The following is a 72,089-nucleotide window of genomic DNA, read 5'->3' on the forward strand; positions in this document are numbered from 1 at the left end:
AATGGGGATTAAGACTGAGGTTGTCTCATGTGAGACAACCTGATTACCTTGTATCTACCTCAGCACCTAGAACAGTGCTTGGAACATAGTAAATGCTCAACAAATGCCATAATTATTATAATTATTATTGTTCCTAGTTGGGGCAGTGGCTACCAAGTGGAAGGCAACCTGCTGTAAGTCAAAACTCACCCATGCTGGGCAGCGGTGGCACGGGAGAGAGGGTGGAGGCTCAAGTTTGCGGTGTGGAAGGAGGCAATGGTAAACTACTTCCATATTTTTACCAAGAAAACTCTATGGATACACAATTAGAATGACTGCAGATGGAGGAGGGGTGTTCTGGGAGATATCTGGCCTTGGAGTCGCTATGCGTCGGGGATGACTCAACAGCATAAGAAAAGACACTTGAGCATGGTTAGGAGGAAGAGCCTGAGTCCCATAAGTAGGCTTGTGAATTTGCTTTGTTAGGTAATTAGGAGGAATCCTGCCCAATGATGGCCAGTGGTTAACCACTGGCACCCCTATCTTCCTCTTGGTAGCCGTGAATTCTGGGGGAGGTGAGAGGCATGATTTTCTCCAACTGTTTTAAGGTTAATTCATGGGGATTTTCTCTATGGAGGCAACGCTCTGGGGGAGAAACCCACCCTTTTCGAAGACTTCCCCCAATTTTAAATTTTGTAAAAATAATGATAAAAAAAACCACAGCAGAAAGCCATACCCTTTCTTCTCTTCTCTTTTCCCCACTATCTTGAGTTTCCCACCATCCAGGGACAATATCTGAGGCACAAACTGAGAGTCTTTTTAGGCTTCTTAGTAATGTGATCAAATTGTTGCTTGAAGAAGATTATTCTTACTGCTATCTGTGAGCCCACTATTGGGTAGGGACTGTCTCTATATGTTGCCAACTTGTACTTCCCAAGTGCTTAGTACAGTGCTCTGCACACAGTAAGCGCTCAATAAATACGATTGATGATGGAGGTTGGATTGGGGTAATAATAATGATGGTAGTAGGAGTATTTCTCAAGTATTAATTTTGTTCATTTATTTATTTTTCAAGTATTTATTTGGAAGCAGCATGGCTTAGTGGATAGAGCATGGGCCTGGGAATCAGGAGGTCATGGGTTCTAATCCTGGCTCTGCCACTTGTCTGCTCTGTGGCCTTGGGCAAGTCACTTTGCTTCTCTGGGCTTCAGTTACCTCATCTGTAAAATGGGGATTGAGACTGTGTACCCTATGTGGGACTGTGTCCAACCCAATTTGCTTCTATCCATCCTGCACTTAGTACAGTGCCTGGCACATAGTAAGCACTTAACAAATTCCATAATTATTAATTATTATTAGTAGTATTATTATTTGTGTAAAGCACTGTACTAAGTTCTGCAAAAAATACACAGGTGAAAATTACACTGTCATGCTATGGCTAGACTATGTCTAGACTATTGCATCAGTGTCATTGATGCATGGCTCAGCGGAAAGAGTCCTGGCTTTGGAGTCAGAGGTCATGGGTTCAAATCCCAGCTCCATCAATTGTCAGCTGTGTGACTTTGGGCAAGTCACTTAACTTCTCTGTGCCCCAGTTGCCTCATCTGTAAAATGGTGATGAAGACTGTGAGCCCCACATGGGACAAACTGATCACCTTGTAACCTCCCCAGCACTTAGAACAGTGCTTTGCACATAGTAAGCGCTTAACAAATACCATTATTATTATTATTGTTATTATTGATGGTCTCCCTACCTCCAGCTTCATTTCTTCCCTCCAATCTATGCTATCCACTGCTGCATGAATCATCTTGAAACAATGCTTGACACACATTTCTTTTCTCATCAAAACTTTCTTCTGGGTTCCTATGTTCCTCTCTGCATTAAATAAATCCTCCCAATCAATTCAATATTCTCTACCTTACCTATTTACTCTCTGCTTCCATTATTTTCCAATTCACTTCATTACTTCTACCTATACCCTGGCGCTGGTACCAAGCACTCTACAAATTCCAGTGGGCGGCTTAAATATATTGAAAGCTACATAAGAAAACAATTACCTCTCCTCTCCTACTTCCACCTTCTTCCAATCAGGCTTTGGATATCTTTTCCCATACCAGAGAGTGCTGATATGCCAAGATAACAGACGCAGTTATACAGACATTTTCCAGTCAATGAGACTTAGTAAGGATTCTATCATTAATAAACAAGATGTCGAAGCCAATTCACAGATAAAGCTAGAGGGAGTGTAAAGGATTGGTTCAGCACTACCTATGAATAATGTTTTTTGTTCTTGAATCAAGTAACAACTGGAGTTTGGGTTTAGGGGAGGATAAATAGAATGTGAAGCCAGTTCTTCAAGTGTAAATAATGATGACTGTGTATTTTGTTTGCTTAAGCCCACAGGAAGATAAGATAAAACATTCAGAGACATGAGGCATAAGTAGTCAAAGATGTTTCATCCTCAAGATCCCTGTATTTTCCAGGTGATCCAAGGGAGCTCTGAATTCCAAAAACAGAAAAAGTTATAGGTCCTAAGGTGACTTTTTAGAATGGTGGTATATTATCTCGTCTTTCAAAGTGATTCCTGATTTTCCTGGAAATTTGGAAATGTGTTCTGTGAGTTAGCAGTTAAAATAGTAGGGAGGAAATAAAATCAATTTACATGAATAGTATAAAGAGAAACATAGTAAAGAGTTCTGTATGAACAGTGAGTTGAAGGAGGAACTGGAATTTAGTTCTAGGCTCATTTGAAGTCTGACTTTAGGGGAATGACTTAGACTCCTTTATCACTTTTCTGACCAGTAAAATGGGGACAAAAATATCAGCCCCTGACTCACAGCCTAATGGTAAGGATGAAAGAAGTTAGATATGTGAAAGGTTCAAATTTACCTATAAATCAAAGGCAATTCATTAAAGTTGAATTCTAGAGAAATGTGGGTTGGAGGCAGGGAGAACAGAGGAGAAATAATTGTCACTTTAGAACATAGAAGAACACAGGTCAATTTCTCCTGTTTCTCCCTTCTTCCTTTCCCTCCCAGCTTTCCACTTTTAAAATGTGAGAATGTCTTGAGGGACAGGGATCATAACTAATTCTCACCTGCGTATTCTCCCTCTGTGCTTAGTACAGTGCTATGCTCACATTAAACACCTAATAAATACTATTACTACTACTAGTGCTGCTTTTTCTCCTGCTCATCACTTGATAAGTCGGAGAATAAAATTAGAGTTTGGAAAAATCAATTCCAGGGAAAGGGACTGTGACTCAACTTTGTGGCTTATTCTTATGTGATGTTAGAGCTTGTGTTGAAGCAAAAAATGATCAGACAGACATGGTTTATTTTGACTGTCCAATAATTAGACAAATGAAAAGAAAATGTGGAGGGTGTTCTTAAATGATAACGAGCCACAGTCAAGCAGGAAGCTGATCTCACCAAAGTGGGGAGGCGGGGGAGGAAATTATGTCTAAGGAGCACATTGTGCCCAGTTCGAATTTGTGAGGAAAAAGACTTTATGTCAGAGAGAGAATATATTGTTACCTGAAAAATGTAAATGTGGTAAATATCCTCACTGGATGAGTTTTCATTTTTATCTGTATTAACTCTTGTGGTGGAGGTTAAATGCAATGAATCTGGCAGGAAGAACTGCTGCCTTTTCATATACTGCTGATAGACTGGAGCTGCCTTAAAAATAAAGTCCAAGTAACCAAGTGAATAATTTTCAAGAATTGTCAGGTTTACCATGATGCTATGTAGCTTGCATTTGCACTGTCTTGGGCTTGGGAGTCAGAAGGACCTGCATTCTAATCCTGCCTCCTTCACTTGTCTGCTGTGTGACCTTGGGCAAGTCACTTCACTTCTCCGTGCCTCAATTACCTCATCTGTAAAATGGGGATTGAGACTGTGAGTCCCACGTGGGGACAGGAACTGTGTCCAACCCGATTTACTTGTATCCACCCCAGTGTTTGGAACAGTGACTGGTTTTTAACAAATATGACTTTAGTGCCTGGCTGTACAGCTATATATATATTTTTTTAATTTCACACCTGGAAGAAAAGAAATGACACTACTGCAGATTCAGTCAACTCTATTTTCTGTGTTACCGTGGGCTGGGAGCATCGTGGATGATGAAAATCCAGAGATCCAATTAGAACTAGTGAAAAGAAGATGGGACCAGGAAGCCAGAGACCCAAGTTCTAGTTCTGGCTCCTCTGCATGTTGCCTGTGTGACCTTGGACAAGTCATTTGACTTAATCAATGGTACACATTGATTTCTCTGTCTCAGTTTCCTCACCTGTAAAGTGAGGCTAAAATCTCCATTCTCCCTCCCTCTACAACAGGGAGCACCAGTTTGAAAGGCATTGCATCTGACCTGATTCTCACATATCTTCTAGACTGTGAGCCTGTTGAGGGCAGGGATTGTCTCTCTTTGTTCCTGAATTGTACTTTCCAAGCACTTAGTACAGTGCTCTGCACAGAATAAGTTCTCAATAAATACAACTGAATGAATATCTACACAGTGCTTAGCCCAGAGGAAGTGCTTGATATAATTATTGATCTACCATAGTCAAATGTTTCTTTTAGCAAATAGTTTCCTCGCTAAAGTTATTTCATTTGAACTTAGCATTGCATCAACTCTCCTTTCTTCTGTTCATCCAAAGAGGGAGGGGAGGGGAAAATGATCAGGAAAATCTGTTCAAAGAGTGGAAGCAGGAGAAAGAATCGACAAGAAACGGGCCAAGGACTAAGGCCACAAACTGGATAATGAGTCTCAGGGTAACCCAGAATTGGCTTTCACATTTCTTCCCCTCCCCACTATCTTTCTTTACAATGTACCATCCTAGCTCCATTTAAGTCACCAACCCTAAAATGGTAACATCTGTGGCTGATATGTACTTCCCAAGCACTTAGTACAGTGCTCTGCACACAGTAAGCACTCAATAAATATGATTGAATGAATGAATATGTTTGGTACCTTGATCTATGTTCCTATGCCTGCCCAAGACTATTACCTAAATGCAAGCTTAGTATTCATAGTGTATATACTCGAGAAAGCAACTGGAGGCATACACCCTGTGAAATAAACCTAATGTCATTAACTTTTAAGGTTAAATGTCTGGGCACGGAGCTACCTGTAGAAATAAATTTAATCAAACACTTGAGAAGAACGGTTCAGGTTGCTTCATTTATGAAGGTTAAACAACCAAAATTCATGATGATTTTTAAGCCTTCCAATAAGAGATTTGGAAAGATTTACTCGCTACATATCCTTCTGACTTTCTTAAAGAATGATCCTCTGCATATTAATGGCTTATTTTCTCACCTTCTCCAATGTGGTAATGAAATGCCTGCATGTGGCAAGTAATGTAAATTAATTACTTGTTTGATCAGTTAAATATAAAGGAAGAAAAATATACATGAAACCAACACCCTTTGAAGATGTGGGAAACCTTAAATAGCAAGCTATGGCTATCTGAACATGAAAGAGCCTGAAAAAAACCTTCTGAATGAGAGAAGTTTCTTAAAACCTGGTTGATTGTGCTTTTATCAGAGGTGGACACCAGTCTTGTAAGATGAGGTATAAATATTGGAAAAAATATATAGCATTTTGGCATTACTTTAATACATTCACTGGGATTTCTCCTTTCTATCATTTTGATTTTATCTGACTAGCCACCCCAAAGCTTAGTACAGTGCCTGCACATAGCAAGTACATAACAAATACCACAAGTATTATTTTGAATAGTGCACAGCGTAAGCACTTCCCAACACCAGTTATTCCGATCATTCCAAGAGAACTCATTTAGTCCTCTCTGCTCGAAGAAGTGCCCTTGAATCAGATCATGAGAAGCAGCATGGCCTAGTGGACTGAGCACAGGCCTGGGAATCTGAAGGACCTGGGTTTTAATAATCTTTCCACCACTTGTTTTCTATGTGACCTTGGGCAAGTCACTTCACTTTTCTGTGCCTCAGTTACCTCTGCCATAAAATGGGGATTAAGACTCTGAGTCCAGTGCGGGACAGGGACTGTATCCAACCCAATTACCTTGTTAGCACATTAATGAATAAGCACTCAATATTAAATGCTTAATAAATACCGCAATTATTATTATTAGTATTCATTCAATCAATCGAATTTATTGAATACTTTCTCTGTGCAGGGCACTGTACTAATTGCTTGGAAAGTGCTATTCAGCAATCAAGAGAGATAATCCCTGCCCACACCGGGTTTATAGTCTAGAAGCAGGGGGACAGACATAAAAACAAGTAAACAGGCATCAATATAAATAAATAGAATTATAGATATATACATAAGTGCTGTGGGGCTGGGAGGGAAAGCAAAGGGAGTGAGTCAAGGTGATGTGGAAGGGAAGGGGAGCTGAGGAATAGGTGTGCTTAGTCTGGGAAGGCCTCTTGGAGGAGGGGAGCCTTCAGTAGGACTTTGAAGGGGGAAGAGTGATTGTTTGGCAGATTTGAGGAGGGAAGGTGTCCTAGGCCAGAGGCAGGATGTGGGTCAGGGGCTGATGGCGGCACAGGCAAGATATAATGGACTATTCATAGTATTGTCTACCTGATTGAACTGGGTGACTGGCCAGTGGAATAAGGTGCAGGATTTATATTGAGAAGTTGTATTTTAGATACTTAGAGTGAAGGCTTCTCTGTTGGTCATAGCACCTAATGTTCAAGGATAGCAATACTAACACTGACAATCATCTGTCTCGGCTTCCCCAGCTGTGCATGTGAGAACATTCAGGAGTAAAGGGCAGGCAATAAAAAGCCACTCAGTTGCTTCTCTTACCTGTAATTTATTTTAATCCCCATCTCTCCCATTACATGTAAGCTCCTTGAAGGCATTATCATGTCAACCAGCTGCACTGTGCTCTCTCAAGGCTAGTACAGTGCTCTGCACTCAGAGAGCACTCATAACATACCACTGATTGATTGGGTGAAGACTGGAGATGCACTGACTGAGCCTGGGTTAAGGCAAATGGCAGAAGTGTCAATCTCCCCCCTTTAGATTGTAAGCTCCTTGAGGACAGGGATTGAGTCTACCGATTCGATTGTATTGTATGCTCCCAAGCACTTTATAAAGTACTTTGAACAATGCACAGTGCCACTGATTGATTAGTTGGTTCTGCAGAGCTGGAGATCAGAGGCAAAGGTGTCATAGGCTAGAGGAAAGGGGTCAGCAGGAGTGGGACAGATCCCTGGATGAAAGAAAGGCTGTTCTGCAAGCTAAGGGTGCAGTGGAAACCTACACAGCAAAGATAAAGGAAAGGCAGGCTAGTGAAGTGGAGAAATGGAGGGAGTGATCAAAATGGGCTTTGGTCTCCCCAAGTTAGCCTAGGCCATAGGTTTTACTCACATATACTAGTTAGCAAATAATGAACTCTGTTCTCAGAACCTAATTGACTCCACTGAAGTTATAATGGACTTTATTGTCCTCAGTGTATAATTCACTCCCTGTAATAAACTTGGCTCTGAGAGGAGCATTAACTCCTTCTGGCCCACTGCAGAGGACATTACTCTCTAAAGTTGGGGAGTGGTCATTTCGATCCTCCAGATAGGAGTTCCAAGGGAAATGTTTCCAGGGAATAGCCACCTGCACAGGTCTGGGACTGGGAAAATGCTGGAACTGTTCCGGTCCTGTAAAATAGTAGCTAACTTCATGCTTTTGTAAAAGATTGCCCTGAACATATGTATACTAATATAGTAAATTTCCTCTATAGGAGACAAAATCAAGAGGAATCATCACAGAAATAAATGATTAAAGAGGCAGTACGGTTTAAAAAGAACACTAGGTTGGGAATCTGGCAACTGGAACTTTGGTTCTGTCTACACAGAGCTTATTCTTTGTTTTCAAAGATGACACTGATTTCAAAGATGACACTCCCAATGATAAGAGCCTGTTCTTGTGTGCTACTGTGGCTGGAAAGTACAATGTGTGACTGACACACCATGTGGCATTTTTTGCAACTAGGAATTGATCCTCGTTATGTTAATGAATTTATCCCATATGGTAACCGCTTGTGTTTTTGAGCCTGCCTCTTGGTACTGTCTTCATTCATTCATTCAATCTTATTTATTAAGTGCTTACTGTGTGCAAAGCAGTACTAAACAGTTGGGAAAGAACACTGAGTAGGCTGGAGATTCTTGAGGAGTGAGGAAACATGTCCTGAATGTTTCTGTAGAAAAATTTTCAGGGCAGCAGATTGAAGTCTGGACTGGAGTGGGGAGAGATAGGAGGCAGGGAGGTCAGAAGGAGGCTAATATAGTAATCAAGAAGGGATAAGATAAGTGCTTGGATTAATGTGGTAGCAATTTTGATGGAGAGGAAAGGGTGTGTTCTAGTGATGTTGTGAAGGTAGAACTGACAGGATCTAGTGATGGATTGAATATGTGTGTTGAATGAGAGAGAGGAGTGCAGGATAATGCCAAGGTTACAGGCTTGTGAGACAAGAAGGATGGTGGTGGTGTCTCTATAATAATGGCAAAGTCAGGGTTTGTGTGAGAAGATAAGGAGCTCTGTACTGGATGTGTTAAGTTTGATGTGATGGCAGGACATCCAGGTACAGATGTCTTGGAGGCAGGAGGAAATGGGAGACTGAAGTGAAGGAGAGAGATCAGAGCTGGAGATGCAGATTTGGGAATCATCCATACAGAGGTGGTAGTTGAAGCCATAGGAACGAATGAGTTCTCCAAGGGAGTGGGTGTAGATGGAGAATAGAAGGGGACTGAGAACTGAACCTTGAGGGGCATCCACAGTTAGGGTTTGAGAGGCAAAGAAGAATCCCGTGAAAGTGCCTGAGAATGAGCAGCCAGAGAGATAGGAGGAGAACCAGGAGAGATCGGTGTCAGTGAGGCCGAGGTTGCATAATGTCTCCAGTAGAAGGGTGAGGTTGTCAGTGTTTAAGGCAGGTGAGAGGTCGAGGAAGATTAGGATGGAGAAGAGGCCACTGGATTTTGCAAGAAGGAGATCATTTGTGACCTTTGAGAGGGCGGTTTCTATAGAGCTAAGGGGATGGAAGCCAGATTAGAGGGGGTCAAGGAGAGAGTTGGAGGAGAGGGACTTGAGACAGCAGGAGTAGACAACTCACTCAAGGAGTTTGGGAAGGAATGGTAGAAGGGAGACGGGGTGATAACCGGAGGGAACTGTGGGACCATGGGAGGGATTTTTTAGGATGGTGAGACATGAGCATGTTTGAAAGCAGTGGGGAAGAAGCCATTGGAGAACCAAGAGTTGAAGATGGCTGTCAGAGAGGGAAGAAGGGAGGGGGTAAGTGTTTTGATATGGTGTGAAGGGATGAGGTTGGATGTGCAGGTGGAGGGGGTGGATTTTGATAAAAGTTAGATCTCTTCTTGAGTTACTGCTGGGAAAAACATGGAGAGAACTTGTCCCTCCCCTTTTCGAAACTGTCTACCAATTCTCCCCATTTTACATATGCCCTCTTTACCTGCTACTCTTCCGCTCATATATACACTCAAATGTGTCTGTTACTGTTATATTGTAGTCTATCAAGCACTTAGTACAGTGCTCTGCACACAGTAAGCACTCAATAAATATTATTAGATGAATGAATGAATACACCCTTTATTCCTCCCAAGCTAATCTCTCACCTCCATTTCCTTGTTAATGCTTTTCCACTGGTCTGGAATTTCCTTCCCAAATGCACAGATCCCAGCTCTCCTAACCTTCAAAACCCTCATAGAATCTCGCTTCCCCCAACAAGCCTTTCCTGATTTCCTTCCAATGCTCCACGTCATACAACCCATCAGTCACCTCTAGCACTTACACATTCATTTAGAGTCTCCCTGACCACTTCTGTATATGTTCATTGATTGTACTGTTGACTCACTTATTTTGATTCTTCTATTTGTAAATATGTTTAGCTCTTTTTGGGGGGTGGAACATGTTTGGTGCCTCTATTAAACTTTTCCAGGTGCTTAATACAGTACACTCTGCATAGTGAATCCTCAGATATATTTACTACTACTACCTGTTTTGCAGGTATCAACCAACAATGGTACTTATTGACTGCTTGTGTGCAGAGCACTGTACTAAGCGCTCAGGAGAGGACACTACAACAGAGTTGTTAGACATGTTCTCTGTCCACAATGGGCTTATAGTCTAGAGGGGGAGATGCACAGTAATATAAATAAATGGATATTTTTTATGAGAGTGGATAATTACATAGACTAATGGTATTTCTTAAACAAGTTATTCCATGCCTAGCACTATACTAAGGACTGAGATCCAATATAAGTAGATCGGATACAGTTTCTTACAATCAGGAGAGGGAAAATAGGTATTTTATCTCAATTTTTATAGATATGGAAACTGAGGCACAAAGAAATAAATTCAGTGACATGCCCAAGGTCATATAGCAGGCAAATGGTGGAGCAGAGATTAGAATTCAGGTTTTCTGATTCAAAGCTCATTCTCTCCCCAATAATAATTGTAGTATTTGTCAAGTACTTACAATATGCTACTATACTGAGCTTTGGGATAGTTTCTGAAAAATCAGATCAGACAAATTTCCTGTCCCACAGTCTAAGGGGAACAGAGAACGGGGATTCAATCCCCTTTTCATAGACAAGGAAGCTAAGACACAGAGAGGTCAAGTGACTTTCCCATGGTCACACAGCAAGCAAGTGGTGGTTCCCAAGTCCTCCGATTCCCAGGCTCCAGCTCTTTCCAGTAGGCCAGGGGGTTGAACTGAAAACATTTGTAAAAGTATTTTGAGTACTTGCGAGGAAAAGTTTTATTGTTCTAAATGCCTTGAATGTGAACAAATAATGTTGAGGAATATCTCAAATTGTAAGATGCATATAGTGACTAGGGGAGTTTGCCTTTGGAAGGGGTATCTAACTACTCCCTTTTTGCTTTCAGTTAGGGAAGGTTTCTGAAGAAGGGGAAAGAGAACTCTTTAAGGACTTGTTAGGCATGGGAGTTCCAGGACTCTCGGCAGGTGAGAAACCCTGAAGTAGAGTGATTGATTAATTGAGTGTAAGTAACCTGAGCTAAGTGGATAATGAGGTTAGCTTGTGAGGAACCTGAAAGGGATTACAGAGACCTAAAGAGACCGAGAGCAAAAAAGAAACTTTCTGATGCAGTAGATATGACTACCTTAAGTTGTTTTGAGTTGAAAGCCTGTTCAAAATGACCCTAAAGCCATCCAAGTTTAACCCAAATGGCCCATTTTTAGGCTGTTTCAGACATTTAGAAAAATAAGCAAATGTTGTTGAATTGGGTCTAAATGGCTAAACCTGCCAATCTACTTCCACCTGGTCTTACTATTTTAAATTCTTGGAACACCTCACCAAGAGTGGAGCATGCTCAGTTTATAGATCCCTGAGCAGGTTGTGAGTTGTAGATGGCTGTCTTCCACATTATCTTTCTAACCAGATTGTTTGGTTGGTGGGAAGGAAAGCAAAAAAGCTGTGGTTTTATGTTAGTTTCTAACAAAAGTACAATTGATATTCTACTCAACTCCCAGGGAATGGCATGGATTTGAAGTGGAAAGGTAAATACTTTGCTTTATGTGGTATACCTGGAAACTAATAGTGGATTGAAAATGCTTATAAGATTTTGTTTGATATAATTGAACAGAAGGACCATGTGAGTAGTAAGGTCCAGGGATTTCAATATACGCTTTAGAGGGTTTTCAAGGTTTTTTTTTTTCCCATTGTATTGGGATCCAAATTATTATTTGTGTATAAGCACAAAAGCGTTCCCCAAAGTACTGGTAAAGTGTCCCCTCTCAGGATTGCACCCAGAGAGTTTCTAGTACTCTTTCAGCCTCAACTGTGGGAGAGAGAGTCAAACAGAGGCATACCCATTCCATTTCTAACTTTTGCAGTGGCTAGTGAGTGGAAGGCAATCTGCTACAAGTCAAAACTCACCTATTATGGGCAGCAGTGGCATGGAAGAGAGTCAAGGGTGGAGACTTAGTTTACTGTGTGGAACAAGGTAATGATGAACCACTTCTGTATTTTTTACCAAGAAAATTACGATACACTATGAGAATGATTGCAGATGTAGGTGGTGTTTTCTGGGAGAGATGTGTCCATGGAGTCATTATAGGTCCAAAATGACTTGACAGCATAAGACAAAATAAGACTGGTAAAGTGATCTGATTAACTTTTAATCTAAAAACACTTTAATTTGTCACATGAAAGATTAGTTTGAAAATAAGGTGTGAAACAGAGAGGTGGTTGGCACCCTGATGCTCAGCAGATTGGTTCTGGTCTCTTGCAATCCAAGTGTGAGGTTGTTGCTCTGCTATGGATGAAAGGGCTCATTATCTTGAAGGTAATTGCCCAGATGCCACATCAGTGAGGTCACACTAAACGGGGCTGTGGTTTCAGATCCAGCATTGGAGCTAATTAACAGTTAACATTGCAGGAGGCCATTTTTGAAACACCGTAAAGCTGATAAATACTTTCTGAGTGTAAGTTAATTGTTCATACAAACTTCATTCTGCTGCTTGGTAAAATCTATGTTGCAGCTGAATGAAGGTGCTTATTTGAATCTTGTCAAAGCTCAGTTTTCTAGTGCTGATGGACATTTTGCGTTATACTCATCTCCAATTGCGCCGTAATTATCCTGATGACTTCTAACAGAAGGTGCATGTGTCTCTGAGGGAAACTAATACATCATTTTTGTTTCCTCAAATCTTCATTCAGATTCTGTTTAATCCCTCAGAGTTTAAATCCCAAACTGAGCTGCAAAGGCTGTTGCATTTCCCTTCTGAGTGTACCTTGTTTTTACTCAGATAAATATTAAAAAAAAAACTTAGTAGGGGAGAAAACAGTCCAATGAAGACTCTGACCTTTCTATCTTCCCCACAAAAAGTAAGTTCTACACTTCCTCATTCACTCTCACAGCTTTCACTACCGTTTCTAAACAGAAGATTCCCAAATTTACCTCTCCAACCCTGACTTCTTTCTTTTTCTGCTGTCAGGACATTTCTACTTGTATGTCCCACTGACACCTCAAGACTAACATGACCGAAACAGAATTCATCTTCCCAGCCAAACCCGGCCCTCTTCCTGCCTCTCCTATTACTGTAGGCAACACCACTATCCTCTCTGCCTCACAAACCTGTAACTTTGGCATTATCCTCAACTCATCTCTCTCATTTGATCCACACATTCTAGCTCACCAAATCCTGTTCTAACTGCACTATTTTTTAAATGGTATTTAAGTGCTTTCTGTATGCCAGAGACTATACTAAGTGCTGGGATAGAGAAAAACATAATCAGGTTGAACACCATCCATGTCTAAAATTGGGCTCACAGTCTTAATCCCCATTTCACTGATGAGAAAACTGCGGCATAGAGAAGTTAAATGAGTTTTCCAAGGTCACGCAGGAGATAAGTAACTGTTCAGACTAGAACCAAGCTCCTCCGACTCCCAGGATCTTTCCAGTAGGCCAGGTTGTTTTTGTCCTTTTGTCACCATACTAGCAGTTTGGATGTTGCTCCAACTACTTATTTATATCATGCCTTGACTATCCTCTCTGACCTCCCTGTTTCTTCCCTCTCCAGTCCATACTTTACTCTGCTGCCTAGATTATTTTTCTAAAACAAATTTAGTTCACAGCTCTACACTTTAAAAAAAAAATCTCCTGTGGTCACCCATCCACCTTAGAGAAGCAGCGTGGCTCAGTGGAAAGAGCACGGGCTTGTGAGTCAGAGGTCGTGGGTTCTAATCCCAGCTCTGCCATGTGTCTGCTGTGTGACCTTGAGCAAGTCACTTAACTTCTCTGAGCCTCAGTTACCTCATCTGTAAAATGGGGATTAGAATTTTGAGCTCCACGTGGGACAACCTGATTACCTTGTGTCCCCCCCAGTGCTTAGAACAGTGCTTTGCACATAGTAAGCACTTAAAAAATGCCATCATTATTATTATCCACCTCTTCATCATGGAGATACTCTGCTTACCATCAGCTTTAAAACACTGTCTGCTTGCCCTCTACATCCTTACCTTGCTGATTTCCTATAATAACCCATTCTACATACTTTGGTTCTCTAATGCTGACCTACTCATACCTCGGACTCACTGCTGACTCCTTTCCCATGTCCTCTCTCTGGCCTGTTGAGCTCCCTACCACATCATATATGACACTAACTTGCTCCCCACCTCCAAAGACTTATTATAATTACATCTCTTCCAAGAGGCCTTCCCCAACTAAGTCCTCATTGTCCTTACTCACTACCTTCTGTAATGTAAAGGCTCTGTACCCTTTAAATATTTGATATTCACCCCCCTGCCAAAAGGGAACATTTAGTATAGTGCTCTGCAGACAGTGCTCAACAAAAAACTTTGATTTTCCTCATTTCAAATTAGCATCTAAATTGTATTCTGGATGGGATTTTCTCAGTTGGTAGTAAATTTTTTCATTTGATTTTAAGTGATATGTTTTTGGAGAAGTGGTTAATACTGTGAGCCTAAAAAGTTAGCTAGAAGTCTTTGTCCAAGAAGGCTGGCTTTGATTGGATTTAATCATTATTGGTAACCAACCAATTCCCTAACTGAAACTGATAATTTTAAAACCTCCTTTCCCAACAGTACTTCCCCCCGCTCTATATCTCTATAAAATGGTGACATGGTATAACAGGCTTTCTTTACTACATTGACAGATGGTTATGTGATTATAAATTCAAATTAGGTATAAGGACAATACACAGAAAATGGTGAAGAATAAGGCCCCTGACAGATTACAAAATGATTGACAAGATACACGATTACCCATGCTTTTGACTGCATAATTCCCAGTTCTCAAAATGTGCTATGTAGAAATGATAACATTACAGGAACAACACAGACATATCTTCAAGCGTCACTGTCAGACCTCTGTTTCTCTCTCTCTCTCTCTCTCTCTTTAAATCAGGATGAAGGTTTCAGGGGAGAGGTGAGTTAGGAAAGTGGTTTTAAGGTGGGGAAGCAGCTGGAGTTGAACTGTAAATTAGGATACATTTCAGTATGGCAGTACTTATTTTCATGAATAATGGTCATAAGTCAGATCATCTGCGGATGAACACTGATTCAAACCCATTGGCTGATGAGCCAAAATAATTTAGCCTGGCTATACCAATTCAGTAGCAGAAAGAACTCGTCCGAAAAATTCCGTATAATTCATAATGATCACCAATTACATATATAAACTATAAGGCCCTCTTGCGGTGGGAGGCTCAATTAGGAAACTCCTGTCAGATAATTACAAGACAGAGTTTATATCTTCCCTTGATTTTGTACCATTCAAGAGTCTAATTGCTGCTATTTTTCATCCAGATTTTGCCTGTATTGTCTTATGCCAGATACAGCATCAGGCTACAGAAGGGCCTCAAGAAAGGTAAGTCCCGGCTCTGTTTCCTCAGACTGTAAGCTTCCTGTAGGCAGGGATTGTGTGTACCAACTCTACCTGTATCAAATTCTCCCAAGTGCTTAATACAGTTCTCTGTTCACAGTGAGCACTTAATACCATTGATTGATTCTTTTTCTTTTGATCTCCCTTGACCTATGTTGACTTAGCTCAAGAGAGAGGTAGGAATTCAGAAGAATCATTCCTGCTAAGAAGAGCGTGAAGTAGCAACCATTTTCAGCTAACATGTTTGTAGACTCCCCTTCAAATATCTTAGATTCTTTATATTTTTTTTTCACTGCCTGCAAATGGTGCCTCTTACCCTTATGGGAACCAATTCTTTGTCCAGGATGTGAAGCTCCTAGAGTCTTAGGATGCAGATTAAGGGAGTGGCTTTATCTTCCCTGGATTTCTTTACCCTTCTGCCAATAGCCTGCTTGCAGGAGCATATAGCCAGAACATCCCAGAGGTAGAAAGAACAGAGAGGAGCCATCTAGTTTTGCTCTCCACTAACAGAAGGTGGTTGCTTCTGTTATTAAAGATGCCTCAAGGACAGAGATATTAGCTTTGGTAGGTTGTTTCCTCATTAATCAAATTCACAGACAGGAAATATTTTCTTATGTCTAACCTAGATCTCTCTTGTTGCATATTTAAGTTCATTTCCTCCAATTCTGTCCTCTAAGTGTATGGAGAACAACAAAGGTTACATTATCAATCTTTCAAATACTCAAAGATGGTTATTAAGTTTATTATCATCTTTATTGATCTTCTGGGGCTTCCCTCCAGGTTCCTTGCATCCTTTTAAAAATGTGGGGAACAAAACAAATTATAATGCTCCTGAAATCCCTTTGCCTTCCTATCTGTCCATATTCTATTTCCTTTTTATTTAATTTTCATGGGAAATTGTATGTGTGAACCGAGAATTAATTTGCTATAGGTCAATGTTTGTATCCTCTCAGCATCACACAAAGGGAAGAATCTGGGGATGTGGGATGGCTTGGAGTGACATTGGTAAATGTGATGGGTCAGTGCAAATTTTGCAAGTCAAACAGGATTTGGGGGAGTCTAATAATTTCCACAAACAATTTGCAAGGCTGAATGAACTCATCCTCTTACTCTGAAGCATTTCAACTACTGGCCTGGGAAACTAATAGAAGAAGGTGAACCAGCAGAAGAGAATTGGAATACGAAATCATACTGAAGCTGGGGAGGAGGGGAAGAAAAAAAGGCAAGATCCTTGAGTCAATTACCTTAATTTTTTAAGAAGTTCATGTATATGTCGTCCTATGGGATTCAAAGTTGCTGCTACTGTGGATATATTTACCAGTATGTAATAATATTTGTCATAACACTGTGTGGGATCAATGATCCATTTCCCAGTAGATGCGTGTAGTGATCATCCTTTACCGTGTTACAGTGTTTGCTGCTCTCAGGGTTGGGTGGTCTATTCTTTTCTCTCGCTCAAGTTACAAACTTCTCAAAGCCTCTCCTCTTAGAGAGTTTTCTTGTTTCTGATTTCTATAAGCCAGTCTTCTCTGTTTCCTGCTACTGCTTTCCTCAGGAGGAATTAGATCCTTCAAAAACAATCCAGTTCAATTTTGTTCCATAAGTGACTCATTGTTCCATTCTGCCTTCCTTACAATGAAGCTATCCCTGATTTTGTAGAACCAGTATGTCTGCTCAGGCACAGTCTCATGAAGAGCAGAAGCAATTACCATGATAATTCAGGGCCCAAAGCTTGGTAGAGGGAAAAAGACATTTTCTTCTGAATAGCTAAAATGGTTCACTGTAAATCACTTTATTCACTCATTCAATCATATTTATTGAGTACTTACTGTGTGCAGAGCACTGTACTAAGCACTTGGGAAGTACAAGTTGGCAACATATAGAGACGGTCCCTACCCAACAGCAGGATCATAGTCTAGTCTTTAAACACTTAACTATAGACTGTAAGCTCATCCTCTAGGCTGTAAGTTTGTTGTGGGCAAGGAACATGTCTACCAACTCTTGTATTTATTGAGCGCTTACTCTGTGCAGAGCACTGTACTAAGCACTTGGGCAGTACAAGTTGGCAACATGTAGAGACAGTCCCTACCCAACAACGGGCTCACAGTCTAGAAGTGCCTAGTTTAGAGCTTTGCACACAGTAAGCATTCAGTAAATGCTGTTGATTAACTTTGTTTATGTAGTAACATGCCAACAATTTAAGTTCTTGACCAGTGTATTTCTAGACAACGGTTTTACTGTAGAATATTCCATTTGGATGGGCCTACCTTTGCTCAAGACTGTTACAGGAGGAAGGCACCAGTGGTGACTTCAGATGGCACTTTTGGATACTGAACACTCCTTTGACCCAGAAGCAACTGACCTAGACTACCTTTCCTGCATTATGACAAAGTGATAAATCATCTAGAACCTTCTGTGGAAATTTTGAAGACCCTAGAGTGGGTCACCTAAGAACCTGAGCCTTGTTCAGGGTGGCTGCCAGAGGCTTGTGATGAAAGCCTAGCAGAGCGCTCTGTCAGAGAGGACCATGGTTGAATTTTAAAGTGGCCAGTCAGAGTGGGTGCCTGTGTTTTAACAGGGGTCTGTAGGGGAACAAATGTTACTGGAGCGAAGGTGATGGATTAGGTTGTACATGGATAACTCTAGGTGAGCAGAAGTGTCTTAATGTCTGTAGCTTCCTGCTTTCTCTCCCACTTTCTACCCTCCGCACGTGCTCCGACACAGGCCCTGCCTCCTGGAATCCCCAACAGTCTCCCACTGAGCATTTGAAAAATCTGGTCAGTTCACACTTGTCTCCTTCCTTCTCCCTTCAGCAGTGGACAAGCAGTAGAAAAATGGGGAGGCAGTGTAGGTCTACTCAGAACTGCCTACCCTCAGTTCCTTGTTGCCTGACTCTGCTCCACTATAGGATCTGGTCTTCCAGGACTCCTTAACCAATAGTTCATTACAGCTGCTGTGGGTGGCTTGGAGCTATCCCTAGAGCCTGGGCAGATTAGCCAAAAGGTGTGGGAGTGAGCATCCCACTACCTTTAGGGAAGTAGTTGTCCATCAAGGAGACTCCAGGACGAGAGACACAGACAAGAATCCAATATCACAGAAATAATGACCTTTCTCCATCATCTCAACCTAAACTTTTCAGCTCTTACATGCTTAATTGTGATATGAAACTACTCATCTTCAGCTCTCTGGATGTAAGCTGCCAAGTGGGTGAGATCACAAGTATTAAAACACAGGCAGAATCCTAAACTTTCTGTCATGCAGACTTAGCTTGACCCATGTAAACCAAGCAAAGAATTTCCCCAAATAAATACATTTTTGTTTTTCAGAGAGGCAGCAAGAGCATAAATCATGGAGATGTAAAAACATCTGCTCTAATAAGAGTGAGATATTTAGGGAGACAATATATGACTTTTTGCTGCTCAGCTAGTAAAGATAATTGGAGCTGAAAATTATTGTCTGGATTAGAAAATAAATGAAAACATTTGTAATAAGATTAAAGTTCATGAAAAGGAAACTTAATTGCTCACTCTAATTTATGAAATTGCAGATAGGTCTGGCAAATTGTTCTTTTGCTTGGGTATTTTTTTTTTAACCAGCCCTGGCACAAGGGCACAATGAAATGAACTATATCCATACATGAGCAATCTGATGGACCATTGCACTGAAATTGCTATTTGCAGAAATATGTACTTTCTTGGCTGGCTAAAAATGTTCTTGTCATGATCAAAAACAGGTGTGACACAGCTGGAAGGGGAAGGTTGCCATGGTTACAGCCAAAGTCTTCATCAGCCCACATGCATTAAGAGTCAGTGCAATAATCAATATTAAGCCCCATCCAACAGTGAGGTAGGATGGGCAAAATATTCAATGGTAGCTGACACCCTCCAGAGTGAAGTAATGAACAACCTCAGGGGAGAAGCTTAGCATGTTACTAATGACCAAGGGACATTAAATCACACCTCAAAGTCTGTGTATCCATAATCAAGTCTTAACTGAGGTAACTTGTATTACAGGGTACTTACATTTAAACAAACGAAGCCACTTTCAAAACAAGAGTGTTTATTTCCTAAGCATTTTTTCCTTCTGGAAGATTGCTAATGGGCACAGGTCAAACTTCAGCAAGCATGAGTTCAGGGTTTTTTTTTTCTGAAAGTGTGGGGATAGTGACCTTTCAGGGTCACTTCTTGGTTCAGAGTTGGGAATTGAGTTGGTCAAATGACCATGTCTGGGAAAATAAAGTATTAGTTACAAAGAAAAGGGCCACTTTATTGAGGTCTTCCTTAGCTTTCTATTTACCTGGTTTTCAGTTTGGGGAAAATAGTCAAAATTCCGAATTGTAGATGGATAAGGAAAGCTTTAGAATGCCTCCATTTTTGATTTGTGTTTTGAAGAGACTGAAGAAATAACTAGTTCACTTTTGTGGCCTCTCGTGAGAACTGAGGGAAATCTATAGGGGATTTGAGCTATATTTCAAACAGATTGGTTTTCAGGAAAACTTCAAGAAATGGGAACATAAGAGCAAACCTTTGCCTTTTTGCCTTTTGGAAGTGTAATAGCACTACCATAGAGATTCCTGCTAGTTCTACTGTTATGCGAAGAAAATGAATTATGTATCTAACATCTTTCCCCTACTCAAAGTTGTAGTGTGTAGAACCAAAGTATTTTGAAGAAACTCTCTAAACTTTGAAATGCTATTTGGAGTCTTCTTTGGGAATAGCATCCCTTGATACTTAGCTAAAGCTGACATACTCCCTGATGGGGTGCTGATAATTTAATTTGCGAAAACTTATTCTGGGAAATGGCATTTTAGGAGGGCTTTGCATGTCGAGAGAGGTGTTGGTGGGAGGGAGTCCTCTACCAAGGGAACAGAGTGAGTGAGGGGGTGGAGGTGGGAGAATTGAGAGTAAGTTTCAGCTAAAAGATTGGCTTGGAAGGTACAAAGATGGAGAGTTAAATGGCAGGTGAAGAGAGAAGATACGTAAGTTGGGGCCAGTTGGTGGAGAGCCTTGAGAAATATTGAAAACACCTAAGTAGTTGAAGAGGAAAGGTATTTCACCTAAAATGCTCTAACTAATCTGAAAATAAAACACTGTAGACACTCTGTTTTGCAGCAGCCTTGTAATAGACGAAATCTAGGAAAAGATCATCTTGGGAAATTACAGGGCAAGCTTGAACAAAGATGCAGTTCTTGTGACAGGCTAGTTTATCACAGTTGGGCTAAATAAGCAAATTATATGTGAGGATTCAAAGTGAACTCAATTTGCTCTTGTTTAATTGGCTAGTTAAAGCTCCAAGAGGAGATACAATTGTGGGGAGATTGATACTGTGTCTTTTTTGGGTTAGCAAACTGGAATTTGAACAAGTTGTTTTATATTCAAGACTTGTAAAGCATGCTGGTTTACCCAATTCTAAAAGAAATTACTGATCTAAATTTGTAGGAGAGAAAATATTGCCCTCCCCACAAAGCCTCTTCATTCTCTTGTTCCATTGAACACTTAAAATGGTCAATTGCTTTTTAGAAGAGCTTTGAAAGGTATGTTAAAATATTCTCTAGCTGCTCTTGAAGAAAACAGCTATCTACTCGGGTATTGATCTGGCACTGAAAAAGAATGTAATCATACTTAGAAATAGCTTTTAACAAAAAAACCAATTAACTATGGCAGGGCCTCTTCAAACCGTGAGACCTTAGGGTCACCATAACTAACAACCTCTTGTTTGGGAATGTGTATGGCAACACCCTCCTCTTACCCGCATTGGTTTATGTTCTATAGAAAAGGCCTGTATCGGTGGGGACATTTCTGACTTGATCACTTGTGATTTAGTCTCAAAAATTTTTTTCGTTTAATTGAAACTCTATGGCCTCGTGGAAAAAGCACAGGCCTGTGGGATCTAAGGACCTGGGTTCTAATTCTGGCTCTGCCAATTGCTTGTTGGGTAAATCACTTAACTTCTTAGTGCCTCAGATTCTTCAACTGAGAAATGAAAATCAAATCCCTGTTCTACCTCCTACTTAGACTGTGAGCCTAATGCGGATGGAGTGTCCAACTTAATTAACGTGTACGTTCCCCTGTGCTTAGAATTTTGTGGGACACATAGTAAGTGCTTAACAAATATCCTAAAACAAAAACCTCTCTCCACCTTCTCCGCTTTTCTCTTTTTCCTTCTGTGGGTGAATTCTAAACTACATCACGCACAAAGTGAAGATGGTAATACTTTGTCTTGGTCACCAAAGCTAAAAGAGGAGTCAGGGGAATTACCCAGCCAGGCAAAATCTGTTTTTTGCTTTTTGAAGACTTGGGTGACCCTTACCTTGAAGACCTTGAGGACAAGATGGTCTTTTTCTGGGGGATGCAAGATCAATCAAGGGTCCCTTTATAGGTTGGAATGGTGATAGAATCCTAAAGTCAATCCCATAGTCAGTAGGATTGGCATTTTCAAGGATAACAATGACCACTTTTGTATTTGCTGCTTTCGTCATCATCTCCACAACTAAACTGGCCCTTTTGGGCTGGGTGTAGTTCACAGCATGGCCAAAAACACACCATCCAACCTCAGAGGCAACCATTCATAGCTAAGAAGTCCAGTTTTGCAAGGGCCAAGCTGCCATTGCTGTCATCTGCCACCACTGTTGTCCAGTGCCATCCACTGCTGCCCCACCCAAATGGGACTTGGTATAGCAAGGGCAGCAGCTAAGGGTGGGTAGTAACGGTCAGCAGTGAGCGTTGGTGGAGAAGTTCACTTCCCCTTTTTTTGTCTCCTCCTCCTTTTTTTATCTGCTCTCTTTTTCCCATTTCCTATTTACCCCTTTCCCTTTTTCCCCCTTTTTTCCTTTTGGCCTCCTCCCCTGTTCCTCCACCTAAGATAACCAAATTCCTGATCACCATACCAAAGACAGTGCCTTATATTCATCATCATCATCATCATCAATCGTATTTATTGAGCACTTACTGTGTGCAGAGCACTGTACTAAGCGCTTGGGAAGTACAAGTTGGCAACATATAGAGACAGTCCCTACCCAACAGTGGGCTCACAGTCTAAAAAGGGGAGACCGAGAACAAAACCAAACATACTAACAAAATAAAATAAATAGAATAGATATGTACAAGTAAAAAAAATAAATAAATAGTGTAACAAATATGTACAAGCATATATACAGGTGCTGTGGGGAAGGGAAGGAGGTAAGATGGGGGGATGGAGAGGGGGACGAAGGGGAGAGGAAGGAAGGGGCTCAGTCTGGTAAGGCCTCCTGGAGGAGGTGAGCTCTCAGTAGGGCCTTGAAGGGAGGAAGAAAGCTAGCTTGGCGGATGGGCAGAGGGAGGGCATTCCAGGCCCGGGGGATGACGTGTGCCGGGGGTCGATGGCAGGACAGGCGAGAACGAGGTACGGTGAGGAGATTAGCGGCAGAGGAGCAGAGGGTGTGGGGTGGGCTGTAGAAGGAGAGAAGGGAGGTGAGGTAGGAGGGGGCGAGGTGATGGACAGCCTTGAAGCCCAGGGTGAGGAGTTTCTGCCTGATGCACAGATTGATTGGTAGCCACTGGAGATTTTTGAGGAGGGAATAACATGCCCAGAGTGTTTCTGGACAGAGACAATCCGGGCAGCAGCATGAAGTATGGATATTCAAGTTCACAAAAATTATATTTTTACTCTTGTATGTTCTACTTAACTACAACGGAATTTATGGAGGAATTTAAAAATTGTGAAACCACTAGAAACTGTTTACAGTAATGCCGTATTTTTAAGTTTTTTGTAGGCTATTGCCACACTTAAGGACTTTCATGGGCTGAGGACTCTGTTTTTAAAAAGAGAAATGAGGTGTACTGTTAATGGTAATTAATGAACCGTGACGTGGGTTATTACAGTGAAGCATATACACCAATTAAAGATGTCATTTAGCAGGCAGAAACTCCTCCCTGATGCTTCCAGTAGCAACAAAAACTGAATAGATATCCACTTGGGTGTTGATCCCGCACTGAGAAAGAATGTGATCAAACTTAGAAATATCTTCTAACAAAAAATCTTAATTTCCAGAAAAGTAACTGAGGATTTGGAGGGGGTGAGTGGGGGCACCTGGGTTAGAGAAGCAGCGTGGCTCAGTGGAAAGAGCCCGGGCTCTGGAGTCAGAGGTCATGGGTTCAAATCCCAGCTCTGCCACTTGTTAGCTATGTGACTTTGGGCAAGTCACATAACTTTGTGCTTCAGTTCCCTCATCTGAAGAAGGGAGATTAAGGCTGTGAGCCCTCTGTGGGACAGCCTGATCACCTTGTAACCTCCGCAGCACTTAGAACAGTGCTTTGCACATATTAAGCACTTAATAAATGTCATTATCATTATTATTATTATTGCTAGAGAATAAGTGCCTACCCCCGTGGGGATCCAGTTGTCTGAGGCAGAGCTGCCAGTTGCAAATGCGTTTATGCCTGTGGAGCAAGCTCACAGAGAGGAAGAACATTTAAAGGGAATGAGTCCCCAGTTACTAGAGGGACAACCAGGCATTTATAATAAAAGGGTATTGCGGCCACCCACGGATCAGAACGGGACAACTGCAATTGTTCTTGCGGTGATTATGAACGGCCCTTGTTGTGTGTGAGTGGTCCTGCAGGAATAGGGAAGGGCTTTCTCGTTTAGATTCTTTTCAGTTCCCTGCAGCATGCCCAAGTGGTTGTTCACTTTCCTGTTCTCTTTCTTCTGACTTTCCTAGCAGTCTGCAAAATTGGAGACATTAAGCTTCGCAGTTTCGTTAATGCTTCCTGTCAAGGCCCGGGAACAAACTAGGCGGCAGAAAACTGACTCCATAATCAGTGTTAAAGGAGAAGTCAGGGCCATGCCCTTAACAGATGGCAAATGTCACTTCTGGTGAAGTCAATCGTTTGCTTTCATTTCCAGCAGGTATTGCGAGAATTGGATTGAAAGGTTCATGAAACATCACCGGGAGGGGAAAAAAAAGATAACTCATCCAAGTACAAAATGAGTGAACTGAGAGCTTCTAAGCCAGATCGGATCAAAGTGCTTTTGAGGGCTGTTTAGCATTGGGATTATTTCAAAAGGCTCAGTTTATAGTTATGCCTTCCATCTTCGGCCGCCAACGCTAAGCTGTGACTCTCGGATGAAACTGCCACAGTTATGAGACGGCTCTCGAGAGGTGTCCGGTGGTTCCCTGGCTTTGAACTGGCACCCAAGAATGCTAAGGGATCCAAATGAAAAAGCCTAGCTGAACAAATCACATTTGCAATTTTAGAAAAGGGTCTCTACTTCAGTGAATCAGTGGCACTTATTGCTCTGCTTTATGTGTAGATCACTGTACTAAGCACTTAGGAGAGTACAATACAACAGAAGTGGCAGCATGTTCCCTGCCTTCAATAAGCTTACAGTCTAGAGAGGCAGGTCTATCTTACCAGATAAGAGTAAATAATATCAGATCTCCTATAGCCAAGCTGGGCTTGGCTGGAGATCGATTTAGCCATGGGGCATTTTTGGCCTGAGAGTTCTTCCAGCTCTGAGACTACTCCACTCTTCTTGGGATTCTGAGGAGTGGGAGTGATCTAAGCCTGCCCAACCTGCAAAGATGAGGTCAGTGCTCCTTGTCTCAAGATGGGAGATGGACATTTGATTCTGAGGTGCTTCTTAGTCAAACACCAGAGAATTCAATACTTGTCTTCACCTGTATCCTGCAAGCTCCTTAAGTGCCTGACTGAGTTTCTTATTGTTTAAGCTTCCAAAACTCGAGGGCAGTGTTAGACTCTTGGAGAGGACTCATTAAAGGATTATGTTGTCCTGAACCACCCCCTGCCGCCCCCAAATTAGACTCCAGCACTGTGTGGTTTTGCTCTATTTTCCAGGTTATTCCATCCCACCAGCCTTTTTAGGTGATGTAGAATTCTGCTTATTTTTTCACGTAAGCTCCTTGACGGCAGGGATCATATCTACCAAGCTCTTGGTGCAGTGTTCTGCACACAGGCACTCAAAAATACCACTGATCAGTTGTGTTTTTATCATTTGTATTTGCAGTATTTTTACCTATTGTATGTTCAGTCATTTGTTCTATTTCTAAATACTATTCTACTTTATTTTGTTAATGTGTTTTGTTGTCTGTCTCCCCCTTTTAGACTGTGAGCCTGTTGGGTTGGGACCGTCTCTATATGTTGCCAAGCGCTTAGGACAGTGCTTTGCACACAGTAAGCGCTCAATAAATACGATTTAATGAATGAATTTGTACCTACCTCTCAACCCAATAAAATGAAAAACTCCATATGTACAGTAATGATAAATATAACTTCTATTGAAAACAATTTAATGGACCCCACTCTCCCTCTCCCACCAGCTCTGAGTTCAATGCTCTGCATGTAGTAGTTGATGAATGAATGCTGAAGATGGTGACAATGTAATTTTTTTTGGAGTAAAAAGAAGGGGGAGTCAATTGGATGGAGTTACTGAGTTGTTAATCAGAAATAAACAGTTCAGTTTGAAGTAAAGCCCTCTCTCCTGTAACCCTGAGGATGAATTCTTGCAAAACCCCTTGTTAAGGACAACTTTTATTTTGTACTCACCCTGTGCCTTAGACTGTGCCCATGTTCACAACTGTTTTCTTCTGACACTCTTATTGTGTGCTGTTTTCAGGTACGCCATTGGTGGACGAATGTTCCCTGTGTTGTCATGTTCTGTTGAGAATAAATGGTGAAAAAATGCATCATGATAGAAATAACTGTACTTCAAAATAAGGTGTCAGTGGCCTGAAAAGAGGATGAGTTTGAAAAGAACAACTAGATACAATGAAAAGAAGTCTGAGTTCCTAAAAGTGATAAGAATCATTTTCAGGAGGAGGTAGACAGACATGCTCAATTTGTTTCTATTGGAATCTGAAGCTGCATGAGAGAAAGGGATGTCCCAGGCTCTGAATTACTTTTCCTCCAAGTATGATATTGAAGGCAAGTTGGAGGCACACCTTATTTTAACCTTTCAATCAATAGATATTATTTATTGAGCACCTATTATGCAGAGTAGGTACTGAATAGTAGTACTGAATGCTTGGAAGAGTATGGGTGCTCTTCATATAGTATATGCTTAATAAATACCATTGATTAAAGTGCACTTAGGTTTATTTTGTTTTGTTTTTATGGTATTTAAGCACTTACTATATGCCAGGCAATGGACCAGGTGGTGGGGTAGATACAAGCTTAGTCAGGTTGGGCTCAGTCCCTGTCCGACATGGGGCTCACAATCTTCATACCCATTGGACAGGTGAGGGAACTGGGGCCCAGGGAGGTGAAGTGGCTTCCCCAAGGTCACTCAACAGACAGGTAGTAGAGCTGGGATTAGAACTCGGGTCCCTCAGACTCCCGGGCCCATGCTGAGGCAAGTGATCATGTTGCTGCTATTCCAAGCACTTAATATAGTGCACTATATATAGTGTATCCTCAGTAAATACCATTGATTTGTTAAAGTACACTCAAACTCATAGGTTTTTTATGGTATTTAAGTGCTTACTGTGTGCCAGGCACTTTAAGCTCTGGGGTAGATGCAGGCTAATCGGGTTGGACACAGTCCCTGTCCCTCATGGGGTTCACACTCTTGGCACAAAGTGCTTAACAGTACCATAATAATAATAATTATTATTATCCCCATTGTTCAGATGAGGGAACTGAGGCCCAGAGATATGAAGCGACTTGCCCAAGGTCACTGAATAGACAAGTGGCAGGGTTGGGATTAGAACCCAGGTTCTCTGACTCCTGGGCTCTTTCTACTAGGCCACACTGCTTCTCTTAGTTCACTTGATTATGGCATGATGTGGTGGAAGAAGGAAGGAGGGAAGGAAGGGTGGTGTTGTGGGCTGCATCAGACCCCGGGGAAACACTGCAACAGGATTTTTCCCCATTCACATGTCTTGCAAGAAGGCAGCCCATCTGTTAAAGGAAAACCGCAGGTGTCCAACTTGGCAAATGTGTGCTGAGTGAAGGAATTATGAAATCCAGAACTTCATACAGTATCTGGCACATAGTAAGCACTTAACAAATGCCATTAAAAAAATCTATGGAATTCATTGAGCACTTACTGTATGCAGAGCATTGAACTCTTTAGGCTTCGGAGAGTTCACCAGAAGCAAAAGACATAGGGCTGACCCTCAAGGAAGCATACAGTTCAGTCATTCATTGTTATATTTGTTGAGCGTTTGCTGTGTGCAGAGCACTGTGCTGGGCCCTTGGAAGGTACAATTCGGCAACGCATAGAGACAGTCCCTGCCCAATGGCTCACAGTCTAGAAGAGGCAGAACAGTCTAGAAGGGGGAGAATATAAGAATAATAATAGTACAGTCTAATAGGGATGTGGGGGAGGGAGGGTGGTGAGACTCTGGCCATGCAGGAAGTATGTAGAGGGAAGAAAGGTGAGAGCTCACCTCCTCCAGGAGGCCTTCCCAGACTGATCTCCCCCTTTTTCCTCTCCTCCTCCTCCCCATTGCCCCCCTCCTTCCCTCTGCCCTACCCTTCCCCACAACAGTTGTGTATATTTGCACATACTTATTACTCTATATTATTAATGATGTGTGTATATAGCTATAATTCTGTTTTTCTATTTATCTATTCTGATGGTATTGATGCCTGTCTGCTTGTTCTATTTTGCTGTCTGTCTGCCCCTTCTAGACTGTGAGCCCATTGTTGGGTAGGGACCATTTTTATATGTTGCTGATTTGTACTTCCCAAGCGCTTAGTACAGTGCTCGGAACACAGTAAGAGCTCAATAAATACGATTGAATGAATGAGTAGTAGACATAATCCTGTCAATCAAGGAGTTTATGATGTAGTGTGTGGGGGGAGACAAAGAAAACACAGGTAGGAGAAAATAAAATCATTAAGTGCCATTGAGTCATTTCTGATTGATACTGACTCTGTAGGCATATTTTCTCAAGAACGTCCTGTGTTCTGCCATAATCCATAACCTTTCTAAAAGTTCTTCCATTATCATTGTTATGGTCTCTATCCATATAGCTGTTGGTCTGCCTCTTCCCCATTTTCCCTGGACTTTTCCTGATATTAGTGTCTTCTCCAGAGAATTAGTTGTCCTGATTATATGTCCAAAATATGCTAAACTAAATTGAGCCATTTGGCCTTCCAAAGACTATTTTGGCTTAATTTGCTCCAAAATCCATTTGTTTGATATTCGGGCTGTCCATGGTATTCACAAAAATAGTGTGTATAAGATGTATATAAGTGCTATGGCGATTGTGAATATTTTAGTGTTAAGTGATGGGCTGAAGTGGCAGGGAAAATAATGAAGGGTGATTAATCAGAAGGCTTGATGGAGGTAATATGATTTCAGAAGGGCTTTAAATATGAGGAAAGCTGTGGTTTGAGTAGTAAATGGAAGGGAATTCTAGGCAAGGGGAAGGAGGTGAGGAAAGTTGGTGGTGGGGGAGGTAACTAGGCACAAGTTAGCTTGAAAGGAGTGAAGAGAGCAAGCTAGGGTACAGTGGAAAGAGAGTGGATAACTAGAAAAGAGGAGAAATTCTCAATTGGCAGAGCCAAGTAGTGTGTGTGTGTGTGTGTGTGTGTGTGTGTGAGTGAGAGAGAGAGAGAGAGAGAGAGGGAGAGAGTTGCTTAATTGTATTTCTAGTCCAGGGGTCCAATTTCACTTTAGGAGCATTTTTTATTAAATTTCTCAAATCACTAAACTGGTTAGAGAAGAGGAAAAGGATCAATTTAAGCTCATAATCCAGGGAGTAGTGGAAAACTATTTGAAAAACAAATCAATTAAAATGAGCCAATAAAAACTCCAGGAAATACGAAAGAATGAATTCAACTGGCCAATATTACCTATTTGAATAAGTTAACGTGGAAGGTGTCATCAGGCAGCTGGAGCAGTAGGTAAAACAGGTGAGATCAATGAAGAGGAAAATCATGGTTAAGGGAATAGATGCAGTGACCGACCTATAAGGTCTTTTCCTGTGCTATCTCTCATGCTATAAATGATGTCCTACCTGTGCCCTCTTACCACCTTCCTACCTCACTGGGCTCTGATGGGGATTAGTGAGCTCATATTTGTCAGGCATTTCTGGCTCTTTAGAAGCTTGGTCTAAAACTCCCAGGCCAAGGTCATTCAGCAAATTCAGGGCAGAAGTAGAATTGTGACTATCTACAATGGCTAGAAATAATACAAAATGAACAAATCTTGTGTAAATTCCCAGAACATACACCCCACTTCAAAACATTTCCTAAATCACAATAGATTTATCAGAGAAACATTGAAGCAGGATTAGGGAATTTTATTAGTTCATTGAAAATTCTGTCCCATTAAAATGGTACATATATGTGCCAACATTTCCATTCTGCCTCTAATATTGCACAATATTTACTGTATGCTGAGCAGTGTAATATGTTCTAGGGTGATTATAATAGAAGTACAAGAAGAAAACAGTGCTTTATTCATTAATTAGATTGTTTTGTAACTTCCTTGGAGAACCTCCATGGTTTATGCAGGAGATCCTTAAAACTTGTTCCAAATTCAGATCCTGGCATCTCAGTCTTCAGGTCTTGGCTTTGGCATACAAGGACAAGGGAAACTGACATAAATATTGCGAAGAGACTTGAGAAATGCATAGATGGGTTCCCAAGTGTAACCTCAGAGAGGAAAACAATGGCAGCCTTTGAAAGAGTAGATTCTTTCCCCCTTTCCCAGGTTGTGAAAAGGTAAAATACATTCACTAGAGTGGATGTAAGAATAAAATTCTGGATGGGATTGTACTTTTCCCTAGCTCTTCTAACAGTAATGGTATTAGGCAATTACTACTTGAAAAGTGCTGGAATAGATGCAAGATAATCAGATAGGACATAGTTCTTTTTTCACATGGGACCCACAGTCTCAGGAGGGAGTATAGATGAAGAAAATCAATACTATGTACTGAGCATTTACTGTGTGTTGAGCACTGTACTAAGCATTTAGGAAAGTACAACATGATAGAGTTGGTAGACATCTCTGTCTACAAGGAGTTAAAATATACAGGGTGAAGGAGAAAAGTGAAGTGACTTGCTCTAGATCACTCAACAGGCAAGTAAAAGAACTTGAACTAGAACCCTGGACACCTCACTCCAATTCCCGTGTTGTTTCCACAAATCTACATTGCTTATGGACAAGCAGAAACAAACGTTCTGCTCAAATTCCTACCCAAGGTTATCCTCAGTATGGAGAGAACATGGAGGAATTGTCCCAACAATTCAGAGATTGCCACTGTGATTACCAGTAAGCTCAAGGAGGGCACGGAGCAATTACATCTACTAATTCTCATGTATTCTCCCAAGCATCTAGTACAGTGGACTGTACACAGGTACTCATTACATATTATTGATTGGCCTTTGTTCCACAACAGTTAAAGGTGAATTGCAGAGAACAGCATCAAATCCTTTCTTGGGTGTTCCTAGATCTTCTAGACCCCATCAGTAGATGAACTCTGACCACTAATAACAATGTTTGGCTACTCTGAAGTACCAAAACCCCTAAGATTATGCTCTGAAAATATGACTGGCCATGTCAAAATTGGAGGATCACTGCCTAAATCTTTTCTTAGGCAGTGAGAGTAAAACAGGTTTGCATTTTAGGTCTAGCCTTATTCAACCCATTCTTTTCATCACGCTCTCATATCCAACAAGGAATCTGGAGGTTGATGTTAGACTAGAATTTCAATTTTCTGGGAAACTCATCTCAATAGGCTAAAAATGTCACAGAAAATTATTGACTCATTTTAAGATATCCTCAAATGATGAAGCATAGCTATGAACAGTTTGTAGATTACAGAAGACAGAGCCGCCAGGCATTCAGCTAAGGAAAATTGAAGGATTCTTCCAAAACAGAATCTTCAGGAAGATGACATAACAGGATGGGCAAGCAATGTGATGATGCACATGATGTAGACAGGATTGGTAATTACCCATCAGATCTTAACTTTATTTGCACACTGATTAAAAATCTCCCTGCCTGCAATGTCATCCTCAAATATGTCTGCTTATACACTTGAAAAAACTAATTTCATAATTTTCATTATTATCAATTAATGCTCATATAGAATAAAATTTTCAGTTAAATTTTAAATGGCTTTTAATTTTATATTTATGAACCAATTAAAATGGAGTGCCATCATACATCTTGTTTATATAGAGGCCAAGTGGGAATGGGGGAAAATCAACATTCATTTGAAAAAGATAATCCTGGCCCATATGTTTCTTATAGAAATAAATGGAACCAGCCTGATTTTTCAGGCTAATAAAAATTGAATTGGCAGTTGCCTCTTTTTGTGGGGATTTTTTTGTGTGTACTAGAAGCTGATTTGGAGTAGCTGTGACTTTTGGAGGGCAAGTCCACATATGAGCTGAGAGACAGTCAGTGCTTGGGTAGGGCAATGCTTTCCTTGCCCCTTCGGCATGTTATGGTTGTCATCATCACCATCAATTGTACTCACCAAGTGCCTGCTGTGCAAAGAGAACAGTGTGGAGCTTTGGGAGGGATGAATAAAGAGTACAAATCCATACATAGAAGGGAGCGAGGGAAGAGGAATTGAGGACTTAAATAGGGAAGGCCCCTTTAGAGGAGATGTGTCTTCAATAAGGCTTTGAATGTGGGGAGAATGATTGTCCGTTGGATATGAAAAGGAGCATTCCGGGCCATAGACAGGACATGGTCGAGAGATCAACGGTGAGGTAGACGACTTTGAATAAGTTGGTATTAGATGAGTGAAGTGTTCAGGCTGGGTTGTAGTAAGAAATCAGGGAGGTAAGGTGGGAAGGGGTGAAGTGATAGTTATAAAGCCTATGGTAAGGAATTTGTTCAATGAGGAGATGGATGATCAAATACTGGGGGTTTTTGGGGAGTGGGGAAACATGGACTGAATGCTTTTGTAGAAAAACGATCCAGGAAGCAGAATGAAGTATGTACTGGAGTGGGGAGGGTCAGGAGGCAGGGAGATCGGCAAGGAGGTTGATGCAGAAATCAAGGCGGGATAGAATAAGTGCTTGAATTAATGTGGTAGCAGTTTGGATGGAGAGGAATGGGCAAATTTTAGTGATGCCATGGCCATATAACCTCAAGATGTAAGGTCTGCTACAGGGTGGGAGCAGTAACCAGGTTTGTACAGCTTTCCACAGCAAGGTTTGTGAAGAAACTCTGAACTTGGTATCGTTCCCTGAATCCTGGGGTAGGGGGACTGACTCCAATTTCTTCTGCCTACTCTCAGCCCCCAAGGAGATGGTGGGCCTCAAACCACATTCTTGGGGGTAGTGAGAGGGAAATCAGGCAATCAGTGGTATTTATTGAGTGCTTACTCTGTGTAGAGCACTGGAGCTCTTGGGGTGAATAGTACAACAGAGTTGATAGACCTGTTTCTTGCCCCACAACGAGTTTCCAGTCCAGAGTGAAGTTCACATACTGGAGCGAAACCCAAATTGCAAAAGTGGCCTTCCGCTAATGGGTTTCACTTTATTCAGCCTTCAGATAAATTATGGCCTTCACCCATAACAATGTCTGTCTCTGTAGACCGTACTAACTCTGTTATACTGTACTCTCCTTAGCACCGAGTACAGTGTTCTGCACACATTTAAGGGCTCCGTAAATTTATTGAATGATGTATTATTGCCAAAAGGCATCTCATTGCTGGTATATAGTCCCACCTTTTCCTGAGTCCTCCAAACATTAGCTTGTCTCCATAGCTTGTGGATTTGAGCTGAATATTATATCTCCAGGGTGTATTCAAGCTGAAGCAAAAAGTGTCATCTGGGAAACATTCAAATTAGATATTCTTGGACTTGCAGCTTTATATTGACATTCAACACATTGCTTCAAACTCATAAGAAGCTGCTAATTGATGATAAAATTCACAAAATCCCCTAACTTCAGTTGAGATGTAGTCTTTTATTCAAGCTGTATTCAAATATATATTTGTTTACCTCATTATCCTACTCTCATTATCTCTAGCAACTCAAAACAAAACAAAAAAAAACCCACCTGTAAAATAATTTGAACTTTATGGAAGAAATTCTTATTTATTTTGTATTCTTTTTTGATTTCCACCTTCTCTAGACATTGTGTTTGAAATAACTCTTCTCATTGTCAGAGTACAATGATTTGACAACCCAGCTGGGAGATTCTAATGATAAGCCATCACCCTGCATGTAATGCTTTTCTGTTCTAAGACACTTCAAAGATAAGCATCAGGGAACACATCTATGGTAGCAGACTAGATATACTACAGGCTTAATTTCTGTAGCAAATAAAAAATGCTCTCTTTGATTCTCTTTAATCACAAGAGATTGTATTTTGCCATAATGATTGATATTGAGCATCATACGGGATTCTGGCAGGGAACTGAGATAACCTTTAATTGAACATCTGGTAAATGTAGATAGTATTTGTTAAAATAGATTTTTGGGGGGTTACAAACGCATCAAAGCATTAGCAGGAAAAGCCCTTAGACTAATATCACAGCATTAATACAAAACAGGTTTGTGACTGCTATTCACATTTCCTTTCTGCTTAAATACACATTAGATTCCCATAAAGAGATGGCTGCTGAGCTACTTAATCTTATAAATGTAGCGAAAGATGGCATTGATTATAGGGAGAAAGATACGGAGCACACATTAATTCTCTTTAGGGAACATGAGATCCTCACAAGGTATCAGAGAGGACTTGTACTTCCCAAGCGCTTAGTACAGTGCTCTGCACACAGTAAGTGCTCAATAAACACGATTTAATGAATGAATTTGGCACTGCACTGTGCTAAGCATTTGATATCCACCCCTCCCTCAGTTCTGTAGTATTTATGTTCCTATCCTTACACTGTGCCATTTCTCTTTCTGTAATTTAATGTTTATCTCCCCCACTCCCTGCCCCCACCTTGTCTAGATTATATGCTCCTTGTGGGCAGGGATCATGCCCACCAACTCCATTCAATTCAATTGTATTTATTGAGCGCTTACTGTGTGAAAAGCACTGTACAATTCTGTTGTACTTTCCCAAGGATTTTTTTTTTTTGTTTTTTGTTTTGTTTTGGTTTCTTTTCCAGGTAAGACCCAATCAATTAAGCATATTTATTGAGCACATACTGTGTGCAGAGCACTTTACTAAGTGCTTGGGAGAGTACACAGTGTGGCTCAGTGGAAAGAGCATGGGCTTTGGAATCAGAGGTCACAGGTTCAAATCCTGGCTCTGCCAATTAGCTGTGTGACTTTTGGCAAGTCACTTAACTTCTCTGGGCCTCAGTTACCTCAACTGTAAAATGGGGATTAAGACTGTGAGGAGCCCCCGTGGGACAACCTGATCACCTTGTAACCTCCTCAGCGCTTAGAATGGTGCTTTGCACATAGTGCTTAATAAATGCTATTATTATTATTATTATTGTTATTATTACATGGACTTTGGAGTCAGAGGTCATGTGTTCAAATCCCAGCTCCGCCACTTGTCAGCTGTGTGACTTTGGGCAAGTCACTTAACTTCTCTGTGCCTCAGCTACCTCATCTGTAAAATGGGGATTAAGACTGTGAGCCCCCGTGGGACAACCTGATCACTTAGTAACCTTCCCAGTGCTTAGAATAGTGCTTTGCACATAGTAAGTGCTTAATAGATGCCATTATTATTATTATTACAATATAACAATAAGAACACTATCATGTTTTGGGTCCAGTTTCACACTAAAGCTAACAAGATTTTTGTGTATGATTTGAAAGCAAACAGGCACAAATATGTAATGGTATTTTTATTCTATTGGGTGAATAATCAAGGGAAGATAAAAAGGAATCTTATTCTGAATATAGCAGAAAATCAGCTGCACTGGTCTCAGCAGTTTCTCCTCATACATCTTCCAGTACCGAGGACCCAACTTTTATGGAGCATTCTGAACCAAAATTTTCCAGGCAAATTCTTCAAAGGACCAGGAAAGTTCTACATGACTGATTTCCTCCTCATTCTCTTGTTCTCTCGCTCTCTCACTCACTCTCTCTTCCTCCTACCCCAACTCGAGCAAGTCATCTTGGTGACAGCTGCATATTCAGAGTTGAGGAAACAATAACAAAGCCAAATGAGTTTTGTAAATTATAATAACAAAAAACCCTTCAAGCAGCCCAAACTCATTTTTGTAGTCATTTAAAATCCCATTGCTGAAGGGACTAGTTTTAGAATAAATATAATTTTTCTCTGTGCAAGCGGGCAAAAATTTCACGTCCCATTCTGAGCTGAGTGGAGGAATGTAGGGCAGATGACCCATCATTGTGTAGCGGGATTGCTACTCATGCATGTACGAAAAGACATAGGGAAAGAATGTCCACTGTGTGGTTATCTTTGGTGTCAACTTTTCACTTCACAGTTATCCACCCCACCTTACTTCAAAGTGATTTTTACACAACCCATGGAGCTCTTCAAAACTAAAACAATGAGAAAAGGGAGGGACAAAAATTGGCTGCTTTTCCTGCTACTAGTAGATCCAAATACATATGTGCAAAGGCTTAAGTATTATAATCATCATCATCATCAGTGGTATTTGAGCAGTTACTGTGTGCAGAGCACTGTATTAAGCACTTGGGAGATACAATACAACAGAGTTGGTAGACACACTTCCTATATGGCAGCAGAAAGATTGGTTTAACAGGAAAAAAAAATCTAGATGTTTTAAATTTTGGGGGGAAATAAATGTGGATTTATACCAGAAGTTAGTGCCGGCATTAACTATCAGATAAATAGTATTAATTGTTTAAAAAGTCCCTAAATGTATTAATTTGCATAATCATAACATTTTTTGAGAAAGGCAGACTGTTTTTCTTGTTATGAAAACGTGGAATCCATGTGACTGTCAGGGCCACACTTAAACAATTAGTTCGTTAAAGTAACTTTAACCAGTCTTCTTAGAGAACTTCATTCATAATGCCAGCACTAACAATTTCCTTTCAGAGGTGACTTACATTTAGACTGCAGTTACCTGTTTGTTTATAATATCTTGAATTCAGGTGTACATTGGTTAAAACTAAGCTTCTGTAATATTTATTCTACTGTCTACCTGATGTAAACTCTACTGTGCTATAAATATCTAGCTATCCTTCATTTTTGAAGTTGACATTACCAGTGGTGCATTCTATCTGCTTATGGTAGAATTAAAAGAAAAAAAACACCCAAATATGAAGTTTACATGGTTTGCACATGAATTAATGGCATTTATTGAGAGCTTACTGTGTGCAGAGCACTGTACTAAGTGCCTGGGAGAACACAATACAAGAGAGTTGGTAGGCACATTCTCTGAAGTGTACATTTAGCTCTTTGCCATGCTTTTGTGTATGTGGAGGTATGTCTGTTTTTGAGACTCTTTAGGCATCCTTACTTATTGCCTCCACTCAAGAAGAAAAACCTCTACTGTTTGCTATCTGCCAGGTTGGTCTGTCTGCTAAAGTGGTAGTATTAGAATTTATTAAGTGCTTGTGTGCAGAGTATGATACTAAGCAATGGGAAAATAATTCACAAGTGGGAGACACAGTCTCTCCAGGAGGCTCACAATCTAAAAATGAAAAGATGAAGGACTTAGCAGCAGACATAGGGAGTGATGAAATAAAACACAAAAATAAAGATCAGTAGGCTACTGAGAAGCAGAATTTCAGGCTCCTTGCAGTTCAGAGTTCACAGTCTCAACCACGGTCACAGTATCTATCACAGCAGCAGTTGCCAAAGCCTTCCCAAAGTGGTGGTGCCAGACTGTGGCTGATTTTATTAGTTCCATCAGGTTAGTGGAAGGCAGGTTGGGATGGGAGTTCTTCTGTGATGTGGAGAACTGTCGGGTGGAGATGGGGTGGGCCACTAATGGGAGGTTGAGGGCCCTGGGAGCTGCCATGGGGGAGGTGGCAGACATCAGGAGGAATTATGTGGCCATCCAGAAGAACCATCACTCTATTGGAGTGTTTGACACTCTGCTTCATTTTCTTTGAAAATTGAGTTCCCCTCCTTCCCCCCTGTTTGCACCCATGCAGATAACCTTTCAACAGCTGTTTGGGAATCCTGCTAATAGTAATGGCAGTAACTGTGGGTTTTAAGCACTTTCTATGTGCCACAAGCAATGTAAGAAGCCCTGGTGTAGATACAGTACAGGCAGTATGGACAAAGTCCTCATCCAAGAGGGGGCTCACAGTCTGAGGGAAAGCAGGTAGTTGATCTGAGGCACCGAGCTAAAGTGACTTGCTCAAGGTCAAGAACAAATATTTCATTTATTCATTCATTGTCATATTTATTGAGCACTTACTTTGTGCAGAGCACTGTACTAAGTGCTTGGGAAGTACAAGTTGGCAACGTTTAGAGATGGTCCCTACCCAACAGTGGGCTCACAGTCTAGAAGGGGGAGATAGACAACAAAACATATTAACAAAATAAAATAAATAGAATAAATATGTACAAGTAAAATAGAGTAATATGTACAAACATATATACAAGTGTGTGTGTATATATATATATATATATATATGTATATGTATATATGTAAATATGCAACCTGGATTGCAGTAGGAGATCAGCATGGTAAGGTAAGAGGGGATGAGCTGATTAAATGCTTTAAAGCTGATGTTAAGGAGTTTCTGTTCGATGCAGAAGTGGATGGGCAAAAATTTGAGGTTTTTAAGGAATGGGGAGATACGGGCTGAATTCTTTTCTTTAGAAAAATGATTTGGGCAGTAGAGTGAAGAAGCGGCGTGGTCTAGTGGATGAAGCATGGGCTTTGGAGTCAGAAGTACCAGTGTTCTAATCCTGATTCGGCCACTTGTCTGCTGTGAGACCTTGGACAAGTCACTTCACTTCCCTGTGACTCACGTGCTTCATCTGACAAATGGAAATTGACTGGGAGCCACTTGTGGGATAAGGGGCTGTGTCCAACCTGATTTGGTTGTATCTACCCTTGGGCTTAGTACAGTGCCTGGCACACAGTAAGTGCTTCGTAAACACCATGAAAAAACAATATGGACTGGGGAGGGGAAAGACAGGAGGCAGGAAGGTCCTTGAGGAGGCTGATGCAGTATATGATAAATGCTTGGATAAGTGTGGAAGCAGTTTGGCTGCAGAAGAAAGGGTAGATTCTTGAGATGTTGAACACTGCTTTGTATGAATTTTTTTATGGGCTTAGTCAAATCTCTCCATGCTTAAATTGAACTCCGCATTAACAGGGATTGGTAGTATGCTGGAAATATTGGCCCCAAATATACCTGATTAAAGTTTGATGTGGATAAATCTGTCCATTCATAATAACTCCTGGTCTTTGAGAGGACAAGTTACAGCATGGAAAGAGGATTCAACAATCGATCCTGCAAAGTGAGGATTTTCCATCCTGGCCTGCAGTGGTATCTTTTCATACTTGTGCAAGATGAGCCATTGGTGTTGGATCCAGGAGGTTCATGTCTAACTAGAGATCCTATTCCGACTTTCAAGTCCTTGCCAGGTATATCTCAGAATTTCAAAGTAGTTCCTTGTTCAGTCACAGTGAAGTCCTGCTGAAGCTTTTAACAAACTAAAAAAAAACCAAAAAACTTAGCTTTGTGAGTGACCTGTTTCCTTCGCTGTTAGGTTGGACTTCTTCCAGGCTGTCAACTACTCTTGTGGGAAAAGCTGGAAAACTGCCAGAAAAGTGAAAATTGTAATTGTTTTTCTGTCTCTGCCCCAAAATCCAAGTCTTGCTGACATTTTGACAGTTGTGCCTTGTCACAGAGAAAATCTTTCAAAGGAGAAACAGAGGCCTTTTATCTTGATAGTACCATGTTATCGGATATCTTGCTGTATCTGTCTACTCATTTAAATCCCATGTAGGTAATTTAATAATTCTACCAAGAAGTGACAACGTAAAAGTTTATTTTCCTATTTTGGACTGTTGCCATGATAATATCTATGCTTGGGGGTGAAAAAGATAATGGTAGATGGATACATTTCAGGAAAGTCAAAGGCCACAGTTAACTTGACTGGCCTTTCAATTGGATTAGCAGCTTGCCTCAACAGATGCCATATGACCGAAATTTGGCATTTTTAAAAATTGTTGCAGTTCAAGCATTTAACTGAAAAGTTTATCATTAAATATCTTGATTTTAGTATGAATTCAAAATTATTTACCCATTGATCATGATTGAAGGTGAAAGTCAGGAGTTTGATGGTCAGGGGAACTGGCTGTTGGAAGATATAGCCATAACTAAGAAATCTAACCTCATTTTGAAAAGTTGTGTGGAGTGAGGGGAAAAAAATCATAAATACCTTAAGGCTAGGATGATTGGGACTATTTAATAAATTGCTAGTCTCCCAAGTGCTTAGTACAGTGGTCTGCCCACAGTAAGCATTCAATCAATGTCACTGGTTGATTGATTACTTAAGGAGCGGGCAGGACTGAAGCCATAATCTACCTTCTCTTAAGTCTCCGGAGAAGTATATCCGTGTTTGCTGAAGAGGACACTGCGATCATGGGAGCTCACTTTAGTTTAGGTGTGGGATTTCCCTGTATTGATTGATTGATTGTGTTTCCCTGTATTGATGGGTTGATTCAGGTTTAAAGTGTTTTCATTGGAGAGCTGAATCTGCTCCAGAAATAGTGTGGTTTAGTGGAAAGAGCATGGGGCTGGGAGTCAGAGGACCCGGGCTGTAATGCCGGCTTTACTACTTGCCTGCTACGTCACCTTGGGCAAGTCACTTAACTTCCCTGTGTCTCAATTGTCTCACCTGTAAAATGGGGATTAAATACCTGTTGCTGACTTCTTTTTAGACTATGAGCCCCATATGGGACAGGGACTGTGTCCAACTTGATTATCTTGTATCTGTCCCAGTGTTCAGTACAGTGCATGGTACATAGTAAGCACTTAACACATGTCAAAATGATCATTAAATAATGAAGACTACATAGACCCATGGGAAATATGAGATGCTACTATTTTTATAAGAATGGAAAATTAGTGGAATTTTGTTGAGTGCAGAACACTCTACTAAGTGCTTGGAAGACTGCAATAGAGTTAGTAAACATGAACCCTGCCCTCAAGGACCTTACAGTGTAATGAGGAGAAATGAGGGATTAATAGAACACAGGGTAAGGAAAACCAAGTTTGGAACAAAGGAAGGGTTATCCCAGTCCACACAGTCTGGGACATTTAAATCGGATTCTTGACAAGCTTTGTCACAAATGAAATCAAATTAGAGCACTGTGGTTATGCATTTTTATCCAAGAACATATATTTGTAAAAGCAAAATTTAACAATTTGCATCAGAAAAACTCAATTTTACAAAAAAATTGTATAAAATGACAGGATTAGGAGCTGTAAAACATGGAATGGCATAATTTGTTAAAGTAAATAATCTGACAATTGCATGCAACCTGTTTTTGTCCTGAATATTAGAATAACATTTCTCTTTCTCTTCTCCCTTTTTCTTTTGCTCCCTACCCTTATGGCTTTTTCTTCTTCCTTCTCTCATCTTTTTCTTTCTGTCCCCTTCACTCTCCTCTCTCTCTCTCTCTCCTCTCTCTCTTTCTTTCTCCCCTCCCCCCCCCCCCCCCCCACCCAACTATGTTACTCTTTAACGGAATCTTAGGCTTTTTACTACAATTTCCAGGAACCCTCCTGGCCTTTTAAAACTTATTATATGGGGAAATCAGGACTGCGTGTAAACTGTGGTTAGCAGGGATGTTAGGGAAATCTTTTGGGGACCAGGGAAGAAGGGTGAATTACCCTCTGGATATGGCTCATTGTTTATGTACTGTTTCATCAGGATCTCAGGCTGTGTTCTACTTGGAGTAACCTGTCAAAAAGAATTTCCCTTTTGCCAAGAACTCATGGTCTCTGGGCTGTGGAATGTGGTGACATGAGAGACCTCCAAGAAGTATCAGGTTGGATGCTGCCTTTAGCTGCCAGGGACCCAATAACTTCTTGCTGTACCTGTGAGTCTGCTGTATTAACGATAAGCCAAGTGTGAACAGGAGATCTGTCAGAAAGATGGAATTTCACTGTCAAACATTGTAAAAGAATGGACAGAAAAAGAAAGGAATAAGGTGAAGTTTCCTCTAGGGGATACCCCTAACTTCCAGTTTATTATAGCGGTCTCTGCCAAAGCACGAACATCCTGATCAGAAAAGGATAATTTGTTCTGGAACATCCATCAAAATGAAAGCCTAGAGTAGTTTCACGGGAAGGAGGTGAACAGAAGCATTGGAGTGTATACTGACAAAGAAGCAGCGTGGCTCAGTAGAAAGAGCACGGGCTTTAGAGTCAGAGGTCATGGGTTTAAATCCCGGCTCTGCCACTTGTCAACTGTGTGACTTTGGGCAAGTTACTTCACTTCTCTGTGCCTGTTACCTCATCTGTAAAATGGGGATGAAGACTGTGAGCCCCACGTGGGACACCCTGATCACCTTGTAACCTCCCCAGCGCTTAGAACAGTGCATTGCACATAGTAAGTGCTTAGTAAATGCCATTATTATTATTATTATACAGGTGTCAGCTCAGCGCATGTTAGAGCTGATATCAGTCTTTGAGCAGCAAGCCAACCCTCCCCTTCACCCCAACTTCCATGGTGGTCATGAGTGCTCTTGTGAATTGCAGATCAAGTGGAAACATTTGCATAGGGACCCTGGTGCATATTCTTGTCTTTATCAATTCCATTTGCTTTGATCATAATCAAGTTAGAGGCTTAGAGGAGAGCCAGAAACAATAGATTAATCAATAAATGATTACCATTGAGTGCTTACTAAGCACTTGGTAGAGTAAAATATAAAACAAGTTATTAGATGTGTTCCCAGCTGATGAGTTTATGGACATTAAAATAAATTACAGATGGGGGAAATGGGAGAGTATAGGGATATGTACATAAGTGCTATGAGGCTTGGGGTATGGTGAATAGCAAGTTCTTAAAGGTGATCCAAATGCATAGGAAGGGAAAATAGGGGAAATTTGTTCATTCAATTGTATTGATTGCTTACTGTGTGCAGAGCCCTGTACTAAGCACTTTGGAGAGAGCATTATAACAATAGAGGGCTCAGTCAGAGAAGGCATCTTGGAGGAGATGAGATTTGAAGTTGGGCAGAGTGGTGGGCTGTAGGATATGAAGTGGGAGGAAATTCCAGATAATAGAGAGAATGTTGGCCAAGGGGTGGTGGTAAGACAGGTGAGAAAGGGACAGTCTGTAGATTAATTCATTCAGTCATATTTATTAAGCACTTACTGTGTGCAGAGCACTGTACTAAGTGCCATAGGTTGGCATTAGAGGGGCAAAGATCGAGGGTTGGATTGTAGTAGAGATATTGCAGAAGAGGGAGAGCTGCTTAAGTGGTTTAAAGCCAATTATAAGGAGTTTCTATTTGATTAATTGGTATTTACTGAGTGCCTGTGGTACACAGAGCACTGTGCTAAGGGCTTTGGAGAGTACAATCGAGTTAGTAGGCATGATCCCTGCCTTGAAGGTACTTACAATCTAGTGGGGAGACAGGAATTAACATAAGCTACAGATAGGAGGGGAAAAAAGGGCTACTAAAGTTAGCTGGATGGAGAGGTGGCCAAGAAGTGACCAAATCACAGTATTTAAGCAATGTGTTATCCACATGTGAGTGATCACAGCATCTCTAGAATCTGCCCTTTCCTCTCTATCTAAACTGCTACGATGCTGATGCAAGCACTTATCATATCCTATCTTGAGTACTGCATCAGCTTCCTCCCTGACAGGAGGTCCTCTCTGCAATCCATACTTCATCAAGTGCTTAGTACAGTGCTCTGCACACAGTAAGCACTCAATAAATATGATTGAATGAATGAATGCCTAAATAATTTTCTAAAAAAAAATTCAGTCCATATTTCCCCACTCCTTAAAAACCTCCAATAGCTGCCCATCTACTTCTGCAGCAAACAGAAACTGCTTACCATCAGTTTTAAGACACCCAGTAGATCTCCTCAACCCCTCAAGCTAACCTCATGGATTTTCTACTACAACCCTGCCCTCACATATTGCCTATGCCAACACGGATGCCTTGTTCATGTTTTCCCACAAGCCTAGAACTTCTGCTCCCTTCATATCCAACTACCCACCACTCTTCCTTCCTTCAAAAGCCTTCTAAAATCACAACTCCAAAAGGCCTTCCCAGCCTAAACTCTTTATTTCCCCATCCACCCTCCTTTCTGTGTTGACTATGAACTTGGCCCTGTTTCCCTTAAGCACTTTGATACTCACCCTAGCCTTACACTACTTACTGCTAATATTCTTATACTCTACTGTTTCCCCTATCCCTAACCTATTTTAATGTCTGTCTCCCCCTGTAGACTGTAAGCTCTTTGTGGGCATGGGGGAGTCACTTCTACTTTCCTAAGTGCTATACACAGTGACTGCTCAATAAATACCATTAATCAATTGATTAAAAATTGTTTATCAGTTGCCTACCATCATTCAGAAGTAATGATCCCAACAACTAGGTGGGCAGACTAAAGCACTTTGCTGGAATTCTTAAATTCCCTGGAAGAGTTATCTGAGAAAATCCTTTCATGGGTTCCTTCATTAGATTGTGAACTTCTTGAATGTATGTTTTGTTTGAGTTTTGCTTAGCGTTTAGTAGGTGTTGAATACGTTGTTCAATAAATACCACTAATACTTAATGATTCTGAAATGTATCCTGGAGCCAGGGGAATGTTCTAACTGATCCTTTCCAGACTTTGGTTTTAAGTGATATAATCAGGCTTCATCAAGATTTCAGTAAACCAGAGACTATTTACACTACCCCATTTAAAGAAACCAATTTACACCCCATGAGGGAAAGAAGTAGTTTGGTTTTTGAGGTTGATTTTGAGGTGTAGTTACTCCCTTGTTTAAGGGGATCTAAAGTAACATTCCTAAAATAGGTGTATTCAAAAGGCATCTGAGAAGTCCTCCTTCCACTTGGCCACAGAGAATGAATTGAGGAGGAAGTGACAAAAATGATACTCTTGATTTTTCTGGGTAAAAAGGAAACAGTGAAAAGAAGTATAACTGAAGCCAGTGAATTTGGAGCAAGCCATTATATGGACAGTTGCATGCTAAACTCTCAATCGCACAGAGAATGTGCAAGCTTATTTGCTATTGAAGCCAATGAGAATTGCCTTCATTTTTCATAATTCTCAGTTCTTTCTGAAACCCATGGATTCATAACTCTATTGGAGCCTTCCTTTTGAAGATCTATCAAAGAGGATTTCTTGCTGAGAAAGTGCCTGTTCCCTCAAAAACAAGATGAATGTAATTCATTCATTCAATCGTATTTATTGAGCACCTACTGTGTGCAGAGCACTGTACTAAGCGCTTGGGAAGTACAAGTTGAAGTTAGGGTGCTGGAAGAGAAAGATGGGTGTGTGTATTCATGCATTCAATCGTATTGAGTGCTTACTGTGTGCAGAGCACTGTACTAAGCGCTTGGGAAGTACAAGTTGGATGTGGTGTGTGTATGTGTGGCTGTTAGTCATAAAGCAGCATCCTTGTGAAGGAACTTGGAAGGCTTCTGTGAGGCTATTTTGAGGTTCCTAGAAAAGTGCTATGACTTAAAACCCCTTTATCTAGCATTGATGAGTATTACCGAAGCCTGTAGTGTGTTCACTGATATGGGTTTCCATGTCTGAGTCACTCCCTCATTAAAAATTGGTGCATTAACTTTAGCAGCTATGCTACCCTTTTCTTCTAAAAGCCCGAAGACATTGATAGAACTTCAAAAAGGGGTTGGAAGTTTTACAACCAGAGCATAGGGTGAATTGCTGTCATTAGCAGAACAGTCAACTCTATAAACTCCTGATCATTAGCTTTGATATGTTCCTCCCTTTTAGCTAACTGCCCTTATCACAGTCTGAGACTCATCCAGCAAACCACATTGCCATTCCTCTCAGGCTTCACTCTCCTGCCTCTGACACATCAACTGCTCCCTACTCCTCAGCATCAGACACACTCTTTCTGGCTCTGGCGCTCTCTCCAAGACTCATCTCTTTGCTTCCCTGAAGGATTAGCCTCATTTTGAATTACAACCCCTTTATTAGGTGAAGTCCTCCAAGGCGATCTGACAAACTGCCTCAGTATCTCGCCACCTCATTCATTCATTCATTCGTATTGAGCACTTGCTGCATGCAGAGCACTGTACTAAGTGCTTGGGAAGTACAAGTTGGCAACATCGCATTTTCTAAGTGGTTTAAACTGTGTTAGTTCCAGGCTAGCAACAAGGGAGTGCAGCCAGGGAAGAGGGACATGGGACATTTTATTGGGCCTGGCTCCCATCTCTCTTTCAGCCATCTTTCTGACAGCCCAAACCCAACCCTCCTGAGAACAAGGGGGATGCTGTGGTTTTGCAACCTGCTCCTTCTCTCTGCTTGAGGTGGTGGTGACAGCAGCTGTAACTTTCTGTGCCCAGTCAGAAGGAGGTGAGTATGACAGGACAACAGCACAGGGTACCAAGAAGAATGTTTAGGATTTTACTGCTAGAAGATTGACAGTCCAGTCAGTCAGATCCTGTCTGCAGGTGCCAATCAATCAATAGTATTTATTGAGAGCCTACTGATCTGCAGAGCATTTACTAAGTGCTTGATCTCCTAAGTGCAAGGCAACAGAGTTGGTAGGTTTGTTCCCTGCCCACAAGGAGCTTAGAGTCTGGAGATATTAATATAAATAAATACACTATGAATTTCAAATATTTAAAGAGCCAATCAGAAAATGCAGCTCAAGAGCATGTTAATGGCGTTTATTAAGCTCTTACTAAGTGCAAAGCACTGTTCTAAGTGCTGGGGAGGTTACAAGGTGATCACGTTGTCCCACAGGGGGCTCACAGTCTTAATGCCCATTTTACAGATGAGGGAACTGAGGCCCAGAGAAGTTAAGTGACTTGCCAAAGTCTCACAGCTGATAATTGGCAGAGCTGGGATTTGAACCCATGACCTCTGGCTCCGAAGCCCGTGCTCTTTCCACTGAGCCGTGCTGCTTCTCTAAATTGACCCCTTAAATAGGTGGAGAACAATCAGCACCCAGGGACAATTGCAATCAGATCACTTATCTTAATGTGCACCTGTTATCATGTACTCAGTTATTCCAGGCAGCCACTCCAAACTGATTCCACATAGTTCTAATCAACCCAATCTGTTCTTTTCCAAGTTTGATTGGATTAGGTGTTTGTTAGGCACTTATTATGGGCTAAGATTTGGGGTAGTTTCATCAGATATAATCCACCTCACATGGGGTTTTAATTAATCAGTGATTTGAGAGTTTATGATGTGTAGACCACTGTTCTAACCGTAGAACAACAGTCAAAGAGGAAGAGAGAACAAGTATTAGATCCCCACTTTACAGATGAAGGGCCCAAAGCATAGAGAAGTTAAGTGATTTTGCCTGAAGCCACACAGCAAAGTGATGGGGTCGGAATTTGAACCCAGGTCTCCTGACTCCCTGTCCTGTGCTCTTTCCACTAGGCAATATGTCTGTCACACTTGTTCCCTTTCTCCTTTTAAATGATACCTTTCCTGAGGGCAGGATCCAAATCTACATGTTTGGTAATTTCCTGAAGTACCTCTTACAATACACTCCAAAGTCAGCATTTCCTAAATCTTATTTTACTAGTGTTTGCTTGCTTGGCCAGATTATTCAGTTTTTAAATTAGCTCTCCTGATATGTGTGGGTTGCATTCTTAAAGAACCCAAAGGAAGAAAAACTCATTTTTTTTAGTATTTACCTGTGGTTTGCTGCCTCTGGCCTGGAAAACTCTCCGGCCTCATAACAGACAGATAATTGCCCTCCTCCACTTCAAAGCCTTGTTAAGGCACATCTCCTCCAATACAGCACAGAGCTGGGAGTCAGAAGGTCATGGGTTCTAATCCCAGCCCTGCCACTTGTCTGCTGTGTCACCTGGGGCAAATCACTTAACTTCTCTGTACCTCAGTGACCTCACTAGTAAAAAAGGATCGAAACTGTGAGCCCCATGTAGGACAGGGACTGTGTCCATTTCAATTTGCTTGAATCCACCCTAAGGCTTAGTACAGTGCTTGGTACATAGTGCTTAACAAATACCATAATTATTACTATGTGAGAAGCAGCATGGCCTAGTGGCAAGATAACAGGTGTGAGAGTTAGAGATTGTGGATTCTAATCCCAGCTTTGCCACTTATTTGCTGTGTGACCTTGAGCAAGTCACTTCACTTCTCTGTGCCTCAATTACCTCAACTCTAAAACGGGGATTGAGGCTTTGAGCCCCACGTGGGACAGGAACTTGCTTTTACCCAACCTAGCATTTAGTATAATGCCTGGCACATAGTAAGTACTTAACAAATACTACAATTATTATTATTATTATACCTTCCTCTCTTCCCACTACCTTTTCATTTGCTCTGACTCACTCCCTTCATTCATCCTCCCTTTCAGCCCTACAACACATATGCACATATCTGTAATTTATTTATTTATGTATTTTAATGCCTGTCTCCCCCTCAAGCCTGTGAGTTCATGTGGGCCGGGAATTTGTCACTCTTGTATTGTACTCTCCCAAGTGCTTAGTACAGTGCTTTGCACCCAGTAAGCACTCAATAAATATGATTGAATGACATGAGAGTGTGCACATTCTCTGTTGTTTTTCCTGGCACCACATCATGTTATCTCCAGACAGGTGCATGTTGTCAGAAGAATGTGTCCTATTGAGCTGTCACCTTCTATCCAGAATGTGTAGTGGAAAAACGCATTATGACAGAACTGACTTCATCTATGTCCTTTTCCTCTGTCCTTTTCCCTGCCCATTGAACATTTTCCTATGTATCAGCACCCCCAACAGAGATGAAGCAATGGGCCGGTGGCTTAGTAGTAAGAGCGTGAGACTGGGGGGTCTGGAGAGCTGAGTTCTCGGCTGGGCTCCTCCATTTTCCTGCTTTGTGACCATGCCCAAGTCACCTAACCTCTCTGTGCCTCTACTTCATCTGTATACTGAGGATTAAGTACCCGTTTTTCCTCCCTGTAGACTAGAAGCTTCTTGTGGGCATGGATCACATCTACCAACTCTATTTTATTGTATTTTCCCAGGATTGTAGTAGAGTGCTCTGCACACATTAAGCACTCAGTAAATATCATTGATTGAATCCCATGTGAGGCAAGGACCATGTCCAATCTGATTGTCTTATATTTTCTCCAACATGGTAAACAGTAAGCACTTAATAAGTACCACTATTAATTTTTCTATAAATTAGTAAAACCTATAAATTTGGGGATTTAGGAAAGGACGTTCATTATTATTACTATTCATCATTTATTTCCAAATCTATCCATGAACCTATCCCCCCTCAGCCCCATCCTCATTCACATAGATAACTGAGCTAGCTACATGTTTGTAGGAAATTTTCACTAGCTATTGAGGCAATTATATACAGGAATGGTTACTTTTTTTTTAAGATGCTACCATTACTGTATTATTGTTAAATTGTGTATGTGTGCAACACTTATAAACCCTCCAGGAATGTGAATCCAGATGATGAAAGAAACATCTTTGAAAGCTGTTAAATTATTCTCTCTCAACTAAAGTTCACAGATTTGCCTCAACCTATTTTCTTTCTTTATGTTAACACTTGGAAATACAAGGGGAAAAATAATTGGTGTTGATTTCTGGCACTTTGCAAAATACTATGCAGAACATTTTTTTTCAACAGCCATACAACTGCCATTAACTGATTATGTTTTCCACTCTTGAGGAGGTCTGTAGAGGCCAGTCTTTCTGAAATGTCTTCACAAACTGTAGGGGCAACCTGAAGGTGGATCCCTGCTTTTCCACCATGCTCCCTAAAGTACCACAAATTGATGGTTAGGGTCAGCATCCACAAACGGATGCAGATGCCAGGGTGACTAATCCCAGGAGCACTTCTGATTTAGGACATTTTATTAGTAATAATAATAATAATGGTATTTGTTAAGCACTTACTATGTGCCAAGGACTGTTCTAAGCAATGGGGTACATACAAGGTAATTAGGTTGTCCCACATGGGGCTCACAGTCTTAATCCCCATTTTACAGATGAGGTAACTGAGGCACAGAGAAGTTAAGTGTCCTGCCCAAAGTCACACAGCGGACAAGTGGCAGAGCCGGGATTAGAACCCATGTCCTCTGGCTCCCAAGCCCATGCTCTTTCCACTAAGCCATACTGGTGCAGAGCTCACTGGGAAAGCCTGGATCCTGAGAGGAGAAGCTGAGTTCCAAGTATATTTTTACATGTTGAGGCATCACTGCCGGGGCATTACAAACTCCCCTGATGGTCAGCTGGTTGGTTAGATCTGTGGCCTGACATTGGAAAAAGTCCTGTCTAATAATATGGTCAGTTAAAATATTCCAAATTGGGCGACATCAAGGCCACCACTGAAAATATAAGAAATGACCCTTCTACTGACACAGTGCCTTTTCTTGGACTTTAGGACAATGTGGCCTAGTGGAAAGAACATGGACTTGGGAGTCTTATCCCAGCTTTGCCATTTGCCTGCTAGGTGACCTTAGGCAAGTCACTTAACTTATCTGTGCTTCAGTTCCATCATCTGCAAAATGGGGATTCAATGCCCGTTATCCATCCTGCTTAAAATGATGGCACTTATAATGATGGCATTTATTAAGAACTTACTATGTGCAAAGCACTGTTTCAAGTGCTGGGGAGGTTACAAGGTGATCAGGTTGTCCCACGGGGGGCTCACAGTCTTAATCCTCATTTTACAGATGAGGTAACTGAGGCACAGAGAAGTTGTGTCTTGCCCAAAGTCACACAGCAGACAAGTGGCAGAGCTGGGATTAGAACACACATCCTCTAGCTCCCAAGCCTGTGCTCTTTCCACTAAGCCATACTGGTGCTCAATGGGAAAGCCTGGATCCTGAGAGGAGAAAATTTTCCCACCTTTGCTTCTGCCTCCAAGCAGAGATTGCACTATTCCTTACTTCTTCCCTTGCTTCTTTTGATTTTTTTAATCACATTTTTTAATGGTATTTACTATGTGACTGGCACTGTACTAAATGGTTGGATAGATATAACTGACTGTGTCAGGATGGACACAGTCTCTTTCCCCCATTGGGCTCACAGTTTTAATCCCCATTTTACAGATAAGGTAACTGAGGCACAGAGAAGTTAAGTGACTTGCCCAAGGACACTGCAGACAAAGCAGATGAGAAGCAGCATGGCCTGGTGCCTAGAACGTGGATCTGGGGGTCAGAAGGACGTGACTTCTAATTGCTGCTCTGCTACTTGTCTGCTGTGTGGACTTGGGCAAGTCACTTAACTTTTCTGGGCCTAAATCACCTCATATGTAAAATGGGGATTAAGACTGTGAGCTCCATAATAATAATAATAATAATAATGTTGGCATTTGTTAAGCGCTTACTATGTGCAAAGCACTGTTCTAAGCACTGGGGGGTATACAAAGTGATCAGGTTGTCCCATGTGGAGCTCACAGTCTTAATCCCCATTTTACAGATGAGGGAACTGAGGCTCAGAGAAGTTGTGACTTGCCCAAAGTCACACAGCAGACATGTGGCAGAGCCTCGAACCCATGACCTCTGACTCCAAAGCCCGTGCTCTTTCCACTGAGCCACACTGCTTCTCTTCTGCTTCTGCTTCTTCTCTTCTGCTCACTGCTTCTGCTTCTCCATGTGGGATATGGGATATAAGAAGCAGCGTGGCTTAGTGGAAAGAGCATGGGCTTGGGAGTCAGAGGTCATGGGTTCAAATCCTCGCTCCGCCAATTGTCAGCTGTGTGACTTTGGGCAAGTCAACTTCTCTGTGCCTTAGTTACCTCATCTGTAAAATGGGGATTAAGACTGTGAGCTCCATGTGGGATATGGGATATGAGAAGCAGCGTGGCTTAGTGGAAAGAGCATGGGCTTGGGAGTTGGAGGTCATGGGTTCAAATCCTGGCTCCACCAATTGTCAGCTGTGTGACTTTGGGCGAGTCAACTTCTCTGTGCCTCAGTTACCTCATCTGTAAAATGGGGATGAAGACTGTGAGCCCCCCGTGGGACAACCTGATCACCTTGTATGCCCCCCAGCACTTAGAACAGTGCTTTGCACATAGTAAGCACTTAACAAATGCCACTATTATTATTATATGGACTGTGTCCACCCTGATTAGTTGTATCTAACCTAGCGCTTAGTAAAGTGCTTGGAACATAGTAAACTCTTAACATACCAAAAAAAAAGTGGCAGAACAGGATTAGACTACCAGGCCCGTGCTCTTTCGGATAAGCCACGTTCTCCTAACGTGTGCAAGTAGAAAAATAATTCAAAAAATAGATTACAGTGCTACAAAACACCTTTTAGTCCTTATATATAATGTTTTCAGTGCCTGAGGTATGTGGAGTCAAAGATGTACAAAAATAGGAAAAAAAATAGGAAAAAAGCCTCTAGATGGCGCAAAACTATCATTTTTTTTTTTCTTAAGCACTGGATCCGCATTTTATTGCTAGCAGGTAACCGCGCTTGTCCTATCATCATCAATCGTATTTATTGAGCGCTTACTGTGTGCAGAGCACTGTACTAAGCGCTGGGGAAGTACAAGTTGGCAACATATAGAGACAGTCCCTAAATAACAAGCTTCATTCAATTTCCAAACCTCCTTGGTGTTCCCTTTGCCCACTAAGTGGTTTGGACATCTGCCTCCTGTTTCACTTACTTTTGAGGGAATATACCTCAGTACTCACTCATTCCATGGGCCACTGTATTGCAAGCTTACTGCTTATTTGGACTTCAATAAAGCTAATACATATATGCACTTGAAAATCATTCACTGGAATTTGTGTTCTATATCAAGATCTACCAAGAACTCTCATATAAAGGGACTATAAACATGAATATAAAGCTATCGTTAAAATTGACTTAGATTAAACTATTCCTTATTAACTGAACCATACTGAATGAGACTACTAAGATGCAGCATTTATATACATAGTATATCATGCATTTGATTCTGATTTCTTGAGGGGAAATTGATTTTGGAGTATTTGAACCAAAGCAGGTGGTCATTATGGTGTTGGGTAGGGACCTTCTCTCTTTGTTGCCGACTGGTATTTCCCAAGTGCTTAGTACAGTGCTCTGCACACAGTAAGTGCTCAATAAATACGATTGAATGAATGTCTTGTGATGTTAGGTTTTTGGAAGTTGTTTACAAACATCCTCTTCACCATCCTCAAAGAAGCATGGGAGAACTGGAGGAGAAGCTTGTGCTATCTGCAGAATAAAGCCAAGTATGAATAGTTAAGTGACTCTCTGTCGGTGACAGGAAAGATGTGCTTTCTTGTCATCCTGCTCACCACTTTACCGAGCAGGCTTTCCAATAAGACCTCTCTCTCCCTCGCCTTTCCTTACTTAGCCTTGGCAAGCTTGGGACCCATTAGAATTTATGTGCTGACAGTAATCTATAGCATAAGGGTAGCATGCCTCCTACTAATCCAGGAGTATTTCCTTTAAAGAAATAGCATATTGATTTCCTGGGAGGAAGTAGCTGACCATCATTGCAGTAGTTTGGCAGTGTTTAGAAGCTATGGTTGCTATCCTGTTTACCACAGCAGAAAGACTGTAGAGAGGAAGAAATTCTGACATGGTATTGTAGCCATACTGTGCTATATAATTCACTCAATAAATACGATTGAATGAATTATATAGCACAGTATGGCTACAATACCATGTCAGCATTTCTTCCTCTTTACAGTCTTTCTGTTGTGGTAAACAGGGATATTTAATGAAAATTGTTGACCCTGCGTGTTCTAGCCAAGCAGGAATTCCTTCTGCATCTATTCCCTGCAGTGCTATTGGCTGCTTGCCCTAGTCTCCTCAATCAGTCAATCATATTTATTGAGCACTTACTATGTGCAAAGCATTGCACTAAGCCCTTGGGAGAGTACAATACTTAATTAGCAGTCAGGTGCCCTGCCCATAACAAGTTTACAGAAGTAGACTAATTTATCTGTGGGAATCTGTTTCTTTTTAAACACATTAATGTGGTAATAATTACTGTATTCAGAAAATAGTTTTCCTCTTGCAAATATTCATTTTATTTGCAGAGGAAATTCAGTGTCTTGAAAATGATATGCTCTACATAAGATTTCCTTACTATACACCTTTCCAAATTGGTCTACTGCAATAGTGTCAATGGATTAATATTAAGTACCAGGTATTAGGAACGGATTTTGGCTTCCATAGCTTCAAAAGTGTGGCTTTAATCCACATTTCTCATAGAGAAGCACAGAACCCCGGATTTCTGGTCATAGGACCTGAATGGGAGCTTTGAGTTGAACTTTCCTCACTATAGCAAGTAGAGTGCCACTTTTAACTACTTGGAGCTGGAAATGCTTTGTCCTATCAAGTGGGCAGAGCAGGCAGAATTTGAAGCAAAATAGCACTTGAGAAGCGATGGTTCATTGTGCCTGGCATTACTCAGGAATTCATTGGTAGTTGCAAATGTTGTCATTTAGAAGCAAAGTTACATTTTCTAACTGCTCCCTCAACTGCTTTGATATTGTTGTTTCACCAGACATTAAAGATTGTAATGGTTCAGAAGGGGGTTGAAGTGGTGGTAAACTCACTTTTCCATTAAAACAACACATGCCTTTGGATTTATTACTCCACTTTAAAGCATCACACTGAGGAAAAATGTAGGTCATTTGCCCAAGATTAATCAGCTCATAGTTTTCTAATTCTTTTACTGGGTTATATTAAATTGCTGCTTCCTCGACTTCAGCCCAACAAACCACTCTTAACCTCTCATTAGTCAGTCATAGTTGTTCCTCTTCAGGATCTTCAGTATTTGTGGAATTTTCTTGCCTCATTCTCTGATTGTTCCAACATGACTGTGTCTCTTCAGAAGCCCCAGTACAGTCTTCATGTCTTTTTCTAGACGGGTATTTGTCAAGTGCCAGGAATCACCTTATATAGGTACAAGGCGAATAGCTCTAGTTTTGATGTTTTTGTCTGTTTTCTGTCCGGTACACCTACAAGTTCCAGATTTTGCTATCACAACAGTACCAGATAGAAAGCCCAATTGTGGGGTCAGGAATCATGTACTCTGCTTTTGAAAACTTGCTGGGCGATGTGATAGTAATAATAATAATATAATTGTTTTTGAAGCACTTACTATGCGGCAAGCACTCTTCTGAGTGTGGGGTAGATACAAGTTAATCAGGTTGGACATAGGTCTTGCCCTGCATTTGACTCGCAGTCTAGGAGGGGGAACAGGCATGAAATCCCCATTTTACAGTTGAGGAAACTGAGGCAGAGGGAAATTAAATGACTTACCCAAGGTCACACGCAAACAATATACTGAGCTAGAATTAGAATCCAGGTCCTCTAACACTCAGATCCGTGCTCTTTCATTCATTCATTTAATCGTATTTTTATTGAGCACTTACTGTGTGCAGAGTACTGTACCAAGCACTTGGGAAATACAGGTCAGCAACAAATGCTGAAATACTTACATTCTCTTTACTTGATTTTTAGGCATTCTCTATTGTCTCCCAAGAGCTCAGTGCCAAGTAAGCAATCAAATACCATTGATTGATTCTGGATGTTCCCCAACATGAAGTACATTGATAAGCACTTAGTAGGTGCAAAGGTGAAAGGTTTCCTCTGAGAACAAGGTGCTAGTGTCATCGATAATTTTCAAGTTCAAATTCAGTTGTCTAATTGGTTGAAGTCTCTTGTACAGTAAATTGGCATTACAGCACAAAGTGACTTCTCTCTTTTAAAACACATCACTGGGCTGAAGAAGCTATTAGAATTGAATGCAAATGCCTCATAAATTGAAGAACCACAATTGGAGCTGTTACATTAATGAAAGTGAGATTATCCTAGAAATGAATCATACAGGCATAAACTCATAATACACAGTGGAATCCATTAGGATGTCAATGGAAGTGATGTGATGATATCAATGAAAGTGAGATTTATCTTAATGGAGTCTGTGTGTGAGTGGGAGTTGTCGCAGTGTCTTAGAAATGAGGAGAGTATTAAAAATCCAGAACCCCACCAAAAGACCTAATGGATTTTTTTTTAAGTTGATCATAATGATTGCATGTCATCAATTATTCTATAAATTTGTTTACTTGGAATATTGCTAAAAGAGAGATCTGACACCATGGAAAAGTCCCTGCTTCGTACTAGAAACATGTCTTTAAGGTGTCCTGTTAAGGGTTGTTTCATCTCTGTTTATGGCATCTTCTCTGGGAGGTTGAAGCTCTCTTCCAGCTATTCCTTTGGGTTGGGAATACTTACTTCATGAAGGTAAAGTTTCTGTCATACTTCTTATAAGCTAGTTGTGAGCAGGGAATGTGTTTACCAACTCTATTTCATTGTAGTCTAATAATAATAATAATAATAATAGTGGCATTTATTAAGCGCTTAATATGTACAAAGCACTGTTCTAAGCGCTGGGGAGGTTACAAGGTGATCAGGTTGTCCCACGGTGGGCTGACAGTCTTAATCCTCATTTTACAGATGAGGTAACTGAGGCACAGAGAAGTGAAGTGACTTGCCCGAAGTCACACAGCTGACAATTGTCAGAGCCGGGATTTGAACCCTTGACCTCTGACTCCAAAGCCTGTGCTCTTTCCACTGAGCTACGCTGCTTCTCTACCAAATATTTAGTACAGTGCTCTGCACATAGTAAGGGTTGTGGAAGCAGCATGGTGTAGCGGGAGTCAGAAGGTCATGGGTTCTAATTCTGGCTCTAACACTTGTCTGCTGTGTCACCTTGGCTAAGTCACTTCACTTATCTGTGCCTCAGTTACCCCATTTGTAAAATGGGGATGTGAGACTGAGCCCAACATGGGACAGGTACTGTGTCCAGCCTGATTTGCATGTATTAACCTCAGTGTTCTGTACAGTACCTTGCACACAGTGCTTAAAAATACCATTATTACTACTATCATCATTATTATTAATAAATACAACTGATTGATTCCAGATGTTCCCCAAGCATAAAATACATCATTATACACCTAGCAGTTGCTCATTAAATTCTTTCAGCAGTTGATAATAATCCAGGAGGAATGCCAATTACTCTGCAGTTAAGGAATCTTTTGTATACTGTATTCACTTGCGTTACTGACCTAATTTTGCATTACTTTTTCAACGTGTAAACAGGGAAAGGGCTATTAACTGGCACTACTGAACTCTTTCTCTTTTATCGGTGCAAGAATTGGAAACCAATAACTAGCATTTTTTGAGAGCACCATGCTAAACCCAAGGAAGAATATAACCTCAAGTAGCTTATAATCTAATATTGAAGACAGATTCAAAATTATTTAGAAAGAAGGGAATCAATCAGTGAATTAATGGTATGTATTAAGCACTTAATCTGTGCAGAGCATTGTACTAAGCACTTGGGAGAGTACAATGCAACAGAATTAACAGACATGCTCCCTTCCCACAAAAAGTTTACAAACTGTGAGGGGAGAGAGAAAAGAGATCTAATTAGAGCAAGAGAATGGAAATATGGATAAGTGCTCCAGTGATAGAGTGTGTACATTGATGTATGCAAGAATTCTTTGGGCATTATTCGTTCGTGACATGGGGACCACAAAATTAATTTGGGAATGCTTCCTGTTGGGGGTGGGATTAGAAGGAATTTGAAGAGGGAGGAGAGCTGAAGGGGTTGAGAGAGGGAGTGGTGAGATCGAGACAGTAAAACCTTAACGTGGGAGTAGCTTAGACAGTGGAGTGGAGAAAGGAGAAGGATAAAAGTTGGTAGAGAGACTTGAACCTAGTGGTTTGGAGCTTTTACTTGACGCATAAATCGGATAGCCATTGGAATATTTTAAAGAGGGAAGAGATTTGAGCAAAACAACATTTTAGGAAGATGTTCGAGTGTAGTATTTGTAGAAGAGGGGAGAGGTTGGAGGCAGGTAGACTACTGAGTCGAATTCTAATCAGGAGAAAAGAACTTGAACTAGGATGGTGGACACTAAAGTGGAAAGGAGAAGCAACGTGGCTCAGAGGAAAGAACATGAGCTTTGGAGTCAGAGGTCATGGGTTCAAATCTTGGCTCTGCCACTTGTCAGCTGTGTGACTTTGGGCAAGTCACAACTTCTCTGTGCCTCAGTTCCTTCATCTGTAAAATGGGGATTAAGACTGTGAACCCCAGGTGGGACAACCTGATCACCTTGTAGCCTCCCCAATGCTTAGAACAGTACTTTACACATAGTAAGCACTTAATAAATGCCATTATTATTATTATTAAAGGAGGATCTGAGGGATTTAGTGACAGAATGACTGTGAGCATTAGAAGATAGTGAGAAATGAAAGGTGACCGTAGGGTTATGAACTCTGGAACAGGAATGACTGTAGTGCCACACACAGAGGTAACAAGGAGGAGTTAGGAGAAGGAGTGGATTTAAGAGGGAAGATGGTATCAGTTTTATATTTGTTAAATTTAAAGTTCAAGATAGGAGCAATTTAAGGAGTCGAGTAAATGCAAATTTTTATTACCTTATAGAAGCCAGGGGCAATGAGGTGAATTTAGGAGACATCCACAAGAGAGGAGGCAACTGAAACTACGCAAGTGAATGACCTCCACTAAAGAGTCAGCATTGTTGTTGTCTTATGCTGTCACATCATGTCCGACCCATAGCAATGCCATGGACGCGTCTCTCCCAGAACGTCCCACGTCCATCTGAAATTGTTCTGGTTTTCATGGTAAAAATACGGAAGAGGTTTACCACTGCCTCCTTCCGTGCAGTAAACGAGTCTTTGCCCTGACTCTGTTCCATGCTGCTGCTGCCCAGCACAGGTGAGTTTTGCCTTGTAGCAGATTGCCTTCCACTCTCTAGCCACTGCCCAAGTGAGGAATGGAATGGATAGGCCTCTGCTTGACTCTCCCTCCTGTAGTCGAGACTGGTAGAGTACTGGAAATTCTCCAGGTTTGACCCCGAGAGGGTAAAGAGTCTGGGTAGAGTGAGAAAAATAATGGCATCAGAATAGACCCTTGCTGACACCCACAGCTGGGGGTGGGATTTGGAACACGAGCCAGTGAATGGTACTTAGCAGGAATGGAAACAGGCAGAGAACAAGGTGAGTACTATCAGCACAACCAGTGTCTCACAGAATTTCCAGGAGTATGGAGTGGTAATTTTTGTCAAAAGGAGAAGATTAGGCAGAGTAGATCCCACTGGAGTTGGCTACAAGGAAAGTGTGGTCTACCAACTCTCCCAACTGCAACTGTATTGTACATTTGCTACATTGTATTGAATTGTACGTTTGCTACATTTGAACGAGTGGCTTGTTCATAAAAACGCTCCCTAGATCTACCTTTCCAGAATATCCCATGCAACATCTTTTCCTTGGTAAACGTACACTGCTTTTAGAAATGGGCTTTCTACTTATTTTGGCTTCTGGATTCTATGGAGACCCCGTAACCCTGGTTTAATATCATTTTGGCATTAGGGTGTGTTTTGTATTGTAGTCTCCGAACTGCTTAGTACAGCGCTCTGCACACAAGTGCTCAATAAATGCTATTGACTGATTGAAAGGGACATAATAATAATGAAAGTGTTTACTATGTGCCAAGCACTGTTCTAAGCACTAGGGTAGACACAAGGTAATCTGGTTGTCTCATGTGAGGCTCACAGTCATCCCCATTTTACAGATGAGGTTAACTGAGGCACAGAGAAGTGAAGTGACTTGCCCAAGGTCACACAGCAGACAAGTGGTGGAAATGGGATTAGAACCCACATCCTCTGACTCACAAGCCTGTGCTCTTGCAACTAGGCCATACTGCTATTGATTGTAGTGGGTCAAATCTTCCCAGTTTATGGTTAGGCCCATCTTAGGGGTTCCTGTATTCTACTCAGGTGGCACACACAGGTCTGAAGCCAATCTAGATATCGGATATTCTGAAGAGTTATTTGCAGAAAACCGTATGCTAAATTTATCTCCATCTACTCCTAACATTAGGCCTGATTGAACCTGGAATTCATGGAGATAGAGATTTGACTTGGGAGAGGGAATTCAGATATTGGATACAGAGGCATTCTGAATCCATGCAGACCTGATTTTGGTGGGATGGCAGAGGGAACAGTTAGATCAGAGATTCTTTCTCCCCCGACTCTCTCCTCCTCTGACCCAGAATCAACACAGGGAGGGGCTGACTTTACCAAAGATCCAACCCTTGATGGATTCCTTGTGGGTGGGAGAAGGAGTCAGAGACTCTTGAAGTCCCTTAAAGATGACTTTTTAGACTGCAAGTTATCCCAAAGTCGTGATAACCTTTCATTGGACAGTAGGTATTGGCTTTGTGAGTCAGATAACTGAATTGTCAGGGTAGGATAGTTTTAACTGAAATCCAAAACACCCCAGCATCATCTTTTATAATTACAGGGCTACAGGTTATTATACAAATTAAACAGGATTTTGTCTGAGTAACTTTGGGGAATTTTGAGGGACTTTTAAGATAGGGCCTTAGAATTCTCATCTATTGCAGTTTTAAGTGTGAGACATTATTTGCTGATACCTCACAAACTAGACTTAAAATAAATTTCAGTCCTCTTTTATTTGGAAACATGATTAAAAAGGTATCTGAAGAGAAAAATCACTTCTTGCTTTCTGTTTTTAAAATATGAAAAAACTGATTCAAATGAACTTTAAAAGAGTCACGTGAGTGTGGAGGTATGACAAATTCTAAATGAAAGTGAGACATTACCTTGTGAATTTTATAATGAATTTGTCAACACTCTTTAAAGCTGCACTGCTGATGCTGATACAATCTACAAAATCACCAGCTTCAGTCTATTTTCTTCCTTGTTGTAGCACTAACATCAGCTACTGGTGGAAAGTGGTAGCTAATTAAGCTCCCGCTTTCACAATTACTGGCAGCATTATGCAGTCTGACGGTCCTGTGGGTCTGCAATGCGTATGTCAAAATACATGTTATTTAAATAATCTCCTTTTCATCCAGGAACCACCAAGAATAGAAATCTAAACAGTGACTAGTGAATTTAACTCAAATATCACTCAGTTCATGGCTTGGTGTTTTTGATGTGTGTGTGTGTGTGTGTGTGTGTGTGTGTGTGTGTGTGTGTGTGTCTATTTGCCCATCCTGTATTTGAAGTCAACATTTTTGCATTGAGGAAAACCAAATCATTTACCAGACCATTCATTCACTCATTCAGTCGTATTTATTGAGTGCTTACTGTGTGCAGAGCACTGTACTAAGCGCTTGGGAAGTACAAGTTGGCAACATGTAGAGACGGTCCCTACCTAACGGTAACAATGGTCTCACAGTCTAGAAGGGGGAGACTGACAACAAAACATGTGGACAGGTGTCAAGTCATCAGAATAAATAGAAATAAAGCTAGATGTACATCATTAACAAAATAAATAGAATAGTAAATATGTACAAGTAAAATAGAGTAATAAATCTGTACAAACGTACATACAGGTGGTGTGAGCAGGGGAAGGAGGTAGGGTGGGGGGGATGAGGAGGAGGAGAGGAAAAAGTGGGCTCAGTCTGGGAAGGCCTCCTGGAGGAGTTCAATTCTCAGTAGACCAGACACAGTAAGGACTCAATAAATGTCATTGATCTGCCAAATACTGTTAATCATTCAATTAATTTATTCAATCAACGTGGCTCAGTGGAAAGAGCCCGGGCTTTGGAGTCAGAGGTCATGGGTTCGAATCCAGACTCCACCACATGTCTGCTGTGTGACCTTGGGCAAGTCACTTAACTTCTCTGAGCCTCAGTTCCCTCAACTGGAAAATGGGGATTGACTGTGAGCCCCACGTGGGACAACCTGACCACCTTGTATCCCCCCAGCGCTTAGAATAGTGCTTTGCACATAGTAAACACTTAACAAATGCCATCATTATTATTATTATATTTATTGAGCACTTACGATGTGGCGAGCACTGTACTAAGCACATGGGAGAGTATACAGCAACAATAAACAGTCACATTCCCTACACAATGAGTTAACAGTCTAGAGGCGGGTCAGTACAAATAAATACAATTACAGATGTGTACATAAGTGCTGTGGGGTTGGGAATGGGGAAGAGCAAAGGGAGCAAGTTGGGGTGACGCAGAAGGGAGCAGGAGATGAGGAAAAGTGTGACCTAGTCTGGGAAGCCCTCTTAGAAGAGATGTGGTTTCGATAAGGCTTTGAAGTGAGGAGAGAGTAATTGTCAGATTTGAGGAGGGAGGGCGTTCCAGGCCGGAGGCAGGATGTGGGCTAGGGGTTGGCAGTGAGACAGGTGAGATCAAGGCACAAAGAGAAGGTTAGCATGAGAGAAGCAAAGTGAATGGTCTGGGTTGTAGAAGGAGAGAAGTGAGGTGAGGTAAGAAAGGGCACGGTGGTAGGCTGCGAGCCCGCTGTTGGGTAGGGACGTCTCTATATGTTGCAAACTTGTACTTCCCAAGCGCTTAGTACAGTGCTCTGCACAAAGTAAGTGCTCAATAAATACGATTGATTGAATGAATGAATAGGATGCTTTAAAGCCAATGGTGAGTTTTTGTCTGATGCGGAGGTGGTTGGGGTGACATATCCTGAAAGTTTTTGTAGAAAAATGATCCATTCATTCATTCAATCATATTTATTGAGCACTTACTGTGTGCAGAGCACTGTATTAAGTGCTTGGGAAGTACAAGTTGGCAAAATACAGAGAAGGTCCCTACCTAACAACAGGCTCACAGTCTAGAAGATCCAGGCAGCAGATTGAAGCATGGATGCAGTAAATCAATAGTACTTATTGAGCACATATTGTAAGCAGAATGTGACTCTCAGATCACTCCACCCTCAATCTGCAATCATTCTGGTAGTGTATCCATAGAGTTTTCGTCATAAAAATCTGAAAGTGGTTTACCATTGCCTCCTTCTATGCAGCAAACCTGAGTCTCCACCCTTGCCTCTCTCCCACGCTGCTGTTGTCCAGCACAGGCAAGTCTTGACTTGTAGCAGATTGCCTTCCACTCGCTAGCCACTGCCCAAGCTAGGAATAGAATGGGTATGCCTTTGCTCGACTCTCCCTCCCATAGCCGAGATAGGTAGAGTACTGAAAACTCTCCAGGTGTGATCCTGAGAGGGGACCAAGTGCTTGGGAGACTATAATAGGATTAGTAGATGTGTTTGCTGTTCTTGGTAGCTGGGGCAGAAATAAATTACGGGAAGAAGAGATGGTTACATAGATTCTAAGGAGTTGCATGAAGGGAGGGGTGGTACCCAAATCCTGAAGTGATGCAGAAATATTGAAGTAGCAGTTGGGAGAGGGTACAGGGGATGGAGAGGAAAGATAAATTAGGGAAGCCCTCTGATTTCATAAGGGTTTTGAAGATAGGGAGAGATGTGGTCTGCAGGATGTGAACGGGAAGGGAGTTGCAGACAATTCAGAGAGCATGAGCGAGAGTTTGGTGGTGACATAGATGAGAACAAGACACAGTGAGTAAGCTGCAGGGTGGGGAGAAGATTGAGACCATGCTTCAGCCCTGATGTGGAAAGCCAAACGCTAAAAATTAACAAGAACAGTTTGGTCCACTGTCAGTCCAGTCCTGTTTCTGGTTGGGGATGACAGGCTATTAAAATATTCACGCTGCTGTCCAGATCATCTCTGTGCAGAAATGCTCTGGGCATGTTACTTTCCTCCTCAAAAATCTCCAGTGGCTACCAGTCAACCTACACATCATGCAAAAACTCCTCACTCTCGGCTTCATGGATCTCCATCACTCCGCCCCCTCCTACCTCACCTCCCTTCTTTCCTTCTCCAGCCCAGCCTGCACCCTTTGCTCCTCTGCCACTAACCTCCTCACCATGCCTCGTTCTCGCCTGTCCCACCGTAGACCCCTGGCCTGGAATGCCCTCCCTCCGCACATCTGCCAAGCTAGCTCTCTTCCTCCCTTCAAAGCCCTACTGAGAGCTCAACTCCTCCAGGAGGCCTTCCCAGACTGAGCCCCCTCCTTCCTCTCCCCCTCCCCATCCCCCTGCCCACCTCCTTCCCCTCCCCACAGCAACTGTATATATGTTTGTACAGATTCATTACTCTATTTTACTTGTACATACTATTCTATTTATTTTATTTTGTTAATAATGTGCATCTAGCTTTACTTCTATTTATTCTGATGACTTGACACCTGTTCACATGTTTTGTTGTCTGTCTCCCCCTTCTAGACAGTGAGCCCGTTGTTGGGTAGGGACCATCTCTATATGTTGCCATTTTGTGCTTCCCAAGCACTTAGTACAGTGCTCTGCACACAGTAAGTGCTCAATAAATATGATTGAATGAATGAATGAAAATATGGGACTGTTCTGGATGAATGCAAGAACTTGTAGTTAGTTCACTTAAAAGTGTAAATAGGGACACGAAATTATAGCTTGTTTAATCTTATTTTCTCCTTTTATGTTTCCAAAAAGGAGCAATGCAAATATAAGTTCACTTGATTTCATGACGACATAAAAAAGTCATTCTATAAATTTCATGACTACATAAAGATTTCATGACTTGTATAAATGATCTTAGCATTAATATCTAATAAACTGCTAAATGATGATTGTTGCATTATTGTTATGTGACACTGATCCCTCTAAGCCCCTCTGCCGAAAGCTTTCACAAAACATGGTGCATTGTTAACTATTAAGCCAATGCTTTCAACACTGCAAAATTGATTGCCCATATGTGAGGAAGCCATTAACTGTTGGAAAGACCCTGAAGAAGATGTTACCAATTAATGGATTTTGCCGTCTGGTGACCGGACTGGCTGTGTATTTACTCTGTTTTCAGCCACAGCTGAGACATGAATAAAATATCTAATTTAGAGGAAAACATTTAGAATTACTTCTAGAATGTGAATTAAACAGGATCGTCCCTCTGGCTAGACTTACCAGATATGTGCTATTTTAATTTCTTTCTATATTTTATATTTGTGCTAGTTACTGCATGGGCTTGGTTGACTGTTTAAAAGGCATACATTGCACCTGTTTCTCATTTATGCTTTTGTGTTAAAATTTTTTTTAAATGTTCATTTTATTGTTTTAAATCGATATCAAATTTATTGAACACCCACATGCAGAACAATATACTGAAAATTTAGAGTATAATAGTACAAGAGTACAATGAGCTGACAATCTAGTACTATATGGTAGGGAAGTGCAAGTATGCGAATGCTTTGGAGGTACAGAAGTGCTGAAGGGGCAGTTGTGAGAAATGTAGGGTGACAAGATGAGAGAGTAATTAAGGAAGGCTTCTTGGAGGAGGTGTGATTTTCAGAAGGACTTTGAAGAGAGGAGAGCTGTGATTTGTTAGGTGAAGTAGGATCCGGGCAGAAGGGATGATGATGATGATGATTGTGATATTTATTAAGCAATGTATCATTCATTCATTAATTCATTCAATTGTATTGAATGCATACTGTGTGCAGAGCACTGTACTAAGCACTTGGGAAGTACAAGTTGGCAACATATAGAGACGGTCCCTACCCAACAGTGGGCTCACAATCTAGAAGGGGGAGACAGAGAACAAAACAAAACATATTAACAAAATAAAATAAATAGAATATGTACAAGTAAAATAAATGAATAGAGTAATAAATACGTACAAACGTATATGCATATATACAGGTGCTGTGGGGAAGAGAAGGAGGTAAGGCGAGGGGGATGGAGAGGGGGATGAAGGGGAGAGGAATGAGGGGACTCAGTCTGGGAAGGCCTCCTGGAGGAGGTGAGCTCTCAGTAGGGCCTTGAAGGGAGGAAGAGAGCTAGCTTGGCAGATGTGTGGAGGGAGGGCATTCCAGGCCAGGGGGATGACGTGGACCGGGGGTCGATGGCGGGATAGGTGAGAACGAGGCACGGTGAGGAGATTAGCGGCAGAGGAGTGGAGGGTGTGGGCTGGGCTGTAGAAGGAGAGAAGGGAGGTGAGGTAGGAGAGGGGGAGGTGATGGACAGCCTTGAAGCCGAGGGTAAGGAGTTTGTCTGATGCATAGGTTGATTGGTAGCCACTGGGGATTTTTGAGGAGGGGAGTAACATGCCCAGAGCTTTTCTGGACAAAGACAATCCGGGCAGAGGCATAAAGTATGGCGTGTCATGCACTGTACTAAGTGCTGGGGTAGAGACAAAATAATCAGCTCCCACATGGGGCTCAGAATCTAAGTAGGAGGGAGGACAGGTACTGAATCCCTAATTTGCAGGTTAGGGAACTGAGGCACAGATAATTAAAGTGACTTGTCCAAGACCACCCAGCAGGTATGGGGCAGAGCTGAGGTTAGAACCCAAGTCCTTTGACTCCCAGGCTCCTGCTTTTTCCATTCGGCCACACTGCTTCTCAAGGGATGACGTGAGGAAGAGTTCAGAGGTCGCAAGAGTGACAAGATGAAGGTTTGGTGAGTAGGTTGATCAGAGAGTGAAGTGGGTGAGCTGAAGTATAGTGGGGAAAAAGGAATTGATTAAAGATGATTGTCAGGAGTTTCTGCTGGATGTGAAGAGGTGTGGGCAAATGAAAATTACATTTTAGAAAAATGATGTGGGTAGCAGAAGGAAGTATAGACTGAAAAGGGGAGAAACTGGAAGTGGTGAAGTTAGTAGTTACAGTTTGTAGACTGTAAGCTTTTTATGGGCAGGGAACATGTCTGTTAATTGTTGTAGCATACTCTCCCAAGCGCTTAGTACAGTATTCTGCACAGAGTAAGAACTCAGGTAATGCGATTGATTAATAGAGAGACTGATGCAATAATTAAACCTGGACCAGCATGGTGGGCATTTGGATGGAGAGGAAGGGGTGGATTTTGGAAATGTTATAGAAGAAGAATTGACTGAACTTGGCAACAGATTTAATAAGGAGATTGAAACTGAGGGATGAGTCGAGGACAGTGCCAGGGATTCAGTCTTGAGGCAGGAGGATGGTGGAGTTGTCAACATGGCCTGCCTTGTCCATCATTAAGATGGAGTATCTTCTTCTCAAGACCTAAAGGTTAAGTTGATTCAGTTAGGAAGACAAAGATTGAAAGAAGACATGACTGATGTTATATACTGACATTTGCAAAATCATGAAGATACAGACAATGTGAAATATAATTGCTGATTACAAAATTTCACAATAGAACCACATTTTTCATCCATTAAAATGTGGCATGGTAAAATAAAAATAAGCAATAGGGAAATATTTTTTTACCTAATCATTGAAAAGCATTTTTCTAGGAGATTATGCAGAAAGGAAGTATCCATAGGTTCACGAACACTTTGGATAAATTCATGAATGTGAGGTCCATAAATAGGTTATTAGAGGGATGTTAAAGGAAGATAATAAATTAAGGATGTTATAAAATGCTGGCAGGACTAAATAAATTCATGGATGATGGGTTCACAGCGAGGTATTTGAAGGAAAAAGTTAGAGATATTAGAAAGTACACCCTAACAGGTTGTCTGCAAGGAAAGTGATCAACACTATTTTTTCCCTTAATGTCAGGTGAAGAGTATTGAACTGGATGGACTGCTGATTTGAGCCAGTGTAGCATTTATTTTGTTCTCATACTCTTAACACTCACTTCCTTTAGCTTAGAAGGGCTTTTTCTTATTTTTTTCTTATTACATAAAATTTACAGCAAATTTGTAGAGTTATGATTCACAGGTGTTATAACATCCTGGCTGAGAGTCATCATGTTTGTCGCACAAATGATACATCAACCGGAAGGCAAAATATAGATTTATGGGACTAAGCATTAGCGTGACTTTCAGTGGCTTGCAGATAGGGCAATGACAGTCGGGAGATGCCAGAGGCCAAATGACCAAAGACTGTATACCTCCCAGAAGAAAGAAGTAAGGTCTGGTTATTGACAACTGGGTTCTGAGAGGCACTCATGACCATTAAGTGCTTGAGGAGCTGTGATCTGCTGAATGTTACCTGCTGATCAGTAGATGGTCATTAGAGAAGCAGAGTGACCTAGTGAAATGAAGACAAGACTAGTAGTTAAAGGACTTGGTTTCTTGTCCCGTTCTGCCACTTGCCTGTTGAATAACTTTGGACAAATCACTTCCCTTCTCTGTGCCTCACTTACCTTATATGCAAAATATTTACCTCAGCTCCCTCCCACTTAGACTGTGAGCCCCATAATGGACAGGGACTGTGTCTGACCAGATTATCTTGTATTTACTCCAGTGCTTATTATAGTGTTTGTCACACAGAAAGGGCTTTAACAAATACCACTATGACTATTATTACTATTATTATTATTGTGATAGAGGTTGGAGTAATTAATCTGGCTTGAATGAGTTGAGAGGGGCAATATGAGGAAGACGTGAGGAGGAAAAGTTGGTGGGGTGGTAGTTCTGTGAGGATACAACACCATTTTGCCTTCCTTGACTCTTAGAAACCTCCCCTTAACCCCATGGCTCTCTCCAGTCATTCATTCATTCAATCGTATTTATTGAGTGCTTACTGTGTGCAGAACACTGTACTAAGAGCTTGGGAAGTACCAGTTGGCAACATATAGAGATGGTCCCAACCAACAGTGGGCTCACAGTCTAGAAGTCATCTACCCATCACCCTCCTAACATTCCTCTCCAAACTCCTAGAGTGAGTTGCCTATACCCACTCATTCATTCATTCATTCAATCATATTTATTGAGCGCTTACCGTATGCAGAACACTGTACTAAGCACTTGGGAAATAAAATTTGTCAACATATGGAGACGGTTCCTACTCAACAACACTCCTCTCCTCTATTCCCTCCTTGACGCTCCCCAATCTGGCTTTTACCTGCTTCTCCCCCTGGACATTGCCCTCCGTGAGGTCACCAAGATGATCTCCATCTTGCCAAATCAAATGGGCTCTACTCCATCCTAATCTTCCTCAACCTCTCAGCTGTCTTCAACACTGTGGACCACCTCCTTCTCCTTGAAACGTTATCTAACCTTGGCTTCACTGGCACTGTCCTCTCCTGGTTCTCGTCCTATCTCTTTGACCACTCACTCTTTCTCAGTCTCTTTCACAGGCTACCCCTCTGCATTCTGCCCTTTGACAGTGGGAATCCCTGAAGGTTCAGGTCTGTGTCCCCTTCTATTCTCCATCTACATTCACTCCCTTGGAGAAATCATTTGCTCCCTTGGCTTCAACTACCTTTTTACCTGAATGATTCCCAGATTTACCTCTCCAGCCCTGATCTCTCCCTCTTTGCAGTCTTGCATTTCCTTCTGCCTCCTGGATATATCTACTTGGATGTCCCACTGAAACCTCAAAATTAGCTTGTCCAAAACAGAACTCATCTTCCCACCCAAACCCCATCTTACCCATGTCTTTCCCAACACTGCAGACAACACCACTATCCTCTCTATCTCACAAGCCTGTAACTGTGGCATTATCTATCCTTGATTCAATTCTCTCATTCAGTTCACCACCAAATGCAGTCAGTTCTACCTTCCCAACATTGCTAAAATCCATCTGTTTCCTCCATCCAGATAACTACTACTCTGATCCAAAACACTTATCCTCTGCTGCCTTGACTACTGCATTAGCTTCTTGGCTGACCTCCATTGCCTCCTTTCCCTCTGCAGTCTTTACTTCACTCTGCTGCCTGGATCACTTAAAAAAGAGTTGTCTATTCCTCCTCACTTCTCAAGAAACTCCAGTAGCTCACCCTTCTAGACTGTGAGCCCATTGTTGGGTAGGGATTGCATCTATTTCTTGCTGAATTGTGCTTTCCAAGTGCTTAGTACAGTGCTCTGCACACAGTAAGCACTCAATAAATACGATTGAATGAAATGAATGAACCACGTCCACATCACACAGAAACTCTTTACCATCATCTTTAAAGCACTCAGTCACCTTGCCTCCTCCTACCTTACCTCCCTGATTTCCTATTATGAACCAGCCCCCACACTTTGCTCCTCCAACTTCAACCTACTCACAGGACCTTGATTTTACATCCTCCTCCTGGCCTGGAACCCCCTCCCTCTTCATATACAATAAAACACCCCTGTCCCCAACTTCAGAGCTTTATTAAAATCACATCTCCAAGAGGTCTTCCCCAATTAGGTCTTCATTTCTTGTGTACCTTCTCCCCTCTGCATCACCTATGTGCTTTCATCTGTACCCCATAAGCACTTGATATTCACCCTGCCGTCAGTGCCGCAGTACTTACGTGCACATCCATATTTTATTTTAATATGTCTTTCTCTCTAGATTGTAAGCACCTTAGGGGTAGGGGTTGTGTCTATCAATTCTGTATTGTACTTTCCCAAGGGTTTAGTACAGTGTTCTGCACACTATAAGCACTCAATAAAAAATACCACTGATTGATTGCTGGAAAGATGTGGTAAAGGGTAGACTGAACAGATGATGGATAATCAGGAATGGGGTGACTCTTACCAGCTCCTTCAAGGCATGGATCATTTCCACTCTGTCAGGGTTTAGAACGGTTCTGTGCACAGTGTAGGTACTCCACAAACATGATTTATTTTGAGCAAAAGCTTGTGAATTTTTTTTCTCCTAGGTCATGTCCTCCCAGCAAGCATTTCAACATTAATGCACTTACAGCTACCTGTAGTAGTTTGGGACATCTAAATCTGATCTTTCAGCCTCCATTTATTCACCCATCCACCTTTCCATTCTTCTTCTCCTTCTATATCTACTGTCTGTATTCATAGTAGTCTGTCCATTAGATTGTAAACTTTTTAAGGACAGAGATCCTGTCTTTTACTCCCATTACAGTGACTGACATTGATGCTTTATACACAATAGGTGTTTACTAAATATTGATTAATCCGACTGAAAATTAGAGGTATACTTTAGAACAGTCAGAAAATAGTAAATAAAATATGTGGTATTTATTAATCAGCTGGTACTTACGAAGTGCTTACTGTCTGTGAGCCCATTGTTGGGTAGGGACTGTATATGTTGCCAAATTGTACTTTCCAAGCACTTAGTACAGGGCTCTGCACACAGTAAGCGCTCAATAAATATGATTGAATGAATGAATGTATGCAGAGTACTGTACTAAGCACTTGGAGTTGGTAGACACGCTCCCTGCCCATTGTCTAGAAGGGGACACAAATATAAGCACTTTCTATAGAGGACCATCATCAAAGAGAGTATGTCTGGGTGTAATTTATTTCTGCCTCAGTTACCGAGAACAGCAAACATGTCTGGGTGAAGGTGAAAGGGATAACGAATATATATATTTGCTTAGTACGGTGTTCTACACACAGTAAGTGCTCAATAAATATGATTGAATAAATATAAATAAGTTGAATATGTATACATATATGTATATCTATCTATCTATCTATCTATCTACCTATCTTGTCCTAGAAAATATATTATTAGTCTCCAAACTAAGAGGTAAGGTGTTCTAGGCCTTGTTTAACTTTCATTCATAAACTGGTGGATATGAGGGATTTTTGCTACTCAAAAATTGACTTTAAAGGACAGAATTAATAATAATAATAATAATAATTATGGTACTTGTTAAGCGCTTGCTATGTGTCAAACACTAAGATAGGTACAAAGTAATCAGATTGGATGCAATCCCTGTCCCTCATGGGGCTCACACTCTCTTAATCCCCATTTTAAAGATGAGGTAACTGAGGTCCAGGGAAGCTAAGTGACATGCCCAAGAACACTCAGAAAATATGTGGTGAACCCAGGTGGTGAAAATATGTGAACCCAGGTCCTTCTGACTCCCAAGCCTGTGCTCTATGCTGTTAGACATGCTGCTTCTACTGAGCACATGTACTATGTGGGATATTGCAAATGGGACATTGTAACTGGCACTTGGGGAATGTACAGAGTCAAAAGAGAAATTTCCCTAAGGAGCTTCCAATGTTTGGGAATGAGAGGAAGACATTAGACAAAAATGAATGACCGTACAAAAAGAGGTAAAAGATTAAATAATAGATATCAGTGAATAAACAAATGAAATACATCAAAGAGTGCTGAGGTCATTGAAGGAATAGAATGTACAGGAAGATGGAGGCAGGATCTCATGGAGGAAGTGACTTTTGGAAGGGTGGATAAGGAAAGGGGGGATTTGTTGTTTGAAGCTGAGGGAGGGAAGGAAAACCTGGCAGGGGAAAGATGTGAGCTAACTGTTTTTTTATGGTATTTACTAAGTGCTTAGTATGTGCTAGGAACTGTAATAATAATAATAATGGCATTTATTAAGTGCTTACTATGTGCAAAGCACTGTTCTAAGCACTGGGGAGGTTACAAGGTGATCAGGTTGTCCCACAGGGGGCTCACAGTCTTAATCCCCATTTTACAGATGAGGCAACTGAGGCCCAGATAAGTTAAGTGACTTGCCCAAAGAAGTCACACAGCTGACAATTGGCGGAGCTGGGATTTGAACCCATGACCTCTGACTCCAAAGCCTGGGGTCTTGTCACTGAGCCACACTGCTTCTCTACTAAACACTGGGGTAAATACATGCTTGGTAGATTCAGCACTTATGTACATATTTGTAATTTTATTTATACTAATGACTGTCTCCCCCTCTAGGCTATAAATTCATTGTGAGCAGGGAATGTCTGCTATATTGCTATATTGTACTCTCCCAAGTGCTTCGTACAGTGCTTTGCACACAGGAAGCAGCACTCAGTAAATATAAATGACTAGGTTGGACACAGTCTATTTCCCACAGGCACACAGTCTTATTCCCAATTTTACAGATGAAATAACTGAGGCACAGAGAAATAAAGTAAAGGTAACAGCAGACAGGCACTTAAGTCTATGCTCTATAAGCCCTCAGTAAATACCTTTGATTCCATTTATTTACCTCTGTTTCAGGTCATTGTGTAATTCTGATTGGTGAGGTGGAATGAGGTGGGAGAAATGGTCCACACAA

General features: G+C 41.3%; 1 long non-coding RNA gene and 2 other non-coding genes across 3 annotated transcripts; 1 reads left to right on the forward strand and 2 right to left on the reverse strand.

The window, feature by feature from the left end:
* Window positions 1–11,390: 11,390 nt before the first annotated feature.
* Window positions 11,391–16,568, forward strand: LOC119935570. Its single transcript, XR_005453382.1, has 3 exons — window positions 11,391–11,501; window positions 15,275–15,335; window positions 16,468–16,568. It is a non-coding gene; the product is annotated as an uncharacterized LOC119935570 (long non-coding RNA).
* Window positions 16,569–58,079: 41,511 nt separating this feature from the next.
* On the reverse strand, window positions 58,080–58,217 carry LOC119935944. The gene has a single exon (XR_005453542.1). It is a non-coding gene; the product is annotated as a small nucleolar RNA SNORA7 (small nucleolar RNA).
* Window positions 58,218–62,217: 4,000 nt separating this feature from the next.
* On the reverse strand, window positions 62,218–62,355 carry LOC119935957. The gene has a single exon (XR_005453553.1). It is a non-coding gene; the product is annotated as a small nucleolar RNA SNORA7 (small nucleolar RNA).
* Window positions 62,356–72,089: the final 9,734 nt, after the last annotated feature.

The sequence above is a fragment of the Tachyglossus aculeatus genome, chromosome 12 (assembly GCF_015852505.1).
Source record: "Tachyglossus aculeatus isolate mTacAcu1 chromosome 12, mTacAcu1.pri, whole genome shotgun sequence".
Taxonomy (NCBI): domain Eukaryota; kingdom Metazoa; phylum Chordata; class Mammalia; order Monotremata; family Tachyglossidae; genus Tachyglossus; species Tachyglossus aculeatus.